Here is a 72,089-nt window from a genome sequence, read left to right on the forward strand (position 1 = left end):
CACTTTGCCGGGAGCCTCCATCTCTATCACTTCATCTATAATGTCTCCTTCCTCATCGACCTCTCTCTCTTCTACGCTCGGGTTCCCTACGGTTCTGCCACTACGAGTGGTAATGGCTTTTACATGAGCGTTCGGGTTAGGTTGGGTGTTAGCTGCAAACTGACCGGGTAATCTTTCATCTAACTTCCTAGACATATCAGTTACAACCCTAGAAAGGTCTTGGACCGCAGCTTGGTGATTCTTAAGCATAAGATCATGTTCACTGAGTTTCTTTTGGGTATTTTGATCCCTAACAATTAGTTGACTCATCATGGACTCCATTCTTTCCATGCTACCCCCTAAATCGAAACTTGAACCTTGACCTGTTTGAACCTGAGTGTTTGACCCCCCATCCTTGACTTGCCCATTTAAGCCCCCACTGAAAAGCGAACCTAGACCTCTATTTGGATTTTGGGCAATTTGAAAACCAGGAGGTCCATTTGAGCGGAAATTGTTATTATTGTTAAAATTATTATTTTTCGCCAACCCGAGCCAAGATTATTGTTACCCAACCCGCTAGACTGACCTCTACCAAACCCTCCTCCTAAATAATCACATTGCTCCTCACCAACTAGTAAAGGACATGCACTCGTGTCGTGACCACCTCGACAGTACTCACACTTATCAACCTTAGCTCTAATCTCCTTAAGCTCTCGAGTGATGTTTTCCAAAACAGAGGCTAAACTAGGGTCCATGGTGACATGGTTCACCCCTTGGGCGGGTGCACTAGTAGTGGTATTTGAATTACCACGTTGTGACCTCTGATCGGATCGTGATTGGGATTGAGACTGAGCAAATGCCTCAAAACGCTCTCGACACTCAGCTACTGTAAGAATACCCATCATGTGCCCCCCCCCCCCCCCCGCATTAGTGTGGAACCTCTCACGAGTCTCTTGGGTGAGACCGTTATAAAATTTCTCACACAAAGCCCAATCAGAAAGACCATGCTGGGAGCAACGAGCACAAAGGTTTTGGAAACGCTCCCAAGCAAGGTAGTAAGGCTCGTCGGGCTCCATGTGAAAAGAGTGGATTTGGTCCCTAAGACGTGCGGCTTTAGCGGGTGGGAAATACTTGTTCAAGAAGGCTTGACGAAGCCCCGCCCAAGTGGTAAAGGTACCGGTTGGTTGAGAGTCCAACCAAGTAGCCGCACGGCCGGCTAATGAGAATGGGAAAAGCTGTAGGTAGGTGGCATCGTTGGGTGCACCGCTAAGGCTAAAGGTAGCTAGCATCCTAGAGAAACGGTTAATGTGGGTCGGGGCGTCCTCATCATATCGGCCATGGAATTGGATACTGTTGGTGATGGCCTGCATGGCATAAGATGGAATTTGCCATGAATTTTCATTAACTATGGGTGGAACGGTGATGGGTGAGGCGAGGCCGGTGAAATTTTGGGTGGCTTGCTGATGGACGGTTTGCCTAGGGTTAGCCATTGGTTCTAAGTTTTCTGGATTACTAGAGGTACTAGAAGTAGGGCTATCGGGTGGTGTAACCTTAGGTGAGGTTTTAGGTGAACGGTTTGGCGAAGGTGGTGGTGTGGGAGGTGGGGTGGGTAATGGGGTGGAATCAAAGTTGGGAAAATGAGAAGAGGATGGCGAAGCAACCTGAGGGCCTTGGCCCAATTGAGATGATGACTGCTTGACTGGTGGTGGTGGTCCGTGCGAGCGCAGATGTGGCATCCACTACAAGCAAAAACGTGAACACAAGAAAAGCAGACAGAAGTTACTACGACTCAAGATGAAAACAAAAGACACAAAACAAAATAAAACACGTAGCACGTATTTGTCACTGAAATCTATCAAAGCTAATGAACGCGATTGCCAAGAGCCCCCGGCAACGGCGCCAAAAACTTGATGTGTGCTAAACAGACTACAAAAATTAACTAAGTTAGACTCTCTAAGCTAGACACTACAAAGCTTTAAATTTATAAAACAGACTCTCTAAACCTAAACCACACAACCGGCAAGTGTACCGGTCAATGTAGTATAACCTAAGCAAGTCCGAGTATCGAACCACAGGACTCTATGTATCACGCAATTAGACTCTGACAGACGCTAACAGACACGACTCAACTTGTTTTAATTGTTTTGGGGGGGGGGGTTACGGAAAATTAAGGAAATCTATATTAAACTATTAAAATAACTAGAACTAGACTAGAGACGAACGAAGACTGTGAACTTTACTTATATGAGAACTGGACCACCTAGACAAGAACATGGATTGTTTTTAAGAAATTACCGATTAAGTTAAATGCACGAGTTATGGAACTGGGATCGTATGATACTAAACCTATTAAGAATCAACGAGGCCCCTCGATCCTTCTCAAGGAGAAACCTGTGACACTACCTAGGCCGTTAATCCTACCGGTTATTAGATTTCTTCCCAGTCGTCTAATTATTGTGTAAGTACCCTAATGTTGACCTATTCTTTCCCAATCCTAGATCTAGGGTAGTTTGAAGTAATAAATTTGACTTGATAGACTAATAAGACCGACAGGTAAACCAAGACATAACCTTTCCCAAGGCCTATCTAAAGCAATTCGCCGGGTAAGACCTACCAATAGCCCCTCACTTCCCAGTTATTAGGACTAGTAGAACACTGAGACCTAGCAGATTATTATTAGTTACTTCTAGAGATGATCGGTCGATTTTCCCTAAAGAATTAAGATCTATTACGTGATATAGACACTCACCAAGATCTAAACCCTAGCATGACTCTATGTTGTGATATAGACCGTCACTAAGAATCATACGAAGCAAATAACAATAATAAACCGAATCAAAGCACGCATACACATCAAATCATTAAATCAAACCTTTTACTAAACACAATCACCCATAAACATCGTGCAAATAACGAAAAAGGTAAAAGCTTTATATCAATCCAATCATCATAGTCTAGGTGGTTTATGAAATTAGCCAAGCATCTTAGTAAATGAATACAAAACAAAGATGTCTAAAACAGAATTCATTGTAACAAAGTTCAACGAAAGTAATCGATAAAACAAGGGATTAGACAACCCGATTGATTCTTCGATTCTTCAATCTCGACTCGTACCAATGATTCCCTTGCCTTCAAATCTCCAATTTTCTCCAAAGAATGCTCTCCGAATGCTTCAAAGTCTCCAAAATTCGTAACTAGGGTTTTTGTTCAGTTTCTTGGTAATTAGAAGTCAAACCCTAATTCAAAAGTCAAATCTGGTCAAAATAGGGACCCTCGCGTGACGCGAGGGTGGTGTGGCGTCACGCGGCGCCTCAAAGCCTGATTTCTTGATTTTTTTATTATTTTCTGATTTCCAGCTTCTCTGACGCGTGTACGAATCCCGTTTTCCTTCCGAACTGCTCGTTTTTCCTCGTTTTTCAACACTTTAAGCTACGGGACCTGAAATCAAAGCTTAACGTCAGCAGTATCATAGTTCTAACCTAAAACAGACTCAAAACGACTGAAAACTGACCAAAATATACACTATAAACATATGTACTTTTCAGTACATCAGGCTGCACGACCAAACTACCTACCAGGTGCTTGTTATAACTGTGGGGATCTGACCCACTACAGAAACCGATGCCCAAGACTAGCCAACCAGAACCAGAATGCAAACCAGAATCAGGCTCAGGCTCGAGGGCGAGTCTTCAACATGAATGCTCAAGAGGCACAAGCAGACAATGAAGTGGTGAACGGTACGTTCTTTATTAATAATCAGCCAGCATCTGTTCTTTTTTATTCGGGTGCCGACAAGAGTTTTGTGTCATTGTCTTTTGAGCCAATGCTTCGCGTGTCTAGAACGAAACTAGGTAAACCTTTTACAGTAGAGGTTGCTAATGGTGAACCCATTGTTCTTGATTTTGTTCTTCGCAACTGCCAGTTGAACCTTAACAACCATATTTTTCCTATTGACCTCACGCCAATGCAACTTGGAAGCTTCGACGTTATTGTGGGTATGGATTGGTTATCTAAGCATCGCGGAGAGATAGTTTGTTCTGAGAAGATTGTTCGTGTGCCGCTGTTGACAGGCGAGATCCTACAGGTTCGTGGTGAGAAGCCTGCCGGTGGTCTCAAACTCATGTCTTGTTTTAAAGCTCAGAAGTATCTGCGAAAGCACTATGTGGCATTTTTGGCACATGTTGTAGCAGATAAGGGCAAAGGTAAGTCTATTCAAGATATTCCTGTTGTACGGGATTATTCTGAAGTATTTCCTGAAGAGTTACCTGGTCTACCCCCAGCACGCCAAGTCGAGTTCCGTATTGATCTCGTACCTGGTGCAAATCGCATTGCCAGAGCTCCATACCGTCTTGCACCGTCTGAGATGCAAGAGTTATCTAAGCAGCTTCAGGAGCTCTCTGACAAAGGTTTTATCCGTCCTAGCTTTTCACCTTGGGGTGCTCCCGTTCTTTTTGTCAAGAAGAAGGATGGATCTTTTAGGATGTGTATCGATTATCGTGAGCTTAACAAGCTTACCATCAAGAATCGATATCCCCTACCTCGCATTGATGATCTCTTTGATCAATTGCAAGGCGCCTCTTATTTTTCAAAGATTGATCTACGATCTGGATATCATCAGCTTCGTGTGCATGAAGAAGACATTCCCAAGACAGCGTTCCGCACTCGCTATGGGCATTATGAGTTCACAGTCATGCCATTCGGTTTGACTAATGCTCCTGCTGTTTTCATGGACTTGATGAATAGGGTCTACAAACCTTACTTGGATAAGTTCATCATCGTTTTCATCGATGACATTTTAATATATTCTAAGACGCGAGCTGATCATGAGCAACACCTTCGTCTTACGTTGGAACTCCTAAAGAAAGAACAACTTTTCGCCAAATTCTCCAAGTGTGAATTCTGGCTTAAAGAAGTTCAATTCTTAGGACACATTGTCAACGAACAAGGTATTCATGTAGATCCCTCCAAGATCAGTGCGATCAAGGATTGGGATACGCCTACTACCCCTACTGAAGTTCGTTTTTTTCTTGGTCTGGCGGGTTATTACCGCCGCTTCATAGAGAATTTCTCAAAGATTGCAGTTCCTCTAACTGCTCTAACTCAGAAGAACAAGCCATTTGATTGGGGAGTCAAACAAGAGGAAGCGTTTCTGACTTTGAAACAAAAACTTTGCGACGCGCCTGTTCTAACTTTACCCGAGGGCAATGATGATTTCGTCGTTTATTGCGACGCATCTAAATTAGGTCTTGGCTGCGTCCTGATGCAAAGAAACAAAGTCATAGCATACGCATCGAGGCAGTTGAAGATACATGAGAAGAACTACACCACTCATGATCTGGAGTTGGGTGCAGTTGTCTTCGCTCTTAAGATCTGGAGACACTATTTGTATGGTACGAAATGTGTGGTTTTCACGGACCACAAAAGTCTTCAGCATATCTTCAATCAGAAAGAACTCAACATGAGGCAGCGACGTTGGGTTGAGCTACTGAACGACTATGACTGCGAAATTCGCTACCATCCTGGTAAGGCGAATGTCGTAGCCGATGCTTTGAGTCGCAAGGAACGTACTAAGCTTCATTGTGTTCGTGTCCAATCTGTTATCCAAGCTCAAACTGATATTCAAGCCCGTATTTCTCAGGCTCAACAAGCTTGTGTTTCACAAGGTTTGATGGATAAGGAATTTCCTTATCACATAACTCCTGCTTTTGAACTGAAAGACAATGGATCGTATTACTTCATGGACCTTTTGTGGGTCCCGAGCCAAGATAATCTTCGTACCCTGCTTATGGATGAAGCCCATAAGTCTTGTTATTCTATTCATCCTGGTTCAGATAAGATGTATAAGGATCTTCGTATTCAGTATTGGTGGCCTGGTATGAAGAAAGACATTGCCTTATATGTATCAAAATGCCTTACTTGTCTTAGGTTAAGGCTGAACATCAGCGTCCTTCCGGTTTATTGGAGCAACCAGAGATCCCAGTTTGGAAATGGGAAAACATTACTATGGATCTCATTACCAAACTCCCGCGCACAAAGAAAGGTCACGATGCCATCAGGGTAGATGTTGATCGTCTTACCAAATCAGCGCATTTCTTGCCAATCCGTGAGGATTTTTCTGCTGACAAACTTGCTCAAATCTACGTGGATGAAATTATAGCTCGACATGGTGTTCCTTTGAACATCATTTCTGACAGAGATGCTCGTTTCACTTCTCATTTTTGGAGAACCATGCAATCTGCTATGGAGTCCTAACTTAATATGAGCACAGCTTATCATCCGCAAACGGATGGCCAATCTGAAAGAACAATCCAGACACTGGAGGATATGCTTAGAGCTTGTGTGATCGATTTTGGTGGTAGTTGGGATTCACATCTTCCGTTGATTGAATTCTCCTACAACAACAGTTATCACTCCAGCATCAACATGGCTCCTTTCGAGGCTCTCTATGGTCGAAAATGTCGTTCACCAGTCTGCTGGAATGAGATTGGCGAGGCTCAACTTATTGGACCTGCCCTCATTTTAGAGACAACAGATAAGGTAAAGAAAGTTCGTGATAACCTTCAGACAGCTAGAAGTCGTCAAAAGAGTTACGCAGACCTAAAACGCAAGCCCTTGGATTTTCAAGTCGGTGATCGTGTATTACTTAAGGTCTCACCTTGGAAAGGTGTGATCAGATTTGGAAAGAAAGGAAAACTTGCACCAAGATACGTTGGACCATTCAAGATCGTCGAAAGAATCGGTAAGGTAGGCTACAGACTTGAGTTACCTCCTGAACTTGGAAATGTTCATCCAACCTTTCACGTGTCCAATCTCAAGAGGTGTTTAGCTGATGAGAACCTCCACATACCGCTTGACGAAATTCGTGTTGATAAAACACTGAAATTTGTTGAGAAACCGGTAGAAATCATGGAACGTGAAGTCAAGTGGCTTAAACGCAAGCGCATTCCTTTGGTCAAGGTTCGCTGGGAATCTAAACGTGGACCCGAGTTTACTTGGGAACGTGAAGATCAAATGAAGGCAAAATATCCGCATCTTTTTCCACGAGTTTCCTCTAAATAAATTTCGGGACGAAATTTCCACCAGTAGGGGAGACTGTAACATTTGTGCTTGTAATCATTGTGAACAGTTCAGTTATCAATAAAACAATGTTATTTGATCCCAATGTTTGTTTGATTGTGTTTTACATTTTTCATGTTTTGACTTTTGTTCAATTTCAAACTCTACATCGCTTTCTGGAGAGTTATACGCAAACTGGTGCGTAAACGTACTCAGTTTAATGCGACAAATACTCCGGAACATCAACATATACTCAACATACCTTAAATAACCTTTACATAACTTAGAAATAAGTTTTGAAGGCTTTGGTATGGCAAAAACATGTTAATTCGCTTACAGGGATTAAACTTGACAAACTGTGAAAGTATGCCAATTTGAACTGTAAGAAACATTCCGGAACATGTCCATAAGTTAAACATACCATAAATATCCTTTACATAGCCTAGAAATAGGCTTTGAGGGTTTTGGTATGCTAAAACAAACTTTTGGATCATTCAGGGGCTAAAAGTGTCAAAAGTGCACAAGTTTGCACTTTCGCGCATAACTTACGTTCTGAATACATCCGGACATCCAAAAATTTATGTAAGCATCCTAATATTATGCCTTAGTGTTTGGCATGAGAAAAATCCATTCGTCGCGCAATTTGGATCGTCTTTCGCGCTTATGCGCATTCCGACGTAATTAACCGAACATCGCGACCGTACGGCCAAACTAACCGACATCCGAGATATTTTTGAGCACATTTTAAGTTCCCTATACTTTAACTTCATTTTAGAGCTTTGAAATGGGGTTAACGGGGTTTAAACGTGTCAAAAATGCATCAAATACCAAGTTTTGGAGCTGTAGGGACCAAAACTGTAAATCTGCCAAACTAAGGGCTTACGAACCGTAAGCCATCACCCATACGGTCCGTAAGGCATCCCCAGTACAGCAGATTCAGCATTTAACGCTGTTGCCTCTTCATGAAGTGAAAGGCCAATCTTGCCCTTGTCTCTTCCAACCAATAAGGGGCAAGATCAGATGTACCACAACAATTCGACAGGTGTACGGGCGAGATCGTGGCACGATATTCAAGAAACGATCCTAACGGCTCTACTTTTCCTATAAATACCCCCCCCCATTTGGTGTAAAACCCACAAGAATCTGATCTAAAACTCTAAGTTGGAGCCATTGCTTCATACCTGAGTTCCTTGGATCGAGATTAGCTTTCGGGACCCTATGTAAGTATTCCTTCGTTGTTTTATCGCTTTTCGAGTCCGAAAGTCGAACTATGTTTGACTTTCTGCATTGACTAGTTTATGGTCGATGCGAAGTTCGTTGGAACTTCATAACGTGAGCGTGATCACGATGGTTATAGTCCATGGCGACTGTACCTACTGATTACCACGTTATCTAGGCTCAGTGATGAGTCGTAGTTTCGGCCAAAATGCGCATTCTTGCGTATTTTGTAACCAAACTACTCGTGAGCATCAAAGCCGTTTGTTTTGATGCCAAACCTGTTTTCTAAACATAGTTAAGCATGTTCTAACATGCTTAGCTCGTCACTTTTAGTTTAGTGCATATATAGGGTCGTAAGGTAAGCGATCTAAACCATCGCTTATACTTTCGAACCCAACCCATTTGGTCGATCATTAAGATCCGACCAAACACATTAGGTGACCATAGCTATAACCTTGTGAGGTTATACCTTATGGCCACGATGTTAGGCGTTCCAAACGCGTTCTACGCGAACGACGCATTAAGGTAGCATAAGCTACCTAAACGGGTCGTAATGGGTCGCAAGCACTTAGGATAGGTTTCATTTTAGTATGTAGGCTTTGTTAAACCATATTTCACGAGTCTCCATACTCGTTTGGTATACGAACCCGCATACTATCCGATCCTTCCGATTTTGGTCCGGTATATTAATGTAGCTACCTATTAGGTGCCGTTTGATATTCCGTGATCTCTAGCATTATCTGGTTATTATACAAGAACTCCAAAGCAATCTCAGGTGAGTACATAGAACCCCATCTTTTACATGTTTTCGAGGAGTTCATGTGAGTACATTGAACCCCTCTTTTACTGTTTTCCAAACTGTTTTGGGGTGAAACACATGTGCCTACTTGTTACTTTCATGCTTTCCATGTTTTCACATCATATACCTGCTATGATTCGTTAGTACATTATAGTACATGATTTCATTACATTTCATGCTATGTATGCCCATTGTGTGCGTACTTAGTACATTGTTTTACATTACATTTCATGCTATGTATGCCCATTGTGTGCGTACTTAGTACATTGTTTCACAGTACATTTCATGCTATGTATGCCCATTGTGTGCGTACTTAGTACATGATTTCATTACATTTCATGCTATGTATGCCCATTGTGTGCGTACTTAGTACATTGTTTTACATTACATTTCATGCTATGTATGCCCATTGTGTGCGTACTTAGTACATTGTTTCATAGTACATTTCATGCTATGTATGCCCATTGTGTGCGTACTTAGTACATTGTTTTACATTACATTTCATGCTATGTATGCCCATTGTGTGCGTACTTAGTACATTGTTTTACAGTACATTTCATGCTATGTATGCCCATTGTGTGCGTATTTAGTACATTGGTTCACATTACATTTCATGCTATTTATGCCCATTGTGTGCATACTTAGTACAATTGCTTACATCACATGCCTTCATTTTGTTATAACATTTGGTTTGTTAACATTAGCTACGTCGTTCGTTAGTAGGTAGTGGTACCATAGGAATTGACAACTCCCGTTCCTGAAATCCTGGGTTTGTTTGGATTGGAAGGAATGACCGAATTCGATATACATAACTTAGATAAACCTTTAATTTGTTTAAGGGTTTATCGCCACTGTCTCAAGGCTTGGATGTATGCATATTTCACAATACCGCATAAATGTTTATTTCAGTAGAGCATGCATTGTTCCACAAAACATAACGTTGATTTAAACCATGTTTTACTTCAACACCTTGTTTTGTGCATTTTACATATGGTTTAGTTGATACATCTCACTTACCATACAAGATATATTTTGGGTACACATTACATGATCTACATTAAACATAAACATTTTGACATTGATATACATACTTGGTGGTTTACATTGAACATAGACATTTCGATATGGTTTACACAATAACACTTGACAATTGATTTATACATGAACAATTTACATGGTGGTTGGTTTGGGTAAATGGTTGGAGTAACGTGGCGTATGTAATATGATACAAACATGGTGGATACGCCGCTGGTACTTCCTATATATAAATGTTTGTATAATATTACATATCGTAGCGTTATCTAAGTCATTCCAGTTTAGACACATTACATTTTACACAAATAACATACTCTTCACAAGACATTATTTTTACAAACAACTTATCTTATTCAACTCATTTTACTTAGTTACACGTTTAACCTTACACTTATCTATACATATCATCTGATGTTATCGTTTTTTTTAAATGGTTTACAAAGCAAGACAAATTACAAGGTTCATGACTGACTGTTATTAAACATTTCTTTAAACTCAAGTCATGAATCCCATTTTCACAAAACCTATGTATCTCACAGGCATTTTTATGCTGACGTACCTACTTTCACATGTGTTTTCAGGAGCTATTCCATAGGATGATGATCATGACACTAGGGCGGACCTGTGCCTTAGAGACTAAATGAAGATAGACTAGTTTAAATATTGTTATGAACTCTTTGTTTCCTGTTTAAGACAATGTATAACTCTTGTTTAAAATAAAATACAACTTTGTATGCCATGGTTATGAAACAATTAATTCTGTCCACAGCACTCCCCCGCGTTTCCGCCGCGGTTGCACGTTACACGCGGTCGGGGTGTGACACTCTTCCCGTTCCATCTCATCATCGTTCGTACCTTTTCACAAAAGAAAATAAAAATATTAGTTAATATCAACACATGTTACATATACTTTTACACTTTTTTCACTTTGTATCAATACAAACATACCTACATCCCTTGATTCAATATCATCATTAACATCAGCATCAACAGCAGCATTAACTTCACTGCCATCAGGCACATTAACATTCTCAAATTCCTCCATTAAATCTTTCCTCGTTCCGTCATCATTCTCTATCGTCTTCTCATATTCAACATCAGTAGTCTCATTGCGTTGGACCTCACTACATCCTGAAAACATCAGTAGTCTCAGATTTACACCTAAATACACTGCGTAACACGTGTAACACATGTTACAAAAATATGTAACATATGTTACAAGGATTTGTAACACATGTTACATTGATTTGTAACACATGTTACAAAGATTTGTAACACATGTACACATGTAACACCTACGTTTAGTCTTAGTTTTTAACTTCCGTTCTTTCTCAGTTGTTTTCCTATATTGGCTTGGAACAATTGGACTGGTAATACTTGGCCTTGCAATCTCCACAATAGTTTCATCTGTGTATCAATAATAATAATAATAATAATAATAATAATAATAATAATAATAATAATAATAATAATAAATAATAATAATAATAATAATAATAATAATACCCATGATTTATAGCACCAACGACTTATTTAATTAACTAACAAAGCAACACGATTTTTTGTTACCTTCACCTGTTGAATCATCAGCTTTTATATTACCCATCTCCAAGTTCAACTCTGTTAAAACTTGATTAATCACTTCAGTTTCCTTTTCACGCCTCTCTTCCGCATCATTCAACCATGAAGGCTTTTCATTTAGCAACGTTTGATACTTAGCTTTTAACGCCTGCACATCTATATCCTCTGGGCTCTCAGTACACAAACGTCCCAACGTGGCTTCTATTTTTCTCTTTGTTCTCTCCGCAACATCTATTAGGGTATGACGCACCGTTTCCCTCTCCTATTTTCCCACACAACGTTAATGATGTTAAAACTCAGCCAATACATTTACATTCATAAGTATTATACAATGGTTTTAGATATTTATCCTTACAAACCTGTATTGTTGGTTCATCGTCCATCTTGTGTTTACAGACTGTTAAAGATTTCAATTTTCCCAACCCAAAACCGCCCCTACTAATCTCCAGCTTCTCCCTTTGTTTAAGCTTCTCTTTGGTCCGGAATGTCATGGGATAAATACTGTAATCCACTTCCATCCCTCGGCACCTGACGCTGTCCATGTAAAGCAGCTGAAAATTTCACACCAAACCCGTTACACGTGTTACACATGTTACACATATTAATCAGTACTTAAAATGCAAAATCATTCCAAAACTTACAATTAGGACTGTCAATGCTCCTGTAAATGGCCTATTTGCGTTGTTGCTTTTCCAACCATTCTTGCACTTTTTAAGCTTATCCAACACCAACTGGCACCAATTAACACTTGCAAAATTAAGATCACCCGTGATATGATCTAATATCCATGGACGAAGGCAGCCCTGTTTGTGGCAGTCAATCATGACTGTCACAAAACACATTAGGAAGTCCATTCTGAAATTAAAACTATCCCCTTCATCCGATGACTCAATCATATTAACCATTCTTGTTGGTGAAACATATCTTCCCGTGAACCAATTTTTCCATCCTCGAACAGCCTCATCCATCTCAGCAAGCTTAGGCAGAGAGGTTAAGTTGACACCGGTACGAGGTATGCCCAACAACTTATGTATTGCTTTAACATTTACCTTGATATCCCCACACGGCAAATTAATCTCCATTGTTGAAGGATTAAATCTTTCAACCACATAATTTGCCAACTTTGCCAGCATGCCATCCACTTTAAACTTTAAAAGTCGACCAAATCCCATTTGTTTTACTGTCATTCTTTGTTCGAAAGACAGCACGTTAATGCATCGGGCCAGTTGATGATCTCGTTCTAAGCCCTGGCCAATGATCACACTTCGACTTTTTCCTCAACCTACCCTCGACCTCCGCTTCAGCTTCTTCTCTTTCTTCATCCCATTCATCGTCAGTTTCTTCGTCTACTTTCTTTCGCTTTTTCAGTATCTTACCAGTTTGCGATCTTGTTACTCTCTTTGTAGCTGCAAATAAAACAGGTTTAACACATGTTACTTAATTTCATAAAAATAAAACAGGTTACCTAATATGTTTTTGATAAAATAAAGTCATGTTTAACATATGTTACCTATTTTTATAAAAACAAAACAAGTTTAACACTTGTTAGATAACTTGGAAAAAATATGAGAGCTTAACACATGTTACATTATTTGATAAAAATAAGACAGGTGTAACATATCTTACACTAACATGTTTACCTAATAGGAGAGGTTTAACACATGGTAATAAGAGAGGTTTCACACATGTTACATCATTTTATAAAATTAAGACAGGTTTAACACATGTTACACTAATATGTTACGCTAAAACGTTTATATGCTTTTGAGTCCGTTGACTTGTACCCTAATATCAGACATGTTTAACACATGTTACGCTAATATATTTATATGCTTTTGAGCCCTTACACTTGTACCCTAATATCATAGGTTTACCTAATTTGTTTTTGACAAAACACAAGGCAGGTGTAACACATGTTACCCTAATATGTTTTTTCATAAAAATATAAGATAGGTTTAACACCTGTTACCTAATTTGATAAAAATAAGACTGGTTTAACACATGTTACGATAATATCTTTACAAATGTTTAACACATCAAACCCTAATAAGATAGGTTTACCTAATTTTGATAAAATTTTTCATACCTCTATGCTTTTGACTTTGCTCACTTCTGCTCCCCACTACAATTGGATGTTTGGCTATGCAAATGAATAACAACAACAACCGTTACACACGTTACAGTCCCCTAGCTTATCATATATACAAAATATAACATACGTACCATTTCGCCCCGTAGCTGGCGGAGTAGCACTGCTGACATCAATAGGAACCGCTCCTATAAAAAATTTATGAAGTGTTTTAATCAACCGAACTTACTACCTACGAAAACAAAAGTCAATATAAAAAGAACAAACCAAATCTCCTTTTTTGTATTTCTGCGATCGGTGTGTCCGAGTCCCAATCGTCAATATCTGTAGCTTCGAAAAAAAAAGAATCGGAACCTAATAAATATTAATTCTTTTAAGCAGTGGCTTTACCTATTGTTTGTTGGTTTGCCGGACCCGCTTCCGGGGTACTCTTGAACTCGCCGCTCTTCCCGCCACGTAACTTTAACCTACACATACACGGCCGAATCACCAAATTATTGTTACAAATGAATCCCAAATCAATCCCATACATGGCCTAACCACCAAAACAAAAATCGGACACACCAATCCCATACACCGCCACGTAACTTTAACCAACACTAACACTTCCTAGTCGCATTCAAAACAAAAAACGGACCCAAACACCTACCTCTTGAACTAGCCGCTTTTTCCCGCCAGGTAACTTAAAACTACCCATACATTGCCGGAAGTTGGCAATTCAAAAAAAAAAATAATAACCCGAGATAATTTCTACTCAAAATAACCCGAGACACTTCCTAGTGGCATTCAAAACAATAACCCGAGACAATTTCTACTCAAAATCATCACTGATCGGACCAACATTAACATTTTCAAAACAAAAACCCCACCCCGATCGGACCAACATTAACACTTTCAAAACAAAAACCCCACCCCGATCGGACCAAAACACCGATCGATCGGAGAAAACAGAAAACCCAACATTTCGGGCGTTCAAAAAACAAAAAAAAAACATGTGTTAAACCTACATTTCGGGCGTTCAAAAAACATATGAAGATAAAACATCGAATCAAAACTTACTTGCTTCTGCATGTTCTTTCTTTCTTCCATTTCCAGCGACGTTTACCGGACGATAACAACTGAAAGGAAGATCTCATATCTATTCTTCTCCGGTGGGTTTCCGCACCTTCTTTTCCGGCGATTTCGATTCACCGCCGTACTTTCTCAGCCACACCTTCTTCTCCGGCACCTTCTTATCCGGCTTGTATGATTCTCAGCCGCACCTTCTTCTCCGGCTTGTATGATTCACCGCCGCACCTTTTTATCTTGTATTTCTTCTCCGGCTTATAGTTCTTCGCCGGCTTCTTTCTTTTCCGGCTTCTTTCTTCTCCGGCTTCTTTCCTCTCCGGTTTCTTTCTTCTCCAGCGGTGGGTTTTGAGGGTAGATGTAAGGTCTGAGAGAAAAAGAGAGAAAGGGTTGTATGTGACTTTTGAAATGAGTTGGGGAGTATTTGTTATAGGTAACCGCGCGCCTCTTTCCTTCCATATCATGCATGTCTAATCAATCTGAAAATGTAATAATATCATAGTTAATTTTACCTATATGCCCTTGAAGTACCTTTGTTGACTTTATCACTCTATTTAATTTAATTCAAAAAGGCTTCAAATTTTATGAGCCATTGGATGATCTTGATCAATGGTTATAGATTGGGTTTCCTAGGTTTTCTTAGTACAAATAAGTTTTCTATACATCCTTCCCCTATATAATGTAAGTATACATCCTTCCTCTCTCTCTCTCTATATATATATATATATATATATATATATATATATATATATATATATATATATATATATATATATATATATATAGTATGGCTCGATCATTGCGGTGTAAAGTTGTAACAATATTTTAGACAATCGTGTAAAGTCGTAAAAGTAATTTAGAAATTAACATTGTTATACATAGATAAAAAAAATAGTATAATAATGTGTGACGTTATGGTCTAAAGTCGTAAAAGCAATTCAAATAAGATGAGACGTCAAGTTATTAAGTAGAAAAAGTTAGCGGATCAAAGTTGTCAATTACCAAAAGTTAGAAGTGAATGTGTAACTTACTTAGTTTGAAAGTGTGAAGTGAAAAAATTAAAAGTATAAGAGGTTAGAAAGTAAAAGTATTAGAATTAAAATTATAACATATGAAAATTGAAAAAATATAAATGTTCATGGGCTAAATATGTATTTTTTGTAATTGTTGATGACTTATAACACAAAAGGACTAAATATGTATTTTTTTAAATGTTGAGGACTTAAAACACACCGACTTTATGTTTTAAGATGTTATAGAATTCACCCATTTGAGGGGTTCTAAATAGGTATGGTATCATATGAAATTCACCCAACTATTCAAATATATTCACCCACATCAAAACCAGACGTATTAATATATTATATTTTAAAATAATGTAATAAATAGTAAGTTAAACTTTCTAAAAACTTGATATGATCAAAGATACATAACTATTAAAAATATAGTTAAATATTTAATTTTATTAATAAGGTTTACTGTATACCTGACGGGTAGAGTATGGAACCAGATACAAAACACGATTTTTAAAAATCGTATGAGAGTCAATATACCTATGAAATACCCATTTCATTGCCATCTATTGTACACCACAAGGGTTTATTTGTCTTTCCATAATAATTGAAGGACATAAACAAATGTTACAAAAATGTCACATGACAACCAAAACCGATAAACCCTCGTTGAGAGCTTCTCTAATGGCTACCCCATGCTCATGCTGCATATCCATCACATCTCCCCAATAATGACGACAATCAGACCAACACAACCAACAAAAACCATTTGATTCACAAGGTAAATCCTCATCTCTGTAACCTCTGCATCTACTTATACACAGACATCTATTTTCCCTTTCTGTTGAACCTCACATTCATCAATATCTTGTCAAAATTACTCAAAACCATTCATGTATCATATCAAGAATCTTAAAACTTCAAATTTTATTAGATGGGTTGTTGTTGATTTGAGTAAAAAACCAATTTTCTCATCTGGGTCACAACCTGGGGTCCAAAACCCTAGGGTTTATAGCACAAAAGCTGCTTGTAAATCCAACAATGGCCCAAAATCGGATGATGAAAATGTCGGTTTATCGTATCGTGTAGACTGTCGAGAAGCCGAAGATGCTTTGTTAGATTACTTGCATTCCACTAGAAGTTTACAGTTCATAGATGCCGAAAACATTAGTCGAAATTCACCTAGGTTTCTTGAAAAGCTGCTAGAAAGGGTCGGAAAAGGGGAAAATATCGGGCAATCTGTTAGTCGGTTCTTGCGTTACCATCCGATTAACGAATTCGAGCCCTTTTTCGAGAGCATGGGTTTGGAACCATGTGAGTTTTCGACGCTTTTGCCGCGTAAGTTGATGTTTTTAAGCGATGACAGTGTGTTGTTGGAGAGGTATCGTATGTTGTGTCAATACGGTTTTGCCCCTAACAAGATAGGAAAGATTTATAAGGAAGTTGGAGAAGCGTTTCGATCGAATGATGGATTTTTGCTGTCACGGCTTCATGATCTTCAAGTTTTAGGTCTAGATCAATCTACGGTTGTTAAACTTGTGGGTTTGTGTCCTTCGGTTCTAATCGAAGGTGAAAATAGTGACGTTGTTAAGGCTGTATTGGAGTTAAAGACTATCAGGATCGCCAACGATTGGTTTGTTGAGCATTTATCAGACGAAGAATCGTACAATTGGAAGCATATGCTTGAAGTTTTGTGGTTCTTAAAAGAATTCGGCTTTAAAAACGAGCGTTTAGGAAGATTAACGCATAAACATCCCACCATTTTATTGCAAGATTCGGGAATTACAACAATTTCGGTCATAATCTTCCTACTTAAATTTGGAGCTTCGAAGAACAATATTTTGTCCTTATTTTCTCAGTTTCCGGATACGAAGATCCGGGATTTTGTTTCGAACTTAAGGCGTTCGTACAAATTTCTAACGGGAATTGAAATGTATGTTGACGACATTGGAAAGCTTTTTTGTTCGTACCCACATATACTTGGCTCGTGCACGTTAAAGGGTGTGAAAACGTCTTTAAATTGCTTAAATGTCGGAAAACAACGACTTTGTGAAATAATCATGAATAACCCAGAAGTGTTACAGAATTTAGCTATCGGATCAAAGATTACACCACTTCCGTCATCAAGACGATGTACAATAGAGAGAACAAAGTTCCTATTAGATATGGGATTCGTTGAAAATTCAACCGAGATGGAACGAGCCCTTAAACGGTGTCGTGGGAAAGCGAAAGAACTTCACGAACGATTCAATTGTTTGGTCAACATTGGGTTTGACCCAAAAGAGGTGATGGAAATGGTTAAATCATCACCTCAAATTGTTAACCAGTCGAAAGTGGTACTTGAAATAAAGGTTGACTTTTTGGTCAACGTGTTAGGGTATCCGTTGTCTGCTATAACCGGATACCCGTCTTCGTTATCTTACGCTATGGAAAAGGTGAAACTTCGGTGTCTGTTTCATAAGTGGCTAAAAGAACAAGGAGCGACTAATGATATAGCTCTTAGCACCATTCTTGCGTGTTCGGAAAAACAATTTATTAAAGAGAAAGTTAAGCGTCATCCTAAAGGCGTTGAGGTTTACGAGATGTTGAAAAGACAAATTTACTGATTGTATAATGTGACAGTGGTTTTATTCTATGATGAAAATTGGGTATGCATTTTTTTACAGCTTCCTTTTATCAGGAAGATGTTCATGGTGTAAACAGTTTATCCTTACTTCACTAATTACGGAAACAAACCGCAAGTAAGTACTTCCGTTCAAGTTATTACTCTGTTTTAGTATTTGATTTGTTATGAATATATGTCAAAAGTTTTAAATGGTCCTATTTAATCAAGAGTGATTATAATTTATATCTTGGTTTTAAAAGTGTGCCTTGGAGCAAGGCACCTTTGACGAAGAGTCTTGCGCTTTAGACTTCTACAGGTGCTGGGTTGGGCGTACATGAGGCGTGCCTCTTGTATATAGGTAGATTTTGTGCATGAGGAGGTTGATCATCTAACTTTTTAGGTTGTAAATATAGATTATTTGTATATCAAATCGTATATAGAGATTATTTATATATCTAAATTTTGGATATGTGACGATGAAAGCCTATTATATATACAATAAATATTATATAGTTATTTTGCGCCTCGTGTACTTGATGTGTGCACCTTTGCCTCGCGACTAGGCTCCCAGGACCCAGTTGCTTTGGTGTGCCTTGTGCTTTTATAAAACCAAGATCGATTGACATGTATGCATAGTAATCAAAAGTGTACGAGCCTGTTTTGGTAACCTGGGTGGAGACTTCTCCACGAGGTCCCGAATCATCTTATTATAATTAATTTAACTGCGAAGTTCTCTTCTCATCTATATTCATTATTGTTTATCACAATCCAAATTTCCCACTTTTTTGTATACGTTCCATTAAAATCAAGTTTATGCACTTTTCTACGGATACTTTATTAGGGTCTTCCTTAAAGTGAGTGCAATTTGCATAAGATATGTTTGGTCTTAAATAGTATAGATGCGGTTTGAAAACAATATTGTAAAGAGTAGATTCTTGTAAGATGTTAAAAATCCAATATTGCAACCCCAGTTGGTTTTTAAAAGCATGAGGCGCCCTGAAGTGATAGGGTTTCTAGAGATTAGACTTGAGGCAAAAACGCGCACATCATATATACGCGAGTTTATACAAATTCAAATCAAATTGAGTCCATTATTGCAATAAAAGTTGTTTTAAATACTTGTATTTTTTTAGGCTTAAAATTTTGAAAATAGATGTACAACTTCCAACATCATTTAGTACAATTTAAACTATAGTATTGTGCTGCCTATACAAATTCAAAGCAAACTAAGCCCGTTATTGCTACACAAGTTTTTAATTGTTGAATTTTTTATGCTTTCTGTTGCTTAAAGTTTTGAAAACTGATGTATAACATCAAACAAAGTTAGTAAGACCATGTGTAGTGGTAATGCCCCTACCCTTGCGTTTTGAGTTATGCGACAGCCCAGTCAGCAATAGGACATTATGGAGCGTTTTCTAAAATGGGTGTAGTGGGGATGTGAGCATTGTAGTGTAATATAATTAAATAAAAAAAAACCATAAAAAATGTTATTGGACAAATGGAGCATGGAAATAGGTGATTGGCCAAAAGAATTGAAGCAGGGGCGTTGAAAATAAAACGTCAAAACCAATCTTTGTCAAAAAAACGCCCAAGGGGGCCATATATGTGGGCATTGTTGGGCATGCATTAGGCAAGAAAACGCCTGAAACGGCCCCACTACAGATGGTCTAAATGTTAAACTATAGTATTATACAGCAAGTTATAAGGTAGGCTCGACCACCTAAGTGCAATGAAGTCCACTAAACTAGTCCGTTGGCGCCCTCTTTCCCCTTTTATTCTACCGCCGTGTTGTTCCTTTTCTTTTAACTCCGATGTGGGATACCTTCAAATTCTACCATTTCTTTCCAAACATCACAGAAAACTATTTATTAATCAAATTATTTGATTTCTGTTTTAACAATTGGACATATTAACTGCTTCTGAAGACGGGTGTAATCCACAACAAAAGGTGACTTAAAACTCGACTTTCTTTAGATTAACTATTCGGTTAACTCTTTATCTGTTAGTAAATAGGCTCTAAAACAAACATGTAGGATACACTTTCTTTATTGGTCCATCAAAACATATAATCAATTTTCTATGAGGGTTGATGAGTTTAGTCAACAAATAAGATTACAGGTAAAGGTCCTGATTTATCTCTGTAACTTTTTACAGTCGGTAACTTTTATGATTTATCTCTGTCACTAGTGTTCAAAACGTGTAGAAAAAAGCTGTGTTTATGCATTTTTTTCGTGTATCTGTGTTTAAACTATGTTTTAGTATCTGAGTTGTTATGAATATCTGAAAGTTTGAGATGGCCTTATTTAATCAAGCATTATTATAATCTATATCTTGGTTTTAAAAGTGTGCCTTGGCGCAAGGCACCTCCAATGCGGGGTCTTGCGCTTTAGACTTCTACGGGCGTACTTGAGGCACGCCTCATGTACATAGGTAGATTTTGTGCATCCGGATGTTGATCATATAACTTTTTAGGTTGAACATATAGACTATTTGTATATCAAATCGTATATGGAGATTAGTTTTATCTAATTTTGAATATGTGATGATGAAAACCTATCATGTATATATAAAATATTATCTAATTATATTACACCTCACGTACTTGATGAGCCTCGTGAACTTGGTGTGTGCGCCGTTGCCTCACAACTCGGCTTCTGGGACCTTTTTGCCTTAGATATGTGCTTCATGTGCCTAGGCGTTATTCCAGGCAAGGCCATTAATTACGCTTCTAGTTCCTAGGCTCTCGTTCAGCTATCCAGACGTACTAAATACCGATTTATGCTGTATTTTTATCTAATGCAAATTTATTGATTTTCTCCACAATACCGATCGAAGCAAATTGAAATGCGATCCAATTTAGAACTTTACAAGTTTTGGAATTACATTTGAATCTTTACTAATTCGAAAACTTTTGGTACTAATCAGATGTTATTAAATGTCATATAATGAGTTAACGCTAACCCGCGCGTTGCGGCGGGATGTTGATTAAATCCAAGTTTGATTTTAAACCCAAATCAACTTGTGCATTGCCGCGATGAAACTCGATTGGTATATCAAGCTATATTACGATACTGAAACATGCTATATTAAGCAAAAGAGAAACTACATACTTTAATCCTTATACATATATAATGCGTCTAAGAATGATATGTAAATAAATCCTCTTGTTAGGCATCCCCATTGGTTAGAAAAATAAATATTTTATAAATGAGGTTTTCTTTTTCGAATGGTATTTATTAAAGGAGGTTAATTTTTTTAACAACGAATTTCTTTAATCCTTAATGTCTGTGATACTTAAACTCAAGACCTCCTACTTCCAAACCTATGTCTTTAAGATCGTGGGGTATGATGGGGCGTGGGTTGGGGGCATGGTGTGACACGTGAACTATGGGACACCCAAGACCAAAAACCAATTTCAAAGGGGTATGGTGGGGCAGGGGTGTGGGTTGGGTGGCGTGGAAAAAAAAGCCAATTTCAAAGAGCTACTGCTCTTGGCCAATGATGTTCCGCCATGTCATGTGGTAGCCCCGCCCCACGCCGGGCCTTAAACTCCCGCCCAAGGGGCCACGCTCAAACCCAAGCCCACCCGGGGGGGGGTGACTTGGGCGTTTCTCTCCAACCCACGCCCCAACCCCCGCCCCATACCCCATAGTCTAAAGGTTATGTTTTTGCCAATAAACCACCACCCTATTGGCTATTGGTATTAAAGGAGGTTAATTGGCATGAAATGCCGAAATATTGTCTTGAAATATTTGTTCAAGCCTATTTGCAGCCTTTTGTTATTGGATCGCAGTAATCCCCTAAAGCAGTTTAAACTTTAAACAGTAACATTTATCATACATAATCTTTGTATTTTAGTTGATTTAAATAGAAACGTCAAGGATAAAAGAAAAATGTAATATTCATTTTACATTCAAAAAACAATGGTGATAAATCTATAATGAACATGGTGTATAGCTATCGACCCATAGTTGCTGCATGGTATCTGTTGAGAGAATCTAAAAGTAACGAAGGGAGATGTTTCTAATTTTCTACTACGTATTTTCTTATTTATCTGAAATTTAACATTGGTGAGAAGTTAAAGGGGTTTTATGTATAAGTGAAATTTTTCTCCTCTTCAATTCTATTTCTTCTATAACTGCATCTGGCCGTAAAACCATCTTAACGATCCCTTTCCTCCGTCCCGTGGATACTGTTGCATCCGCTCAGCCATCCGGTTTCTTCATAACCGCCACCCTTTCACTTTCTCTTTATCTCGTTGCCATCGCCACCACATCACCACCACTGAACCGCCACCACCGCCGCCCATCTTTTTGACAACATATCTCTAGTTTCATATTTATCTCTAAATAAACTCGTCATCCATCATCCTTGACGCAATTTTGAAAGAATTCAGACTGGTGATAACTCTGCCGGAGGAGACATGGTGATATATAGTGTGTGAAACGGTGGCAAACGTTGGTGGAACATACCGGTTTCATCATCGACGGTGTTTTATTGTTCGTTGACCGATCGTGACTTTACTTCCCGGTTTTTTAGCATGTTGGTATATCCGATGGTTTTCATGTTGTTAATTCATTAGTAATTTTGATTTTTTTTTACTTGATCACGGTTTATTAGTTTATCTCCATCTCCATTTTTTAATCAAAAGAATTGTATGTATCAAAGTAAATAGAGAATCGAATAATTGTAAAACAACAAACAACGGGATTTATCACCATCGTAAGAGCAAACGGGGATAACAATTGTTTTTCTACTGACAATTTTTGAATCACAATAACGAAAACATATAACGATCGCAGTGGAACATACCAGAAGTAACACTGTAGATGGAACAATTGAAGCAGATGGGCACAAAGTAGAAATGAACGGGTGCGTCGAAGATCGTAAACACAGAAATATAAGGGGAGAAGGGATCGGAGATGGAGAAAATAACATGACGTCAAGAAATCGGCGTGGACGGTTACGGACAAAAGGTTGTGGTAACGTCGGTGGAAAAAAGTTTATATAAATATTTTGAATATGAAATAATCGGTGCCTTCCGACCCAAAGAACCGATGCAATTGTAACTATAAAAAGTATATATATTTTCAATGAAACGCAGAAATGGTGCCTTCCGACGAAGCGATGTGTTGGTTCCTTAAACGCAACTTAAGTTGCTTTTTGTATTATATGATAATATATTTTGTTTATTTTATTTGAAGAATAGTATTATTCTAATACCTAATATATTTTTTACTTTTTTCATTTAAATGCGTTTTTTATCTGCCCATGCTTTTTTTGCGCCTTGCGCCTAGGCCCGCCTAGACCCCGGGCAAAGCCTATGTATGTTGAGTGTGCCTAGCGCCTTTGATAACTATGACACCTTAGTGGTTTTTAAAACCAAGATGAGCTTTTAAAAGCTTAATCGACCAGGCATGGTTAAATTCAACTTTTTTAAATTTTTTAGATTTTTTTATATTTAGGTAGAGTTAAGATTCTGTAAATCATGCTAATGTAAAAACGATGTAAACAGATCTGGGTCATCTAAATTTTTAATCAATGGAAGTTCGATAAAAAGAATAAAACTGACGTAAAAAAAGAATAAAATTGAATATAAAAACCAATAATTTATATAAAATTGTTAAAAGAAATGAAAGAAAGAAATACACAAATATTAGAATCAAATTCTTTGCAACAAAAGGCTACGAGAGAAAGCTGCAATATCAAAAGAAAGGGGGAATGGATCTGCCTGCTGGCCGCCCAATCCGGCCATCTGAAATCCGGGCCACACAGACCCAGCCCACCAATAGTGATAGGAAAAATTGAAGTGAAAATGATCTTTCACTAACTTTATTAAAAATAGTTGTGATTATAAAAGTGTTATATAGATAACTATGTTTAGGATCTTGTTTTATTATGTGAGTGCTTCACAATGAAACAAACTCGCGTCCAATACGGAGTAAAGAGCTAAAATTAATGAGATATCGATGCTTGGACTTCTGTGGCTGGCACAAGGAGAGGTCCGAAAACTAGGAGATATATGGATGGAACTTGTCCCACGTTGATGTGGTGATAAAATTTGGAGTGGTTTATAAGGTGGACCTCTTTTTATATATTGTTTTCTTCGCATTCGTGGTATTGATGACTTCTTTTTTCTTTTTTCTTTGGCTTGGTGTATTGGTATGCTGTTTGTTTTGGAGCCGACTCTATCCCTAGGGATAGAGGCAAGCTCTGTCTACATCCCACCCTCTCCAGACCCTACAAGTAGCTTTGCTATTTGTGTTGTTGTTTCTTCGCATTCTAACTCGCCCTTGCCCTTGCAGTTGCACGCGCAGAGGTGAGTTTTTGTGGCAAATAGTCTAGTTTTAAAAACCAATATATTTTATACACCTCCTTTTAGACTTAATATATGCATCTTATAAATATCCAACATAATTCTTCATTTTCTTTTTGTTATTTGGACTCTAGCATGTGTATGCATTTCCATGTTCTTTTCAGTTAGGCAAGAAAACGAAACATGAAAACGGTGTTATTTGCGTACCATCATATGCATGTGGATGTTGTCCATGCTTTTTTTGTTTGTAATTAATGAAAACGGTGTTATTGCCTTTGACACATTGGCTCCCTAATGTCAGAATATATCCAATTCCAGACCAGAGTCCAACGGGTCATCCACAACAATTGCTCAGCTTCAGGGGACGGGGTTTTGTCTTTGGTAGATTAGGGTTTGCAATTCAGAAAGGGGTGGCAGCGCAGCTTGTTGCCCGTGTACCTTCTGTTTTGATGTAACTTGGCAAGTATAAATAAAAATGTTATATTTAAGCTATTAATGATTTTGTGTGTCTTAACCCATTTTTTGTATGCATGTGAATGATGCCCATGCTTTTTTTGTTTGTATTAAATATTTTTTGTGTCTTGTCCCAATTTTTTGCACTTTCTACATTAAATCATTGTTTTGGAAAAACAAAACATGATCTTATGACAGATCACATTTTTAGGTAGGAGTGGCCTTTAAAAAGGCCCAAACAAAGGATTCAATCACACACACAAACACCTTAATCCCCATGGAAGCGATGCTAAGCAAACACATAATCATGCTACCATTCATGGCACAAGGTCACCTCATACCCTTCTTAGAATTAGCCCACAAGATCCTTGATCACAACCCAAATTTCACCATCACCATCGCTAACACCCCTCTTAACATCAACTACCTCCGTTCTGCCATCGCCAACCGCCCCTCTCGTATCCATCTTAAATCCCTCTCCTTCAACAGCTCGGACCACGGCCTCCCTCCCAACTCGGAAAACACTGACGGACTATCATTGTCTCAAATTGTAACACTCTTACACGCCTCCACGGCCCTTGAAGCCCCATTTCGTCGGTTCATATCTGACGTGGTATCTAGTGAAGGAAGTCCGCGGGTATGCATAATTTCGGATGTGTTCATGGGATGGGCTAATGGCGTAGCGAAATCTTTTGGCATTTTTCATTACACATTTACCACATGTGGCGCGTATGGTACCGCCGCATATTGTTCCATATGGTTGAATTTTCCTCATCGGAACCTAGTCGATGGTGGAAGCCCCGAAGAGTTTGTAGTTCCGGGCTTCCCGGAATCTTGTCGCTTTACCGTCATGGAGCTTAATCAATATGTTCGGGCTTCTGACGGTAAAGACGAGGGGTCAAGATTCTACCAAACGCAAATCTCATTTTCTCTTGAATCTAACGGGTGGTTATGTAACACGGTTGAAGAGGTAGAAACATTGGGGTTGGAAGTCTTGAGAAATTATGTAAAACTCCCTGTTTGGTGTATTGGCCCACTTATCCCATCTAAAATGTTAAAAAAGAACTTGGATTCGGATACGAGTTCGGGTATTAGTGGTCAAAGATCCGGAAAACAACCCGGTATCCAACTCAAAAAATGCATGGAATGGTTAGACTCACACCCTACAGGATCGGTGCTTTATATTTCATTTGGGTCTCAGAACACGATAACCGAGACCCAAATGATGGAATTAGCAAAAGGGTTAGAAGAGAGTGAGAAACCTTTTATTTGGGTAATTAGGCCACCAATCGGGTTCGACCTAAAAGGTGATTTTCGACCCGAATGGTTGCCTTCGGGTTTCGAGGATAGAATTGTGAAACAAGGATTGGTTGTGTATGAGTGGGCACCTCAACTAGAGATACTATGCCATCGGTCAACCGGTGCTTTTCTAACCCATTGTGGATGGAACTCTGTGACGGAGAGCTTAAGCCAAGGGGTGCCATTAATTGGTTGGCCGTTGGCGGGAGAGCAAGCGTATAATGCGAAGATGTTAGTGGAGGAGATGGGTGTTTGTGTTGTGTTAACGAGATGGGTGGATAGTAGGATCACGAAAGAGGAGGTGAGTAAGGTGATCAATGTAGTGTTGGATAAAAGTGAAGGTGGAAAAGGTGAAGATATGAGAAAAAAAGCAATCCAACTAGGGGGATTGATAAGAGGAAGTTTTGAGATTGATACGGGATCTTCTTACATTGCGATGAATGATTTCTTGACTAATGTGCTTTCTGGATTTAAATCAGTTATCATATAAAATGATTCAAATAAAAAAAGTTTGAAACCAATAAAACTAAATGTGAACATTTTGTAACCATTGCTTTCACTTACAAAAAGGCACCTCTAATAGATTATAGTTAGGTTATGTTGGTTTTCATGTTTATGGGTTTGGCCCGAGTGCAATTTGGCTTTATCTCTTTTTACAATGGCTTGGCTTAATCTTTTAGAACGGAGGGTATGAGTGTCGGTCTTGGCCCGGCGAGGCCCTGCGCCGCACCCCCACACCGCCCCTCTGAGGATCGTCCCGGCTTCTCCGTCGCCTGGAAGACGTGAACGACGGGCCACCATTTTCTCCCTCTCTCTCTTCTTTCTCTCTCCTCTCTCTCTCCTCTCTCTTTAAAAAATCAAATCAGTTATATTTTTTAATTGTTTTTATAAATAGTGTGAGGCCCCATACTTCACCCTCTTAGTCCATCCCCTTTAGACCCATCCTCACTCTCGATGACGTGGCGGGTGACGTGACGGCCCATCCCCTTGAGGATGAGCCTAACCATACCCTCCAGTCTTATCAAGCAAAGTTTGAATTAAAGTATTAATAATTAGGTTTTTCTAAGAATGGCTTGGCTTGATCTTTTATCAAGCAAAGTTTGAATTAAAGTATTAGATAAGAGATCATGTACAAGAAAAAATTCTTATACGAAGTGTAGGAGACAAGCACAACCATTGATCTCATCAATGGCTCAAAACTAAGCGAAAACATTTTCGTAAATATAAGGTTAAAACAATTGAAAAACAAATAGTCTGGTCCTTTCTCACTTGAACTCTCCCCCCCCCCCCTAATTTTTAAACGGCTATAATTTTTTATACCGTAATATTTTTTTTAAAAGTTACATCCCATTAACGAGCATTTAATTCTCTTTAAATCGAGCAGCCTATTGCTATAGTTTTCTTAAAAAAAATTAAATGACTTTGAATACTCATTACGTGATTACGTGACCCAGCACATGACTACGTGATTTCGAATACCGATTATGTGATTTCATTATAGAATGTGAAACCACACTAAGTGATTAGGTAATTATGTAACAGTAGTTGACTATGTATTATTAAGTGACTAAGTGATTTTGAATACCCATTTCGTGATTACGTGATTTCATTACAGTATTTTATGTGAAACACACTGAGTGATTACATTATAAGCAAAATTGTAATAATATTAGTTATAACAAATCATATTGAATGTGTAATCAAGTAATGGATTTATATTGAAAGTGTAATCATGTAATGATTTATGTTGAATGTATAATCACGTAATGGATATTCAAATCACATAGTAATGTGCTGCGTATCAAAATCACGTAATCACGTAATGGACTAATGGGTATTCAAAATCATCTAATTTTTTTAAAGAAAACTATACCAATAAGTTGCTCGAATTAAAGAGAATGAAATGTTCACTAAAACGGTGCAAATTTTTTTTTAAATATTAACGTATGAAAAATTTATAGCCGTTTGAAAATCAAAGGGGGAAGTTGTTTTCTTGATAAATAACTAAATTACCCTTGCTTCTAATTAAACTTGTCATCCTCTGGTTGTCGCCTATATTTCGTATGAATTTCTTGCCTTATATGAGATCCTTTCTCTAAAGTATTAATACGGTTTTTACTCTTTTTACTATATTTTTACTATATTTAAAATTGATTATGTATTCTAAGGAATATCTATAAAAGATAAAGTGGTTAAAGAATAAAAGACAAAAGGATTTGTAATTTACTTAGTTGCAAATTTAGGTAAACAATTTACAATGATAATGTTGTGGCTCTAAATAAGAATCAAGAATACCGAAGCAAACACATTGACATCAAATTTCATTTTTAGACCATCCGTAGTGGGGCATTATGTGGGCATTATGCTCAAAAAAAACGCCTCCCACTCCCATTACATAGGGCATTATGGGGCATTATGCTCAAAAAAAAATTGCTTTGGCGTGATATATAAAACGCCCAAAGGGGATTGTGGGAGGGTTGACTGACCAATGAGATTTTTTAGAGGTTTTTTCTTTATTTTATTTAATGCCCCAATAATGCCCCATCCCCATTACACCCCATTTTAGAAAACGCCCAATAATGCCCCTTTGCTGACTGGACCGCCACATGGCGTAAAATACCCTAGGGTGGGGGCATTATATTCCCCTTCCACTACACATGGTCTAATAGAAGCTTGGTTGAAAGTAGGCAAGTTGAACTGAAATCTGGCTACACACATGACACAAGAGTAGGTTGTGGATATTGTCACAAAAGCTTTAGGCTACGAGTAGTTCATTTATCTTCATTCGATATTAGATCGCATTTGTAATTAGTCATTGTAGAGGGTAGTTTGTGTAAATATGAATTTTGTATACACCCATCTCTTGTAACCTTAATCCCACACAATCAATACAACACGACAAGGTATTTTAGCTTGGTATTAGAGCTAATCGCTCCCACCTACCTCCGCCTTGAGAATAAATGTTTATAGTAACCCATATTTACAACACAAATTTTTCGCCTATTTTCCTTTTACCAACATCCCCGCTCCCACAAATGTTTATGGGCAAAACATTCATTAGTCCATTGATGAATGTCGAAAGGTCGGTCAAAAGATATGTTTTAAAGTGTCCTATTCACCTTTAATAGTAAGGGCAAGTAGGGTGTTACACAAAGATGATTTAGGGTTAGATAGTTAAAAACCCATCCTGACCCATGTTAAAATTTAGATGAGTATTTTAAAACTCATCCTAACCCATCTTGACTAAATCTCCAGCCCATTCTGACTTATTTCCTTTTTTAAAAGAGGCTCAAAATAACCCAAAATATCATGGTTGGGTTTTTGTTACCACCCCTGGTAGGGGATGTGATGGTGATGAGAAGAAGGAGGTGTAGGTTGAGTTTATCTAGCATTGTGATCATAGTTTCCTCTAGCATGGGGAATTCTTTGCGTTGAGGCTTGTTAAGCGAGAATGAAAGCACCAATTGTAACATGCCGATCTCAGATAGTTAGACTCCAAGTAAATAGAGAAGAACCGAGGATATTTTTTGGGGCAATTTGCTGATGATTTTAATTATTGTTATACGTACTTAAATAACATAGGATAATTGGGAAATCGCAAAAAGAAAAAAAAAAGAAATAGAACATGAAACTAGAGGTGCACAAAATAATGGAGACTCGGCGTAGCTAACCAGGAACCGGTTCAGGATCCTACCGCATAGGAGGAAGAACCGGTCCATACCCTTTTATACTCGGTTTCAAATATATTTTTTTTAAATGGGTCCTATCCGATTCCTACCTGGCCTATTTTTACTTGGTAGAAACCAGTTCCAATGGTAAAAACATTTGAAACTAATTTTGACCGATAAAAATAGTATTTTAACTGTTTTTCTTTATCTTTTTTACCGTTGGAACCGGTTCTTGGTCATCCTAAATCATTATAAATAGGGAGGATAATGGTACAATTTTGAAATTTGTCCTGAAATGGCGAAATTGGACAACCCACATGGACGTAAATGGCCCTTAACTCCTTAAAGAAGTAACACATAAAGTGGAAGTTAAACATTAACACTACTTTTGTCTGGCGGATCCAAATGACTCTCCTTTTTTTCGTTTTTTTCACCGGGCAAAGTTCGTTCGTATTTTTTTATAGTTGATTTGGCCACGACTTTCAAGAACTTCTCACAATATTTGCACTGAGCCATCTCGGTATTTGTCCGACATTAGACACAAGTCGTAGTGCTTCCAACATTTTCGTTACTTGCCATCATTGGAGTCTTGGAGATATAAAAAAAGTTGAGCGGTTTTTTGTTTTAGAGATTGTTTGAGAGTTAGAGAAGTTGTGTGGTTAAAACAAAACATTATAGGCCTATTATATATACTTCTAATTTTTAACATTCTTAGGCTTTATTTGTTGTACATTGTGTTTTTATGTTTGTAAGGTGGTTTTTTTGAAACTGTGAGGCGGTTTCCTTTTTACACGTGGTTGGTAAGTGAGATATGTGTATTCCCACTCTGTTTTACCGGATTGCAAACCCCCCTCTCTCTCAATTGTTTGGCCTCTCACCTCTCTTTCTCTCACTAAAATGCTTGGCAACTGTACATCGCTGCCCGATCCGTACGGCACAGATATGTTGTTATCAATGATACAAAGGGGAATGTGTGGTGTTAGAGAGAGAAACGGGGTAGTGGGTATTGCACCACCGTTGCCGGAGGTTCCGGCTTCAAGTCGATGTATGAATAACTTACGAGCTGGGAGATGGTGGTGTTATCATATGGCAGCAACGTTTGCGAGTTCAAGGGCGTTTACGGTGAGGCTTTTTGCGGCTAATCTCAAAGGTTTATCAAGAACCCTAACTTTCTTTAAAGTTTTCTTCGATGCATATATTGTTTGTATGTTTATGCTTCTCTTATAGTGAGTTACTTTTTAAGTGATCTAGGTTTTGTGCGAAATTTTATTTCTTTCGGAAGATGTAATTGTCAAGTGATTAACTGATGTTTTCTTGATTATTCATAAACTCATCCGTTAATTTTCTTTGTAAAAATGCTTCCATAATATTATGAATTTAAAATATTATTGGTTTTGTCTCTGTTCGCTTTTTTTTAATTTCATATATAAGGGATGTTATTGGGGAAAATAGTTAAGGTGTTCTCTGATAGTCTGCTGAATTGTTGATGTTATTCATGTCTACCAATATGAACAATATACGTATGGTTATAAATTAACGAAAACCCCTGGGAAAACTAGCAGTATACTTCACAAAACCCAGCCAAACCCCCCCTCTAGCAGGAAAAGCACACCAATGTTCGATGAAAAGTTTCAATGAATTTGCGCATTATTTTTTTCAGAAACTTGTGATTTTGGTTGTTAATAACTGAATGAAGCATGATTATTACATTAGTTAATATCAAATTTATATTAACATAGTCTTTTAAGTGTTTATGATAGCTTAAATGATGTCAGGTGGGTGAATCGACTTACTTCCGTAGTGCCCACAAGGTGTTTGATAGAATGTTTGAATAAATTAGTTTGTGTTTTCCAATGTGAATAATTGAATGAAGCATGGTTTATTCATTAGTTAACGATTAATTTAAATCGGCATAGTATTCCAAGTGTTGTGAAATGCTTAAAAGATGTTTGGAAAATTGAGCTTGGTGATGTATTTGTGTATTTGAAGGCTAGCAGAGATAGATGTCGAAATGATCGGGGTTGGTGTTACCGCTGAGGCTCAGAGCATCTTTAATGGTTTGTCGAAAATGCGTCTATGTCTTCGTTTGATAAATCTCACAGATGGGAGTGACTCTGGTATTACTCGCACTCTCGCCTTTATCGTTCATCGAGCTGAGCTAATTTCGTTATTTTTTTTTATAGATGGAATGGAGCACAATAGTTACCCTGTTGTAAGTCTTATTTATATTTGCACTATTGTGTGTATTGATTCATGGACCTTTTTCTCTCTTTTAGTCTTACATCGTTAACTTTTTTTGTAGGGTGTTGATGTCGTTTATACAACCTCATTCAAGATGCTTTTTATTTTTTGAGGTAAACCTTAAAACCAAAATTCTTGGCGTTTTCTTGAAATTCACCTTTTGAATTCTTGATATCCATGAAGGTTGACATGTGGATATATGAAGTTCCATTCTTTTTTTTATCTTTCTAGAGATTGTATTCAAAAGGATCTGATTAGTCAACAAGACCAACAAGACCTGCACAACCTATGATAGTAAATTATTATGTTAATGTAAGTAGCTTTTTCTTATGTTATTATTGTTTGGATTTAAGAGTATTTACGTATCCCTCTATTCAGTTTATGACAGGATGTTCAAGTTTGGATGATTCTTTGACGCGATGAATTTTGTTGAATCAATCAAATTTGGTGGTGTGGACTAATCTGGATGTGTTTGAAACTGATTATAGGTTATAATGATTTGTAATTTTGCTTTGATCTCAACAATACGCTCTTAGAGCAACTTTTCTGTATATATAATAAGATTATTTTGACAATGAATGCTCATGAAGATGAATGATTATTATGACTAATGACTACACTTTATATACACATCCACTCTCAGCTTTTTTGTGCAGAAAGTAGCAAAAACTTGGTTCACACTAATATCGTTTAAACTTTAAAGAGACTAAAACTGCAAATTTTGCGCCGAAAAAGGTGGAGGTGCAGGCGCGGGTGAAAACTTATTCTCTACCAACAACAATTATGTGTTCTTGATTTTAGTTTGGTATGATGATGCAAGATGGTCGCAACAACGAAGCCCAGTGAGTGGAACCGGCCGCAACGCGCCGGGTACTATTTCTAGTTTATACTAATTTATAGGGTTAGAATGGTAAATAACCTGTTCTAAACGGCTATATTACCGTTAGGAACGAGTTTCTAATGGTAAGTTTTTAAAATTCAACTCCTACTCGATTTGTACCCGGTTCGGAGTATACTCGTACCCTGTTATACCCAAACCCGTTTCACTGGATTTTATTCTAAATTACTATACCTGGTTCTGATTTCTACCCCGTTCTTTCGAATATCATTATACCCGATTAGGCCTTACCTGGTTCCTACCACATCCGAATGGAATTATGGATATACGGGCTGTAATATGTTTGTGTTGAAATTAATTGGATCGGTTGTGGGTCGTCCGTCAATCAGCACTACAGCTTGGGTTGATGATTGGGCTAAATGTACCTGGGCCGTATCACTTAAGTACATCAAATTTCGAATCAAGACAAACTTTATTTTTTATTTTTTTTTTTACGATAAGATTCTTTGATTATAGAACAGAACCCAAAGATTACACTGCAAAAGAAAGACAAACTTTATCTATCTTTTCATCCAATCCAATGTAACTGAAGATATAATAATATTACACCAACTAGAGGTGTGCAATAACCGAATCGTTAACTAAAATCGAACCGAAAACCAACAAAACCGAATCGAAATTAACCGAAACCGAATTAACCGACAGTCGGTTAATGGATAATTTTTTTTACCATCGGTTAACCGAAATTAACCGAACCGAACCGAATCATTTATTTTTTATATATTTCTAGCTTTTATACCTCTATTTCATGTATTACATGTTTATACTTTCATTTCATATAATAATACCTCTATTTCATTTATTTATGCTTTCATTTAATTTATTTTTACCTTCATTTCATTTATTTATACATGTATTTTATGTATTTAAACATCTATTCAAGCATTTATACCTCCATTTCATTTATTTATACATCCATTTCATGTATTTATACTTCTGTTTCATGTATTTATACCCTCATTACATGTATTTCTAAGAAAAAAATTAGCCCTTGTTTGAATTGGTTATTAACTTAACCGAACTGAAAACCGACAAAGTAACCGAATTAACCAAACTAATTAACCGATGACTTCGGTTACGGTTACAGATAATGCTAATAATCGAACCGACCCGAACCGTGCACACCCCTAACACCAACTTCAGTTGGGCAAAATTTTAATCTTCTACCATTAAATACTTTTTGAAAATAATTTTATAAATATTACTGGTCCGGTACTCCAGTCTGCTTTTAACGTTACCTTTTTTTTTTAAGTTAAATGCCATTTTAGTGCCTGTAGTTTGTGTCATTTTATCAGTTTAGTCCAAAGGTTTCATTTTTCTTCTGTGGATACAAAAAGGTTTCATCGTTGTCATTTTAGTCCACTGGGTTAACTTCATTCATTTTTTATGTTAACGAGAAGGGCAATTCGGTCATTTTATATGGTCGAATTGCCCTTCTAGTTAACAGAAGTACATATAAAATGACCGAATTGCCCTTCTCGTTAACAAAAAAATGGATGAATTCAACAAGTGGACTAAAATGACAACGGTGAAACTTTTTTGGACCCACAGACGAAAAATGAAACCTTTGAACTAAATCGGCAAAATGACCCAAACCACAGAGACTAAAAGGGCATTTAACTCGAAAATAATTCTATAAATATTACTGGTCTAGTACTCCAGTCTGCTTTTAACGTTACCTTTTTTTCAACATTTTAAAAACCGGACCGGGCTGGCCGGTTGGACCGGTCCGGCCGGGAGCTGGAAGCACCACCGGGCCGGTTCACCCCTTTAACCCATTTCTGCAATGAGCCGGAGGTCGGGCCGGGAGCCGGCGGTCGGGCCGGGAGCCGGCGGTCGGGCCGGCGGGTCATCACGTAATGTAGGGCCGGCCAGGGCCAAAATCCTAAGGTACTCGCAAACATCAACAGAATACCTTGACCCTTCCATGTTATTGTCGAAAGAGATGAAGAGTAGTGAAGAAGAGAAGAGTGAATTTCAAATGTCTGAAATATGCTTGGAAGTTGCTGGCTTCGGTGTTTGTAGCAGTTGCAGCGGCAGTCAGGAAGAAGAAACAATATTCTAACCTAATATTGTGTCTTGAAGTGGGCCTTTTAAAAACATGAATAGCCCAATAACTAGTTTTAAGTTTTAACGTGGCTTTTTCATTTGACTATTTATGTTAAAGAAAAAAGTGAAAAATCATCAAACTACATGTATGTATAAGAAAATATTTTATTATTATGGAGGTAAGATCAAATAAAAAGTTTATTTTGCCTAGGTAGGATGAGAAGGAATCTTAACCATTCATTTTTCAAATCAATGGCTAAGATGAAAGTGTAGGAGAAAGGAGGAGTGCAAGGGTATCTTGGGAAAATCCTATTTATTGACTTTCTCTCTCCACATGCAAGGCACATGCATATTTCACCCCCATTTTTTAAACGTTCATAACTTTTTTATACGACCTTATTTTTTCATAAAAATTTCACCATAAAATCGAGCGTCTCTTTATCTTTAATTTGAGTACCATATTGCTATATAAAATATGAAGACTAAAAAAACCCACTAAAATGTGTTGTATTTCTATGTTGTATAACATTTTTTGTGCTGGATTTTTGTACTATATTTTTGTACTAAATTTTTTGTGCTTGATTTTTTTTTCTTAATTTTTTGTACTGGATTTTTTTGTACTACATTTTTTTGCTAAATTTTTTTGTGCTATATTTTTTGTACTAGATTTTTTGTGCTATATTTTTTGTACTACATTTTTTGTACTATATTTTTTGTACTACATTTTTTTACTATATTTTTTGTACTAGATTTTTTGTGCTATATTTTTTTGTACTAGATTTTTTGTGTTAGATTTTTTTGTACTAGATTTTTTTTGTATTTTTAAAAAACAAAAGGGGTGCCACATGTCATTTTCACTCCTATTTATAAGGACCAAAATGCCCTTGATTCCTACTTTTTAGGAGTGCCACATGTCATCATCACAATCCTTCTTAGGCTACTTAGGCAAAATCCACTTTTTAATGGATCCTTCCCCTATTATTATGTTTCCTTTAATTTATCTATTGTTTATTGATTGTTTTACTAACTTAGTATAAAATATTTTAATTTTGTATTTGATATTTTTATTTATTTTACTATATAATAAAATGAATACTGTTTACATTATTTATTTTTTCTATATTTTTTTTTCTATATTTTATATATGTATTTTTATATAATTTATGACGTAATCCGGTCGAACCGGTTGAACCGGTCCGACCTTTGACCCCTTAAGGCGATCGGGTCGACCTCCGGTCCGGTTCTGAAAACATTGTTTTTTTTTTCTAAAACCACTTTTTGCCAAGTTGAACGGCCGAAATTTTACAAAGAGCCAACCACGAATTCACTAATGATAGGTTTAGACAGCTTCTCACTTTCTCCACTTCAAACCAAACCATTGCACCCCTGCAATTAGGAACAACTCAAAACTTTTTTTTTTTGGAGGCTATGGGACATCTAAAATTGAGGCCTTTTCCAAAAAAAGTACTTTACTAAAGAACCAACTAATGTTGAAGAATCGTCTGATGAGTTGTGGTTAGGGGTGAAATGCCACTCGAACCTAGAGCTAGCTGGTTCTCCCTGAAATGCGTTGAGGCGCAACAGTTGACTGGACATTTACGGGTAAAGTACTGTTTCGGTGCGGGCCGTGAGAGCGGTACCAAATCGAGGCAAACTCTTAATACTAGATATGACCTCAAAATAACAGGGGCCAAGGTCGGCTAGTGAGACGATGGGGGATAAGCTTCATCGTCGAGAGGGAACAGCTCGGATCACCAGCTAAGGCCCCTAAGTGACCGCTCAGTGATAAAGGAGGTAGGAGTGTAGAGACAACCACGAGGTTTGCCTAAAAGTAGCCACCCTTGAAAGAGTGCTTAATAACTCATTGATCGAGCGCTCTTGCGCCGAAGATGAACGGGGCTAAGTGATCTGAATAAGCTGTGGGATGTAAAAATACATCGGTAGTGATAAAGGAGGTACCGCTCCCCCTTAGAGTGAAGCACCCGCGCGAGCAGTAGTGGACGAAGCAGAAGCGAGAATGCCGGCTTGAGTAACGCAAAGATTCTAAGGGATTTGACAAATTTATAAAACTAACAACTTAAAGAGTAAATCCCCTTCCCATGCTTGTTGCTTCGAAAAAGGAATTAAACAACTTTCTTAATAATTGAGTAATTGATATTCAAGCTACTACTATCAAGCACATTCAAAAATTTATCATGACAACCTAGGAAACTAAAGAAATCAGAATGTTTAATCACTTCCATGGGCCAACAATGGTCAAAGAATGAGTGAAGATTCATACCATTATTTCTTTTCAAACTGCTTAGTGTGTTCATTAAAACAACCGAATTGAATGCATGAAAGTTATACAAAGCTTAGCAATCCTATTATTTATATGGGTTATTGGATTTTATCACTTCCAACTATTGGGTATTGGTCGTTGTCACTCCGGAGATGAACATTTGTTAGTATTTGATTTGTATTATTGGTGATATTAGACTAACACTTTTTGAACTACTAATGACTCCAAGTAAATCTGCTCCTAAAAGACAAAAGGGGAGCCAAAAACCACTAAACCGGAGTGACACAACACACAAAGTGTTAAATTGGGAGTGGTGGGAGTCAAAGTGATAATTGGGAGTGACAGCGGTGAATACTCAATAGTAGAGAGTGACAAAATCCAATATCCCCTTTATCTATAAAAGGAGTGATATGTTTATGCACATTTAAAGGGTGTCTTGTGATAAAGATATGAATTTAAAAAAAAAAAAATAGATCATAAGATAAGCGGTATACATTTTATACCCCTCTGTCCACATGAATACTTTAACGTTGATTTAGCAACATTTTTCACAAAAACACACACTTAAACACAATTGAAGAACAATAAGTTAACATAAGCCATACAAATCTAACAAACATATTAAAAATTTACCAGAGACCAATCGCAACCAGTGCAAGGTTTATTATGAGAGTAATATGCGCAAGGAATCGACCTCTACAAAAACCAACATCAAAGGGCTGATGGTGTGATGCTTGCAGCTTGCTAACACGAGTGGATTGTTGATGGGGTCCACTGGAAACGAAAGGTTATACACAATTATTTGATGGAACTATGATATTTTTGTATCTGAAAGGCGTCACACTTCGTATTCGATTCTATGTAATCGCCGTTCCTCAAACAAGTTAAAATAAAAATAAAAATTAATAGCATAAATAAGGAAATGAAAATAGGTCAAATGGAAGCCTATTCTTTTGGGGCTAAAGCCCTTATTTTTTTGGGGCCAAATAGACCAATAGACCGGCCCTCTAGAGTCTAGTCCTTCACACTTGTATACTAAGTCCGGTGGGTGTGGCTTAACGTCACCCCACCAACTAAGCATCCATAGCGCCCTTGAGGCGCCATCAGCCACACCGCCGGATTGAAAGGGGGGCGACATTGTTTGTTCGCCAGCACGTTAAGGAGATGAATATGAGTTGATCGATTCAGGATTGGTTAGACGGGGCGCTATAGCTTAGGGGGGGGGGGGTTTAAACCACATTCTGCAAGTTAGAGGAAGAGACTTTAAAACCCCGTGTGACGTGGCGTTGACGTGGTGCTAAGGTGGCGTGATAAAGCCCCTAGGGGCTTTAGGCCGGAGGGCGTGGAGGCGCCACCCTTGCCACCTTAGCCTCCATAGCGCCGCTACGGCGCCATCAACCACACCGAGAGAACTAAATGGGGGGCACCATGGTGGTTTCGCCAACATGGTAATGGAAGAAAGGGAGTGGTATAAAGGGAAGAAAGGAGGCTGAGATTGGTTAAAGGGGGGGGGGGGGGGCGCTATAGTGTAAAAGGGACTTTATCCCACACACTGCAAGTTAAGGGAGGGGCCTTAAAACCCCCTGTGTGGCGTGGCGTTGACGTGATGCTGAGGTGGCGTGCTAAAGCTCCCACCCACACCTTCCAGCCTTATACCACACCCTCCAACCTAAACGAGATAAAGAGAGACAGAAGATCAACCAATCATGTTTTCTGTTGTTTTGGTGAATAATTTATTCCCATTTATCGTTTAAATTTCGCAGGAATAACTAATCCAATCTTTGGAAAAGATGTGATGTAAAGCCACTAACATCACTATGACTTTGCTTTACGAATATTGGTCCTACAACTTTTCATAATAATGATTTTTCTGTTATGAATATATCATTTAGAGTGACTCTTCATATCCTTAACTCTTCTCATTGTATTTACTCTTATGTTAATGTTGAGTCTATAAATAGAGGCTTTGTATTTCATACATGCACATCAATAAGAAATTCATCTCTGATTCTCTCATTCTTTTCTATACATTGCTAATAGGTTCTAGTTATTACATAACACGTTATCAGCACGAATTGCTTTTGAAGTTTGATTGTATCAACACAAGACGCCATGTCGTATCAACGTTGACGAAAGAGATAAAAGACAAAATTGTTGATCTGGTATGAAAGCCCTTGATTGTTTTAATTTTATTTCCTCTTTTCTCATCGATTGTTGGTATGATAAAACTTAAAAATTAACTTACGCTTTTCTTGATATTTTTATTGGTTATGGTTTAAGATTAAAATCATCATGAACAATATTGACATCATCCTTGTTTAACCGGGATCATAATGTTTTTTACTTCTTTGTTTACTTTCCTATGTGTTAACGTATCTGAGTAGTTTTCTTTCACAAACAAACACCTATGAAAAACATTGAGATGTGAAGAAAAAAAAGCAAAAGTAAACCAGAAACATAATGGTTTTTCGATCAAGAAAAAAAATCTTTCTAGTTTCTCTAATTGATTATTTACAATATTGTAACTAATTTATTACCCCTCTTGGTTATCTCTCTTTTATCATTAAATATTTTAATAATATAGCCAAATGACTGTTTTGAATTTAAGATAATAATAATAACAATAATAATAGTAATTAATTTTGATATACATATATATTCTTTAGTGGTTTCTAATAATAGCTTATTAATGTTTTAATGAAATTTTTGTTCCGATGATACTATATTGTAATGAATTAATGGGATTGTAAGAATTTTATATTTGGTTAAGGCTGGACAACACAATTACAAGCCACATCAATGTTTGTTTATTACTACATGTTATTTTGTAAAATTTTAATAGTATTTGATTTGATTATAATTTAGTGATGCAAATAAGTGTTTAATCATAAAAATATATAGATTGAATTATGTATGCATGTGTTTTATTGCTAGTGATTTTATTATGCTATTAATTAGTATGATTAATGGGATCTTTTAAGATATTTTATTAAGTTATTGTTTTGGCATACATAACGTTTATATTTATTGTTTTAGTTTGAAAACAATATGGTTAATGTGATTTTTAAGATATTTTATTAAGTTACTGTTTTGGCATACATAAAGTTTATATTCTTTGTTTTATTTTGAAAACAAGTATTTGTGGAATATATGGTGAATGTTGATGATAAACAACCATCTTAATATTTTATATAATTAATTTGTTATGATGTTATCTATACTATATTATAATACATGAGGGAAGGATTCCCAAAAGTTAAGAACTTCTTCCCCCATTATTTATAAATAAACCCCTAGAATGAGGGTAAAGTGGTCTTTTAAACCATAATTATTTTTTAGTCCCTCAATCTATTACATTTAAATCCTTGACATTTAACATAATTATGGGTAATTAGTTAGACTCCCCCCCCTCTTTAATTCTTTAATGTATTCCTGCAATATCTTACAACCTGTAATGTTTTAAAAAAATCCGAAGGTACCATGACGATCGGCACATTTTTTTTAAACGTTTCGATAGTTGTCTTTTTTAGTTTCGCCGTGTGTTCATAAAGTACAAATAGCCGATGTGTAAATGTACAATTGATTAAAGCCAACATTTGTTTTTTACCCAAGCCAGCTTTGACCATTACCTAGCTACCATGCATTAACATTTGTTTTTTACCCAAGTTTTTTATTTTGAACGGCATTAATAGACTAAAATATTCCCTAATTTTACTTGTACAGAGTCAGTTTGTTGTGACATGTTTAATATAGTAAGTATAGATAAAACTCACAACAAACTTCCTATTAAACATGCCACAACAAACTAAACAGGATATGTGCATCTTATTTTAAAAACTTAAAACTCACAACAAACTTCCTAAATAAATGGATGACCAATCTAAAACTAAACCCTAAACTTCCTAAATAAATGGATGACCAATCTAAAACTAAACCCTAATGGACTACTATAAATACATAGCAAACACTCACAATTCTACATTTCTGTTGCTAAACAGATTTAAAATATGGAGTCAGTTTTGAATTCACTTGATGCGAAAAACAAGCATGCGATATTGAAAAATCTAAGGTCGGTTCTATTATAAGTTTTGTTATATCGCAATAATGAATAATTGTTTTCTTTTATTTACTTTTATGTGAATACTAACTTATTTGATTTTTCAGATTCAACACACCAATTTAAACACCCTAGTTGTCGAACAAGCTTTTGTTAGTTTTTAAGGGGGTGTTTGGGATTGCTTTTTCAAAATAGATTATGCGTTTTGAATAATCAGAATCAGATAATCAGCTGTAACAAAACGTGCTGCAGAAAGATAGTGTTTGGATTTGATTATGCTGTTTGATATCACAATAATCAGATAATCAACTATTGAGTGTTTGGCAAATATATATTTTAAAAAATAAATAAGTGAAATGACAAAAAAAGACATTAACCATCAAATCAAACAAACAATATCAAGAAGTCAATAAAAATAAACTCCAGTTCAATCGCTACGCCATATGATTTCGGTGCAAGGTAAGTAAACAAATTATTCACTATTCTGCATCAGTACCGCAATTGCAATAGACAAACATTCAATTGGATTGCATAATATCTCTTGCAATTCTCTCTCTTACCGAACTCATATACATATCGTCTTGCCTACGACGTGTAGTTATGTCTTCTTGTGTTCCAGTAGTTCTGATGGATGTATCACCTTCAACATCTCGAGTTGGACGATAAGTTTCATGTTGTGCTTTGTTAAATGCTTCATCAAAATGACCTTTCATCCTAATGTAGTTGTGAATTGCCATGGATGCTATCACAATGTCGACCTGTGTTTCATAAGAGTAATTAACATGCATATCTTTTAATATTGCCCACCTTGCCTTCCATACTCCAAATGTTCGTTCGATCACATTTCTTAAAGATGAGTGATAGTAGTTAAATGTCTCTTTTAGTCCTTTCGGAGCGCGTTGGGCAGCTGTTTGACCTCGACGAAAATCCGGTATATGATAACGAACATCATTTCCTTTATATGGAGCAAGATAGCCTCTGGTATTTGGGTACCCGGCATCAACAACATAGTACTTATCTGTATAAATTGAACTTGTACTTCAATGCAATGGGTTAAGTAATCTTTTCCTGTTCGAGTTTTTAGATTATTTGCTAGGTTCGTCCACCCAACCTTATTGAAGTGGCTCGCAGGTCTATTACCATTTTTTACTTCCTCGAGACACAACTCAACAAATATCATATGGGTACTAGAATCCCAAACAGTTTTTCGAGCACTAGCCTTGGTAGATGAAAGCTTACTTGTGGCTTGTTCATGGTTCAAATCCATTCCCTGTTAGATGAGATCTGGCCTGCAAGCATGAAGGCATTCATTATCATCAAGTCTCAAATTTTCATTTTCCACTAAGTCATGAATATGAAGGCATTCATTGTGATCCTTGTAGGTAAATTCCAATACATCAAGATATTTGGCATATATCAGCTGTATGATGTAATTATTGTGCCAATCCAATCCGACATCTTTGGCTATTAAGACCCACAGATTATTTTCTACCACTCATTCATTTCACCTTTCTTCACCTTTCTTTCTAACAGTCAAATATAAGTCCATTAATTCGATCTTTCTGCCATCCTCTAATATTGGAGATATAGACCTAGCCTCTCTAATTCTTAAGTATTCAGAAAAGAACCAGTCTATCATCATATTAAGCTTAGGATCAAGACTAAATAGGTAGGTTTGTGCAAACTATAATAATTCAAATGGCAGACTCTTTAAAGGAATTCTCCCATAATTATATAGATTTAAATTTCAACTACCTATACAGATCAAATAAACAAATCCACTTTCTTAAACTTAAACATACATAACTAATAAATAGTTCATGAACTGTTGATTAGCTATTTAGCTTTAAACTTTCTGTTCCATTCACACCTTGACCTGAACATGGAAAGACTGAAAATGGCTATTGATGACTTGCTAATTAAGCTTGCCAAAATGTTCACAAAACCGAAACTACAGACGTTTTTTCTTATTAATAACTATGACATGACAATTGCGGTTTTGAAGGTACGAAACTTTTTTTGTCAGATCAAACTGTGTATTGTTTTATTACATGTAGTGATTGCATTTTCGACCCATTTACTTGTGAATGGATCAATTCGGGTTACGTTTTACCTGAAATGGGTCAAATTGCTAAATAATAAAAGTTCACTGAATAAGAAACGGGTCAGATGATCTGAAGTTCACTGAAACCGTTTTACGGTGCCGGTCGAAACGGTTCTATTCGAAACGGCACCGGTCGAAACGGTTCGCGTCGAAACGGTACTGGCTCCAATCATATGTATGACAAATTGACAAGAGCAATCAAGTCAAAGCTCAAGCATCTACATTTAAGCAACTAAGACAATCTAAACCAGTCAGAGAACATAAAGCAAAAGATTATGCAACTGAAGCATTATAGATTGTATGGTTACTTGTTTTGATTCGTTTAGCTATATTTTTATTACTTCTTGAATTTTTTTCATGGAGCCGTGACTCGTGAGCCTCAGCGAGAGCAGCCTCTCTATTCCTTGAGACAGGGGTAAACCGGTAAAGTTTGCCCCTAGGGGCTTTATCACGCCACGTCATATTGGGGGCTTAAAGCCCCTCCCTTTAACGTCATATGGTATGGTATAAAACCTCGTATTAAACCAAATTAAAAAAAAAAGATTTTATTGGTTGAAAAGATGTGGCCCCCCTTTGAATGCCTCGGTGTGGCCGATGGCGCCCCCAGGCGCTATGGAGCATGATGTGGCGGGGTGGCGCCCTCCCACACCCTCCGGCCTAAGTGTTAAAAAATAAGATCAAGTGATCAGCAAATGAACCAATTTTTAATCTTTTGTACCATCCAAGATGAATAAACCCCACACAAATAATCCCAACCTGAACGGTGTAAATACATGATGACTCAAAATTTCATAAGATAAAATATTCACAAAAACACATTAGTTTAGCTCAAATACCCTATCAAGTAAACGTTCAAGTATCCGCCTTTCAGTCGTAACAATTCAAACGTAATCGAATTACTTTAAGCAGTAAAAAAAATTAAATAAGAAACGTAATCGAATTACTTTAAGCAGTCAAAAAAATAAAATAAGAACATATAGCGTTAAAACTCAGCAACGAAATCGAAAAGAAGACGATGAGAGGTACCAGATTCAGATGTGGAAAGATCCGAGAGAGATGATTTGAATGCAGGCGATCGTATTTTTTTCTTCTTCTCCGGGAGTCCAAGGGCATCAGAGTTTATATGGCGCTAAATATTAGAGGTAGTTGTGGGGAGATAAAATATGATGGAAAATCCCGTTTTCCTGCAGTAGGGGGTAACCTACTTTTGGATTATCACGTTTTGATGTCTATAAAACGCAAAAAATCACTTTTTAATAATTTTTTACCAAACACTCAAAATAGATTTTTTGCGATTTCAAAACACAATAATCAAAAAATCAGCTTGAAAAAGCAATCCCAAACACCCCCTAAGTAATATTTCGCTTATAATCTTTCATATTAACAAGTTCGTTATGTTATTATTTGGTGTTTTATTGTAGGATGATGGTGATAATACTGTTGAAATTATTTCTTATGGTGCAATGTTCAGTCCATACAAGTCTAAGCTTCAACGTCAATTTAGTGAAGAGGTAAGTTTAAAATTTATTTAATCTTTTTTAATTTTTTTTATTCAATATTTGTTCTTTTTTTAAATTTATTTAATCATTTTTTAACTTTTTTATTAAATTTTTGTTTTTCAAGGATCAGAAGTATGAGAATCAAAAGAAAAGATCAAAGAGACTCTCTGAATGGAAATGGGTCGAGGTTATAAATTTAGATGATTCTGAGGACGATGAGAAAGAAGATGAATTAGATGATACTGCTGATTCGAGCACAAACAAGAAAAACGGATCAAAAAAGAAGAGATTTTAGATGAAATATATCAAGTGTTTTTATGTTTTTTTCATTTTCAGTTGTTTTTGTTTGATATAGACTATCCCATGAATAATAAAGTTTATTTTATATTTGAAGTTTATGTTTTGTGTTATTTTATTGCACTTATAATTTACATCTCGATTGAACTAATATACTTTAGTACTTAATCATGTTCGTATTATATAATTTACATGTTCGTACTTGATCATTTCCAAAGAGATAAATTCGATTACCAAGAATGGCCAAAACATGAAAACTACCTCTTGGTTTGGAGTAAATTCAAGATTGTATTTATAAAGCACACTAAACTTATTCAATTTAACAGTCATGTTCCACGAGGATTTCGTATATATCCATTAGTGCCTTCTATAAAAAAAAAACTGTTGGACGACACGAGATATGAAAAATTAATTATATAATATTATAGATTTTTCGAATAATTTGTATTTCTTAAATAAAAAGATAAAGTTAATAAAGATATAAACTTTTACATCCTGTTTTTTTTTTTATAAAAACTGTTTTATAAAAACATGATTTTTTAAATATTTATAAAAATGAATTTAACCTTAGTTAAAGGTGTTTAAAACGTACCTACAAGTCACCTACTATTTTTTACTTTTTACTTTTTCAAAAACGAAAATTTTAAAATTAAAGTTTATTGGATGAGTATGATGTGGATATTTAAAAAAGTTATAGACTTTAAACAATAAAATTATAAACTTTATCATTTCACTAACAAAATAAACTTACTTTATAACGATAGCAACTATTTTTTATTTTTTGTCATTCGTTTAGTATTTTTTTATTAACAAACGAATCTTTACATGTTTAAAACAGTTTTTCTATACTTTATTTATTATTAATTTTTATAACAAAACAAAACTTTGATATTTAGTAGATAGAAGATAAACTATGTTCCAAAATTTTAGGAATTATTTAATACTAATTTACGGATTAGTAGATAGATAGTAAACTATATCCCAAAATTTTAGGAATTATTTAATACTAATTTACAATATTTAGTAGATAAATAGTAAACTATGTCCCAAAATTTTAGGAATTATAAGTCAACTAATAAAAAAAATAATTATTGCAGTTATTCTTGATATTAATCTAATAATTTGCATTTTTAATTAAAAAGTAATAAAGTAATAAACTTTAAAGTTAAACTAAAAAACTAAACTTACTATGATATAAAGTTAATAAAAAAATAATTATTTAATAAACATTTTTATAACAAGTAATATAAATAAAATACTTCAGAAATTTACAATCTTTACTAGATAAATTCTAAACTGGGTTCCAAATTTTTAGGAATTATAAGTTCAACTATATTGTTATAGATAATATTAGTCAGTTTTAAAATAATTATTTACCAACTTGACTAGACACATAGTAGTAGATTGTTTTGCATATTTTTAGGGATTATTAGTTAAAAGTAGACTCATATAGATAAGATTAGTTAGGAACTAAAAATTTGAACTTAGTATGATATAAAGTTAATAAAGATATAAACTCTTATCATCCTATTTTTTATAAAAACAGTTTATGAAATCTTATAAAAATATAAATTTTTTATATTTGTAAAAACCCGAAATTTAACAATTTAAGTTAAAGCTCTAAAACGTACTTACAGGTCAAATACTATTTTTTGTTTTTATAAAAACAAAAATTTTAAACTTAAAGTTTATTGGATGAGTACTATGTGGATATTTATAAAAAGTTATGAACTTTAAAGAATAAAATTATACTTTATAATTTAACCAATAAAATAAACAAACTTTACAATTATAACAACTTATCTTTTATTTTTTGTCTTTTGATTATTAATTTTTATATAAAAAAACAATATTTTTTGTCTTTTGGTTATTATTTTTTATAAAAGAACAAAACTTTTACATATGTGTAAACTTATGACATATATCCACCACAATAATGTTATCATAAATATTATAGGAATAAGAAAACTAACGGAAACGAGTGTTGCAATGCAAAGTGTCGCCCCCGCCGCATCGCGCGGGCACCCTACTAGTTTACTAAAAGTATATGGTTCAGATTTAATTGATATTTCTATTCATATATATTTTACTTGAACTGAATATATTAAATAAATTAAGTAGTTGTAATTAGAAAATTGGTTTTAAGATTACTTTATGGCTTATGTAATTGGCTGGTACATAGAAAAATGTTTTTAGTCTATTTGTCTTGTTTGTACATCAATAGCACATGCCTTAAATGATAAGAATGATCGAACCATATAAACATATTCTAAGTCGATATGAGCTTTTATTATACGTAAAGTGCATTATTTAAATTGTTGATTCATGAACCAACACTATTTTGTAACACGTGTTAACTGAATTACATAATATTTCAATATCAACTAAATCAACTAAGATGTTGATAATTGTGCATGATATTATCACATATTATTTGGTGTAAGCAATAGGTTTCTTTATTTCGTATTGAATATATTTTAAGTTGTTCCTGTTTTTTTGTGAGAGCAACAAATATTTTATATAAGATATGCATGTGATTGGTTATGCCATGATATGTTAATGCATAATTTATATATTTTGCTTGAATGTGATGACACATTATTATTTCATAAGGTTTTATTATAACCTTATTTTATTTGATAACATGTTATAATGTTATGTATTGCTTGATTTAACTTTGTAGTATATGTCATCTATATGCTATATATTGTTTATGTATATAGACTGTCTTCAAAGAAGCAGCTAAATTAAAGTTGTGTATATGATCACACATTATAAACATGATTGAATAGTGATCAAGATTCATTTATAGTATGGCATTCGGAGTTTCAAACTCACTAAAGCTTATTCTAAATTTATTGATGCTTGTAAGATTTTGGACTGATAAATCTTAATGATTCGGTCGTATAATTGATGTTATGTGGTGAAAAGATTAGTTATACATGTGGAATAAAAAAGTTCCATTGTCAAACCTCAAATATGCTCTTGAAGAAGCAATATTATTAAAGAATAAATAAGTTTTGAAATGACCATCATGAAAGTTGTGTGGTTATAATACTTTCACTAAAGTGAATGTGAAGCCGTGTAGTTGTAATCCATTCACTAAAGTAAAGGCGACAATGATCAGTGTAAAGGTCACGATCATGATTAAGAAAATTGTAGTGATGCCACCATGAATGTTGTATGGGTATAATCTACTTCTTGAATAGAATGTGATGATATAATAATTGGTGTAAAGTTCTTGATGATGGTAATTGAGGAAATTGTTATGATGCTCATGTAATGAGATCAACCATGTTAATAATGTGATGACTATACAATGATCGTTACGAAGGTCGCAAGATACAAGATTGATAAATCTTATACGACTCAACTACTTCTCAATTGATGGTAAGCAAAGAGAACATTATTTACAAGGAAAAATCGATTAAATTCTTTTCATTTGTCACACTTGAGACATATGCTCCTAAAGTAGCAATATCATTATAAGAGTTATGGAAAAATGAAATGATTTTATACTCATGCGACCGAGTAAATAATGAAAAGCTATGAAGCTTGTTTTAGTTCTACTCCATTCCCAAAAGTGAATATGATTATATATTAATGATGGACCTAATTGAGAAACTTGTAATGATGAGAATGCCTATAAGAATTGTAATGATGGTCATTTTAATAATGATAATGGACCATAAAAGTGGCAAAGTAAGGAGTGATTGCGTAACGTGATGGTTTGAACTTTGAAGTTGTAATATATTATCTCGTATCATACGTTTTGTATTACATACGAGCAAGTAATACACATACGATCATAAACCAGAAGTTTATGGATCATAATTATTTAATTAGTTGGCATGACCGGTTAGACCACACCGAGTCAATGATGATGTGAAACATAATGAAGAACTAGAAGATTCTTCAAGCTGATAATTAGCATGTATTGTTTTGCTCTGAAGGGAAATTTTATTTTTGCCAAATAAAGGTGGGTGTGTGTCCCTAAATATTTTGGAAGTGACTAAAGGATATGCATATCCCAACATGATACCATTTAGTGTTTTAAATCGATGTATCGTCTAAATGGTTATCAAATCCACAACCTGAAGTTTGTGTGATTGTGGCTTTAATGTGATAGCAAGCATATTAATCCATATTGGTATATTTATTTGATAATAGTGAATTTGATTCCCAAGTTATTAACGATCATTGGAATAAGTGTTATTGTTGAGATCATCACTAAACGTCTACTATTGGTTACAAAGCTAATAATCATGAGAGGAGCAAAAGTTCATTTAGGTACATGTAATTTTATATATGGTACCATCAATTCACATCAAGCCAATAAGTTATACTTCTCCCCATACAGTTGGTTTTTGGTCAGGAACCAAAGATGTCTCATCAAAGATTTTGGTTGTGCGACATATATTGAAACTCATCCACCACACCACACAAAGATGGGACTTCTAAAAAGTTTTAGAATATGTTGGGTATAAATAATTGTCTATGATTAAATACTTAAAGCCATTAGTGAGAAATTCGTTTATGGCTCATTGGTTTTCACTTTAGTGAATGAATGTTCCCAACATTAGGGGGAGATAACAAGCAGTTGGAAAGTGAAAAGTGAAATGAATTATCACGTCATCTTGATCCTCAGACTATAAACTATGAACTAGAAGTTTAAAGTATAATTCATTTACCAATATTAAAAAACAAATTACCAGACAAGTTCACTGACCTAAATAGAGTGACTAAGTAAGTCACATAATCAACTGCTTATGCTCCAGTTATATTTGTGTCCCAAGAGGACAACCACATATTTTTGTAATGAGTTTATTACATGCCTAAAGCATGGTAGACTAGTTGATTCCTTTAATAAAATTCCTCGAAAATTGGAGCAAGTAATAAGATGGTCAAGTCGAGGTTATAGTAATAAGATCTCCTGAAGAGATAATAGACATGATGGTTCAAGAAGAACCTCAGGTACCTGAAAATAAAGAGATCTCGATAAGTTGTATCATGTCTAAGATATGTATGGAATCAAAATAAAAATCAACGTCGTTATACTTTTGTATATAATGTAGCGCTTAAAATGATTAAATGATGAGGATCAAGATTTAAGATCTGCCTATGAATTAATAATAATAAATGATTGGCCAAAATAGAAATACGCAAATAAGGCAGAGCTTAGTTCTCTAATGAAGTGGAAAGTTTTTGGACCAACAGTCCATACAACTAAAGTTGTAAAATATGCTAGATACAAAATTGTCTTTTACGCGAATCATGTGAAAATCAAATTAAGTGATATAAGTCAAAATTGGTGGCACAAGAATTTTCACAAAGACTTATGATTGATTATGTGAACACGTATTCTCCAGTGGTGGATGCATTGACTTTTCAATATCTTATTAGTCTGGTAATATATAAAAACGAATTGACATTCGTCTTATGAAAGTTATGTATCACTTGATACTAAGTCATATAAAATAAGTTCTCGAGAATATTATGATTATTATATAAATTCAGATCTGAATACATATACATGTTATATATGTTATTGAATTGAATATAATTGGAACTTCCCATGAGTATCCTAAAGCATTTGAGTGCTTAAGAGGTTAATTGAAACACCTTATGGATGTAATTATTGTGCACCAATACTCCAATAAGCATACATAGAAAATGTGTACCTGGTTATTATGGCATCTCAATGTACACCGTGTACAAACATGGTACAATATAAAAGCAAGTGTTCATGATATTTTTGCATATGATATAGATATTTATGTGTTAAAAGGGCAAATTTATGTAGCAAAACTTCTAAAGAGTGAAAGCACATGCATATTTGGATAAGATGGAAAGAATTCTCTCATGGATTGATAATGCCAGAAGCATTAATGATGTCAAAACCTCAAGAACGTATTATATGAAGTTGACAAAATGCGTATGCACTAAATAGTCAAAACGAGTGTTGTACAACTCGAGATATTCGCATAAAGAGGGATATAAGTTTGATTAAACTAGCCATGTTCTATGAACATTCTACTTTTAAAAGTTCACTATAATCGCAATTTACAGTAATGAGGTTTAGGCATCATTGAGAGAAATTGTCGAGCTTTTAGAGGGAGAATTTTTGAATGACCTCGGCACGGTCTAATTATTACTCGAATTGCAGTTCGAGTATATATGTAATTATATTTTACTAACCCCTCAAGTTTATCTAGAAGATGATGTTTGGATATTTTAGTATGGACATAGTTGAACCTTAAAGTATGTTAAAGGTTGTTAAGTCATTTGTTATAAGAAATGCCTATTATCATCTGCTACTAAAGTAGAGATTCTCATTCTAGAAGTACCATCATTAAATGCATAAGTGCATTAATATGTTTTGCTAGCTATGTATGATTATAATATCTTTCACTTGAGCTTATTGTCATGATATAACCTTTGTCAACCGAAGATACATTGGAATGAGTTTAAAGAAATATTTCAGGTATAAACGATATTTGATTATATTTTACTAACCCATCAAAACAAGTTTGGTTAGTCTTGTAGATGCAGGAATGTAACGAAACACAGTCATGGACATATGATAATTTTTGGAAAGAGGCACCTAAAGTCTCATTAGAAGATTATACAACATTGTTCAACATAAAGGATTGCACAGTAAGGGATCAAGCGACAAATCATTCACTACAAAGGCTTTATTCGACTTTTAAAGAAGATGGACGCACGTCACTTAAATGATACATGTTAAAATGAGGGGGGAGACTTATTCAAGTTGCACTCTTTTTCCCTTAACTAAGTTTTGTCCCATTGGGTTTTCTTAGTAAGGTTTTTAATGAGGCAACATACCTGATCCAGAAGTATTAGGGGGAGACAATACGCGCTGCACTCTTTTTCCCTTAGCTATGGTTTTATCCCACTGGGTTTTCCCAGCAAGGTTTTTAATGAGGCAGCATCACCAAGCGTATTATAAGATTGTACTATTTCATCATTGTGGATCGTAAAGGGGGAGTGTTATGAATATATCATTTATAGTGACTCTCCACATCCTTAACTCCTCTCATTGTATTTACTCTTATGTTAACGTTGAGCCTATAAATAGAGGCTTTGTATTTCATACATGCACATCAATTAGAAATTCATCTCTCATTCTTTTCTATACATTGCTAATAGGTTCTAGTTATTACATAACATTTTCTAACTTTAAACATCTTTTCTTCAATTATTATTCTTTTAGTAACATTAAACATAAATTAGTTATTTGTATTTATAATTAGAGATCACATTTAAGATTTTGGATATAATTGTTGAAACATAATAATATCAAATATTTATATCATATATGATGGTTTAAAATGAAAACCATCTCCAGTTACGAGAACCATAAGAACCATTTATCCACCATTGATCTTTTGTGATAGATGGTTGAGATTAAAAGAAAAATAAAACACATTTTTTAATCTTTTTGTCTTATTAGGTTTTTAATTTTTATTGTGATAAGGGTATTACGGTCATTTGGCTATTGTCATAAATCAAATCACAAAAGTCTTTTTCTCTCTCCTCTTTCATACAAATCAGATTTTTTTTATTGCAAATCATGCCTTTGTCTTCAATAATTACATTAAGCATACCTAATATTTACAAATCCTAACATGTTATATTCTTTACCCTAAACCTAGTTAATTTTCTCAGTTAATTTTAGTCACGTGGGGCCTATGTGAGGGCATTAATATCTTTTAACCTACCCATCTGTTTTCCCCCATTTAAAACCCCAAATACTTGTTGTGCTCTGCTTCAAAGGCGCAAATCCCCATTTCGATTCTACCACAACCACAACAAAAGCCAGTGACCAATTCACCTGAAAGTATACAATAATTGCGATCAGAATCGCACCCACAAGTAGGAAGAAGGAGAAATATTAGGGACTTGAGGGTGTCCAAGAAGTTGACTGGTTCACCGAAGAAAGCATGGTGTGTGGTGTAGGTGATCGTGCCTATAGCACATAAGGCGATAACGTGGACGATTAAGGTGATGAAGTAGGTGTACTTGGAGAAGATGATCCTCTTTGACTGTGAGAGGACTCCGATGAAGTTTAGGGTGTGGATTTGTGTTATTTCCATGACGGCTGACAGATCATGGTGGTGGGGACGGCTGCGGATGATCTGTAATCTCTGTATTTGGTCAAACTTTAAGTTTAATAGCAAGTAATGAAATGTTAAAAGACTGAATTTAGCAAAATACATGTTGAGTCATTTGATAAACAGAAGAATCATTTGATTTCAATTTTTGTTATGTTTCACATGAAGTTGCAGGTCTTCAGAGAAAAGGTCGACGGAGTCTGAAGTGGTTGAAGATCTATGGTGTCCGATGAAGAACGTTGGGGTGTGATGGATATGGAGATGATGACAAGCTGACGTCAAAGATTGGGGTGTTTGGGGTTTTCAGTACTTCAGGATAGAGAAGAAGATGGTGGACTTATTTAGAGTAAATTAACTGGGTAAGTTAAAAGACATCTGTCACACCCCGATTTCCACGTGTCTCACCGGTGGGCCCGGTGGGGGATTATCGTGACGTAGTTGGCAACAATATAGTCAAACCACACAATATATGAATGCACAGCGGAAGCATAAAGATAATTATATTTCAACCATTGTTTGTAATATCAAATGTATTACGAATAGTCGAAAAGTATCCACAGGGGATCAAATAAAATATAAGTATTGTTCAACAGACGTAGGCATCTTAAGCTTGCGAGACTCTTTATTGATGCTAAGGAGAAATAGCCAGCCAATTACGCTTAGTACCTGCATTTAATCTTTTTGGGAAAATACGTCAGTTTACACTGGTAAATACATTCAACCGACACTTTTGTAAAATGTTTATTAAGATTGATTTGAATGCACAAGGCACAAACTCTTTATAACTTGGGAGAATTATTTAAATTTATAATCTTGTGAACGGATTACATGTTCCTTATGCGTTCAGTAGCCCGGATCTTGTCCGGGTTAAAGATTAACAGACACACCACATCAACTATTTATGCACTGACGAGTGTACGCCTACACTCCGCGCTTAGGTCGTGGCCATTTCGTAAAATGCTGTCAGGGATATCCGGGACATGGTCATTAACCCCCTAAAGGCTTTTAAGTAACAAGACTGTTTAAACGAGCCGATCAAATTTATTCAATTACCCACTCAACTGTGGAGAATTTGATGCCCGATCAAGCGATATGCTATATACCGTAACCCAAGCCCGTATAACGGAAAATAAGTTAAAAGTATTTACCTTTGCTAGTATAAATCCTTAACCGAATAAATTGCAAATAGCTTTTACTGGTCTCCTATTCTGGAACGAAGGTTTAAAATAACCTATTAGAATCCTAACGGGTCTTTAATTTAGCCGTAGCTTAGACCGGTCAGTTTCAAAGAATAGTTACGGTTTAATCGCGTGAAAGGCGAAAACCGGGAATGGAATGTGATTTGGACCCAACAAGTTTGAAGACTTGTTTTATATGGGTATAATAACCACACTCTGGATTTTGGGGTCAAAACATTATGGTTTGACCCGTTTCGGCTAGTTTATGTAAACTTAGTTACATAAGCCGAACCGTGCGCGCAAAAGGCGCAACGGGTAACCGTAAGAGTCCTACACTGGTTTCCTAAGTCAATATGCTTTAAAGAGGTTGTGGTATCCGTAGGATACCTTCCATAATGCCCGTAACGAGTTTAAATCCATTTTATGCCACGTAGGGGTATTTCGGTCTTTTTAAAGATTATAAAAGAGGTTTCTGAGTTCTACAGGAAATCTGAGTTTCCCGAACAATTTATAAAGTCCAAAATACTTTATTTATTATTTAAAATCAGTAGCAACTGGAATCGGGTCAAAAGACCTTGTAGAACTCAAGTTATGGCCGAAAAGGGTATATTCGGTATTTACCGAACCGTTGCCATAACCGCAGGTTATGAGTAGGTTAAAAATAATTAAAAATCTTTAAAAATCCCAAAATATTATTTTACATCAGTGTGTAAAAGGTTTGGTGTCGAAATCTGGGTTTAGATAGGCGTTATGCTAATTGCGCTATTTAATTACTAAAGTTTCCGTAATTTGCGCTATTTAGCATAACTCCTATTCTGGACCTCGGATTGACGTGAAATTTTAGGGATATGTTTAGAAATCAGTAACTAAGGTTATGGTCCTTTCACATGTTCGAAATTCTCGTTTTAAATTGAAAAGGGCGTTACGGTCAACTTTTAAGCATTTAACGGAAATGTGTAAAAGACTCGGACAACCAATGAACCGGTCACAGAGGGTTATACCATCATGTAACCTGGTCCTAACAGAGTCCTAAGGTATATCTAAATCATACTTTAACGGGTCAGAACTGAAGTCAAAGCAAAAGTCAAAGTTTTGCGACTTTCGGCTCCTAACCGGGTCAAAATAGTAAATGGTCGGATCAAACAAGCTTAGATTAGTTAATATACTTATTATCATGTTTTATGAGTGTTAAACCAGGTTACACACCATCTACATTACTGATTATGCATGAAATCGCAAAATAGCATTTCTGTTGACTTTTTCTAAGCACGTTTGACTCGACATTCGGACTAGTTAGAGTGGGAATCAGAGGGTGCCCTTTTAGGGGTTTAGGGCCTACATGATTACCAACATATAACTACCTTTGATTCGACAAACCACTGGACCATTTGTGATTTATCGTAAAGTCAATCGTTAATTACGACGGATTGACTTTTAAGCTAAAACTATGGAAAAACGAAACCACAAAGGGTTAGGCAACTTACAGAAGCTTGGTGCACGACTAGGGATGTTAGAAGAATGCTTGAGAGCTCCATAGATGAACTAGAAGGCAGGTTTGAGGTGTGTTGAACAATGGAACACTACCTTGCCTTTTATAGTGAAAAATTGAGCTCAAGATCATTACAACTCACCCTACAATGGTTCATGGATGATTAGCAGGTGTCCCTGGGTGCTAGGGGACATGTAGAGGGCGCCCATGCTTCAATTAATGCATCAATGATCGTTTACAATGTGACACCCCAGGAAAACCAGCAAACGATATAACCTATCTAGCTTTAACTTATCTAGCTGCTTTAATCTATCTAGCTTTCTCAGTGTGTGTGTACCAAATTTCGGGACGAAATTTCTTTTTAGTTGGGGATACTGTGACAACTCGCATTTCAAACCCGCCTTTGTATTATATGCAACGTATGTGAACTTGACTGAATTACGGAATGATTGAACTATTGAATGTATGATGTTATGACATGATTATTTGAACATGTGTTATGTGAATACGTATGTGTTTACTCAACTCGAACCGCACAACATGAACCAACCAACACGAGAGGGGGGCCGCATTCTTTGGTGATCCGGACCATAAGGGCGGCCCATGTATGGGTTCGGCCCACATACCTTACACACATAACACTAGGATGTTAGTAACCTTTACACACTTTGGCAAAATCATTCTCACACAAGAAACCCTAGACCTTCTCTCTCTCTCTCTCGTTTTTGCTTGGAACCCGACGGCAGCCCCTCCCCACTCGAAGCTTCACACATCGGTCCATTCAACCCATTCAAACATCACGGTTAGTGTCTATTGTTTGTTGTTCTTTGATTGTATGATAATGATGATCATGATCGATGTGTTTCATATGATGTTTGATAATAATCTAAAAACCGATTAGATAGGAGATCACCATGACTAGTTGTTACTATGATGATTTCGTGAACCGAATGTATGGTTAATCGGTTGTTGCATGATGTTAATTGATTGAATATTGTTCACATGTTTGGTCTAGAATCCGGTTGCATGAAAGTTAAATGATCCGATTAGTATGCTTGATATATTTGCTGATTAAATGTTCTTGGTGATGATGATATGAACATGTATGAATAAGGATAATTTCTGAATTGAATTCTGTGATTGATCTGAATTGTGAAACTGCCATAGATGTTTGCTGGATTTACGGAATGATTGTTGCTGTGTGATTATGGAAAGTTGTTACATGCACCGTTGCGACACCGATTGCGAGTCGGAATCACCCGTTGCGACTCGAAACCACACACGGTTGCGAGTCCCGTTGCGACTCGAGACCACACATTCCCGGCACAAACCGCACGAGCCGAAACCACGGTTGCGAGTCAGGTTGCGACTCGAAACCGGGCCATGACAAGCCGGAACCACAGTTGCGAGTCCCGTTGCGACTCGGAACCTCCTTCGTTGCGACTCGAGACCCTTTTACACGTACACTTGTTATTGGGCCTGCACACTGTTACGAGCCCAACAGATTGGGCCAGATACTTGGACTCTGCTTGTTTACGTGATTGTTTACGCTAATCTGTGATGTCGAATATTTGCACAATCTGTTACAATATGTATGGAACATACGTGCACTACTTGTATACGAATCTGACCCGCATAACAACTATGGTAGGACGAGGTTAAGCGCTCTATAACTTAATTGAACTGTGTGAATCATACCGAGCAACCCCCAGGTGAGTTCATTGCATTTTCTCAAGCATGCGTCCCGGTGGTTTGGGACAACTGGTAAACATTGGATGGGAAATATTGGGTAAACAACTTAATCGGTTTTGGTTATTGCCTGGAGGGCAATGGGGGTAATTAGTTGATAGCGCTATTAGGTACTAATTATCTGGGTTTCACTATGGTTGTTTAGAGGCACACTCCTCGGTTACGTAAGGGCGGTTTCCCCAGGGTAACTAACTGAACAACATAGTGGGTTGCTAAGAGGCACACTCCTCGGTTACGTAAGGGCGTCGTCCCTAGGGTAATCTAACATGAGCAACAACGTAACACAATAGTGAATCGTATTAACATATATCTGGTAATACAACTCATATACAAAACCTTGAACTCACCAGCGTAGTCTGACACACTTGTCTGCATGCTTGTAGGTCATTAACACTTGGAACATGGACTTGCTATCTGGGAGTGCTGGAGTGGTCATGGATCGAGGCTCTTGGATTTATTTACATCGGATACTTTGGTTTTAAGTATTATGAAACAATTGCTAAACGATTTATTAAATGCTTCCGCTACACAATACTTTGGGATTTGATATTATATTTTATTTAAGTATTTACTATTGGTTCAATGTGATTGGTGGCTCGAACTCTGATGCGTAACACGCCTCGCGGGATTTCCGCAAGTGGGATTTTGGGGGTGTTACAGTTGGTATCAGAGCCACTGGTTATAGTGAACTAGGTTTTAAAACGTTTTGTAAAACCAGACTATAACCGAACAACTTCGACAATCGATCATGACACTCAGCACCAGATTGCAAGGTCCGTTTCTCTCTCACTTAATACATTACTTGCTTAGCTGTCACACACCCACCTCGTATATGAACTGAAACGTTTAACACCATAGTGACTTGATAGTGTGACACTACTCCTCGACTTATGTAAACCATAGAACTGTGATATCATCTGTTGTGTTGTTTGAACGGGGGAAACTTCGAGCGCAAGCTAAGAGGCTCTGAGATGAACATGCAAATCGCCTTATTATTATGGGTGCACACTTAATAATAACGCGGGGTGCATGCAAGTCCCAGTGAGGCTTATCGAGCGTGAGAAGGGTTCTGCCTTACTATGTGTGAACTTAGTAGTACGCGAATATCGGTATGATACTTGACTCCTGTTCCAATTCGATTTCTAAATCGGTTTATTCCCAACTATAGAAACATGAGTGGACGAGGACACGGACGTGGCAACATCAACATGACTCAGGCTGAGTTGAATGACCTAATCAATACCCGCGTGGCTGAGGCTTTAGCAGCCTATCAAGCTGGTACGGAATGTACCAAGTACTCTTTACTCTTATACCACGTACACGTCTTTTCATTCCTATAATGTGTTTCCTCCCGTTATTTAGGTCAACAAGCGCAACCTCAACCTAACCAGCCTGCGTGTACATTCAAAATGTTTATGGACTGCAAGCCACAGACCTTCACCGGGACTGAAGGGGCTGTGGGACTCCTAAGATGGTTCGAAAAAGCAGAGTCTGTGTTTGCTATCTGTAACTGCCCCGCTGGGGACAGGGTGAAATATGCTGCGGGTACCTTGGCAGATGGTGCCCTAACGTGGTGGAACGCCCAGGTACAGTTGTTGGGCATCGAGGCAGCGAATGCCACGACCTGGGAAGACTTTAAAGAACTGATCAGGGAGGAGTACTGTCCTCGGGATGAAGTCCAGAAGTTGGAAAACGAATACTACGACTTGAAGATGGTTGGATCTGAAGTCGAAGCGTATGTGAAGCGATCGTATGAACTGGCCGACATGTGCCCGAACTTGTCCCGGCCTATGTCTCGGAGAATTGAGTTATTCATCAAAGGGTTGCCTCCGCGTGTGAAGAGCTTGGTCACTGCAGCCCATCTCAATGATTTGACACAGATCGTTCGTCTGACTCACAAGATTGTGGATCAAGAGGTGGAAAGCGATTCGTTACCTCCGCGCATTTCAGCCACTGCTGCTGCGACACCCACTGCTACTACATCTGCTAATGATAACAAACGAAAGTGGAGCGACTACGACAAAGCATCCAGTGCTGGTCAGACTCAGAAAAGGCCAGACAACAGCAACCGCAACGTCAGCCAGTCGTCTTCTGTCAATCAAGGCCAGGGAAGTGGCCACAGCCAGGGTTCATATGCAGGGAGAAAGCCACGGTGTAACAAATGTGGCTATCATCATTGGGGGCCGTGTGGTCGGACGTGTAACAAGTGTGGTAAGCCAGGCCATGAGGCCAGGGATTGTAGGGCCCCACAGCCTAAACACCAGCAGCAACAGAACCAGCAGAATCAGAGACAACAGGGACAACCACCCCAGCAGAACCAGGGTTTCAGGAAGGGGTGCTTTCAGTGTGGTGACGAGGGTCACTTTAAGCGGGATTGCCCTCAGTTAAACCAGAACGCTAACGACAACAACCGCCCGAATAATAACAATGCTGGGAACAACAACAACAACAACGGCAACAACGGGGGTAATGGTGCTCGGGGCAGGGTGTTTCAGCTTGGAGCAGGGGATGCCAGGAATGACGGCAACGTTGTAACTGGTACGTTTCCTGTTAATGATCGTATTGCTTCTGTATTATTTGATTCGGGTGCCGATTGGAGTTATGTGTCCCTAGAGTTTAGTCAACGATTAGGGATAACCCCAACGCCTTTAGAAGTTAAACAGGTAGTAGAACTAGCAGATGGTAAAACGATAGAAGCCTCGAACGTCCTTTTCGGGTGCAAACTAGATCTCGTGGGTCAGGTGTTTGATATTGACCTCCTTCCCGTTACGCTCGGTAGTTTTGACATAGTGGTAGGCATGGATTGGTTGTCTAAGCACCAAGCAGAAATTCTATGTAAAGAGAAGATTGTGCGTATTCCTCTCCTTGATGGAGAGTCACTGTTAGTTCAGGGGCATCGTAGTGGGATGATGGTTGGGATTATCACGGCCATGCGTGCACAACAGTATCTACAAAAGGGGTACCCAGCAATGTTAGCGTTAGTTACCAACGCTCAGTCTGAGGAAGGTAAGATCGAGGATTTACCAGTGGTGCGAGAATTCGCTGATGTATTTCCAGAGGAGCTACCAGGGTTACCTCCTCACCGTCAAGTAGAATTTCAGATTGATCTTGCACCGGGAGCGGCTCCAATTGCTCGAGCTCCTTACCGGTTAGCACCAGGAGAGTTACAGGAACTGTCTAATCAACTGCAGGAGTTGTTGGACAGGGGCTTTATTCGACCCAGTTCTTCGCCTTGGGGAGCCCCAGTTCTGTTCGTAAAGAAGAAAGACGGGTCATTCCGTATGTGTATCGACTATCGAGAGCTCAACAAGGTGACCATTAAGAACCGCTATCCGTTACCACGCATCGACGACTTGTTCGACCAGTTGCAAGGGTCAAGTTTCTATTCAAAGATCGACTTAAGGTCGGGTTATCACCAGGTAAGGGTTAGGGAAGAGGATGTTCCCAAGACAGCCTTTCGAATGCGCTACGGACACTATGAGTTTTTGGTCATGCCGTTTGGATTGACCAATGCACCAGCAGTTTTCATGGATCTCATGAAACGCGTATGCAAGCCATATCTCGACGAGTTTGTTATAGTGTTTATTGACGACATCTTAGTCTATTCCAAGAACAAGGAAGATCACGAGCGTCACCTACGTCTCATCTTGGAACTCTTGAGAAGGGAACAGCTGTATGCGAAATTTTCTAAGTGCGACTTTTGGATTCGGGAAGTGCATTTCCTTGGGCATGTTGTTAACGAGAAAGGGATACATGTGGATCCTGCAAAGGTGGATGCAGTCAAGAATTGGGCGGCACCAAAGACTCCGTCTGAGGTGCGTCAATTTCTTGGTCTTGCTGGATACTATCGAAGGTTTATTAAAGACTTCTCGAAAATCGCGCAACCTCTCACCTCACTGACACAGAAGAACACGGCGTACTCTTGGGGAACGAAGCAGGAAGAGGCCTTCCAATTGTTAAAGCAGAAACTTTGCAGTGCACCGATCTTGTCATTACCAGAGGGTACCGAAGATTTTGTGGTTTATTGTGATGCTTCGATACAGGGTCTCGGTTGTGTGTTGATGCAACGCGAGAAGGTGATAGCTTATGCTTCTCGTCAGCTAAAGGTGCACGAGAAGAACTACACGACACACGACTTGGAATTAGGAGCGGTGGTGTTTGCGTTGAAGATTTGGAGGCACTATCTGTACGGTACCAAATGCACCATCTACACCGACCATAGGAGCCTCCAGCACATCTTCGACCAGAAAGAGTTGAATATGCGACAACGACGATGGGTGGAATTATTGAACGATTATGAATGTGCCATCAAGTATCATCCGGGCAAGGCAAACGTTGTAGCTGACGCCCTCAGCAGAAAGGATAATGCACTTAGGCGTGTGCGAGCATTGCAACTCACGATCCAGTCCAATCTTCCTTCCCAGATACGAGACGCTCAGCTAGAAGCGTTAAAACCAGAGAATGTTCGAGCTGAAGCTTTACGTGGCTCGAGACAACGACTAGAACAAAAGGGAGACGGTGCTTACTACGTAACCGGACGCATTTGGGTCCCATTCTTTGGCAACTTACGGGAACTGGTAATGGAAGAGGCACATAAGTCACGTTACTCCGTACATCCTGGATCAGATAAGATGTACCATGACTTAAAAACTACGTACTGGTGGCCTAGCATGAAGGCTCACATAGCAACCTACGTCAGCAAATGTTTGACTTGTGCTAAAGTCAAAGCAGAACATCAAAAGCCCTCAGGTCTACTGCAGCAACCAGAGATACCCACATGGAAGTGGGAGCAGATCGCTATGGATTTCGTGACAGGACTACCAAGAACTCAGGCTGGGAACGACACTATTTGGGTGATTGTTGATCGCCTCACGAAATCAGCACACTTCCTAGCGATCAAGGAAACAGACAAGTTCTCCCAGCTGGCGGCAGTGTATCTTAAGGAAGTGGTTTCTAGGCATGGAGTGCCAACTTCTATCATTTCAGACCGTGATCCGCGTTTCACTTCAGAGTTATGGCAGTTAATGCATAAATCATTTGGTTCCCAACTCGACATGAGTACCGCTTATCACCCGCAGACGGATGGTCAAAGCGAGCGCACCATCCAAACACTCGAAGATATGCTTCGGGCATGCGTACTCGACTTTGGAAAGGGGTGGGAGAAGCACCTACCGTTGATAGAATTCTCCTACAACAACAGCTACCATTCAAGTATTAAGGCAGCTCCGTTCGAAGCACTGTACGGACGGAAATGTCGCTCACCTCTCTGTTGGCATGAGGTGGGTGACAGCCAGATCACAGGACCTGAGTTTGTTCTTGAAGCATCGGAAAGCATTGTGTAGATCAGAAACCGTATGGCCGCAGCTCGTGACCGACAGAAAAGCTACGCTGACAAGCGTAGTAAACCGCTGGAATTTGAAGTTAATGATCGCGTTATGTTAAAGGTTTCACCCTGGAAGGGTGTGGTGCGTTTTGGGAAACGCGGCAAACTAAACCCTCGTTATGTAGGGCCCTTCAAAATTGTGGAACGGATTGGAAAGGTGGCCTACAGGTTGGAATTACCGGCTAAGTTGGGTAATGTCCATGACGTATTTCACGTATCACAGCTAAAGAAGTGTTTGGTTGATGAGACACTAGTAGTACCATTCCAAGAGCTGAAGATAGATGACAAATTGCAGTTTGTCGAAGAACCAATTGAAATTATGGATCGGGAAGTTAAGGTTCGCAAACACAGCCGTATACCGATCGTGAGAGTTCGTTGGAACTCAAGACGTGGTCCAGAGTTCACGTGGGAACGCGAGGACCAGATGAAACTTAAGTATCCACATTTGTTCCCCGAAGACCAGTCAAAACCTAACGACCTAGTGTTGACGCAACTAGTGAATTTCGGGACGAAATTCCCATTCAAGTTGGGGAGGATGTGACACCCCAGGAAAACCAGCAAACGATATAACCTATCTAGCTTTAACTTATCTAGCTGCTTTAATCTATCTAGCTTTCTCAGTGTGTGTGTACCAAATTTCGGGACGAAATTTCTTTTTAGTTGGGGATACTGTGACAACTCGCATTTCAAACCCGCCTTTGTATTATATGCAACGTATGTGAACTTGACTGAATTACGGAATGATTGAACTATTGAATGTATGATGTTATGACATGATTATTTGAACATGTGTTATGTGAATACGTATGTGTTTACTCAACTCGAACCGCACAACATGAACCAACCAACACGAGAGGGGGGCCGCATTCTTTGGTGATCCGGACCATAAGGGCGGCCCATGTATGGGTTCGGCCCACATACCTTACACACATAACACTAGGATGTTAGTAACCTTTACACACTTTGGCAAAATCATTCTCACACAAGAAACCCTAGACCTTCTCTCTCTCTCTCTCGTTTTTGCTTGGAACCCGACGGCAGCCCCTCCCCACTCGAAGCTTCACACATCGGTCCATTCAACCCATTCAAACATCACGGTTAGTGTCTATTGTGTGTTGTTCTTTGATTGTATGATAATGATGATCATGATCGATGTGTTTCATATGATGTTTGATAATAATCTAAAAACCGATTAGATAGGAGATCACCATGACTAGTTGTTACTATGATGATTTCGTGAACCGAATGTATGGTTAATCGGCTGTTGCATGATGTTAATTGATTGAATATTGTTCACATGTTTGGTCTAGAATCCGGTTGCATGAAAGTTAAATGATCCGATTAGTATGCTTGATATATTTGCTGATTAAATGTTCTTGGTGATGATGATATGAACATGTATGAATAAGGATAATTTCTGAATTGAATTCTGTGATTGATCTGAATTGTGAAACTGCCATAGATGTTTGCTGGATTTACGGAATGATTGTTGCTGTGTGATTATGGAAAGTTGTTACATGCACCGTTGCGACACCGATTGCGAGTCGGAATCACCCGTTGCGACTCGAAACCACACACGGTTGCGAGTCCCGTTGCGACTCGAGACCACACATTCCCGGCACAAACCGCACGAGCCGAAACCACGGTTGCGAGTCAGGTTGCGACTCGAAACCGGGCCATGACAAGCCGGAACCACAGTTGCGAGTCCCGTTGTGACTCGGAACCTCCTTCGTTGCGACTCGAGGCCCTTTTACACGTACACTTTGTTATTGGGCCTGCACACTGTTACGAGCCCAACAGATTGGGCCAGATACTTGGACTCTGCTTGTTTACGTGATTGTTTACGCTAATCTGTGATGTCGAATATTTGCACAATCTGTTACAATATGTATGGAACATACGTGCACTACTTGTATACGAATCTGACCCGCATAACAACTATGGTAGGACGAGGTTAAGCGCTCTATAACTTAATTGAACTGTGTGAATCATACCGAGCAACCCCCAGGTGAGTTCATTGCATTTTCTCAAGCATGCGTCCCGGTGGTTTGGGACAACTGGTAAACATTGGATGGGAAATATTGGGTAAACAACTTAATCGGTTTTGGTTATTGCCTGGAGGGCAATGGGGGTAATTAGTTGATAGCGCTATTAGGTACTAATTATCTGGGTTTCACTATGGTTGTTTAGAGGCACACTCCTCGGTTACGTAAGGGCGGTTTCCCTAGGGTAACTAACTGAACAACATAGTGGGTTGCTAAGAGGCACACTCCTCGGTTACGTAAGGGCGTCGTCCCTAGGGTAATCTAACATGAGCAACAACGTAACACAATAGTGAATCGTATTAACATATATCTGGTAATACAACTCATATACAAAACCTTGAACTCACCAACGTAGTCTGACATACTTGTCTGCATGCTTGTAGGTCATTAACACTTGGAACATGGACTTGCTATCTGGGAGTGCTGGAGTGGTCATGGATTGAGGCTCTTGGATTTATTTACATCGGATACTTTGGTTTTAAGTATTATGAAACAATTGCTAAACGATTTATTAAATGCTTCCGCTACACAATACTTTGGGATTTGATATTATATTTTATTTAAGTATTTACTATTGGTTCAATGTGATTGGTGGCTCGAACTCTGATGCGTAACACGCCTCGCGGGATTTCCGCAAGTGGGATTTTGGGGGTGTTACATACAAGCTCAAACATTGAATCTGTCCAAACTTCCTGCATCTGCAGGTCGTACGCGGCCCGCATTAGAGATCATGAAACATGGACGCGGGCCGCTTGAATCCCCATGTCAGTAAACGGATCTTCAAAAGGCGCGCGGCCCGCATTAGCTTGCTGGTTTCCTTCACACGGCCCGCCTGAGGTCTGATTTCCAAGATTTTCAAATCTTTTGTAATCATTAACCTGACCTTTCGGTTTCGAAGGGGTAACTTTGCGATTTGGCCCTCGATTATTTACAATTAAGGGCCTCGTGACTTTTACCCGCATTATTTAGTCCCCGGTTAGTTTAATTACTATCCGAAAATCCTTAACTTTTATTGTTGACGCTTTTAACCCCTCGTATACGAATTTGATCATAACTTTCTCGTTTTAAAACGGAACTTCGCGAAATTTATATCGTATATTCTAGTGAGCGTATTTTATTGTTACAAAGTCTCGGGTTCGTCAAAGGGTCACTCAGAGGTATAAATTAAATATGTTGACACAATTAACCCCTGTAGCTTGTAATCTCTCACTTTCTCCCGCATTTCGCTCCGTACGATCCATGATTCATTCGTTTGAAGGTACGAGCATCATTTAGGGTTACTATACAGTATATTTACCCCTCGTTGACATTTTTAACCCTCGAATTTACATACTTTTAAGGTTTGTCAACTTTAGTCCTTTATTTAGTATTTCATACCATGTGTAAACTCATGACACGTGTCAACACATTGTTGGACACAAAATTTCGAGGTGTTACATCCTCACCCCCTTCGCTCCGTACGATCCATGATTCATTTGTTTGAAGGTACGAGCATCATTTAGGGTTACTATACAGTATATTTACCCCTCGTTGACATTTTTAACCCTCGAATTTACATACTTTTAAGGTTTGTCAACTTTAGTCCTTTATTTAGTATTTCATACCACGTGTAAACTCATGACACGTGTCAACACATTATTGGACACAAAATTTCGAGGTGTTACATCCTCACCCCCTTAAAATAAATCTACTGAAATAAATAAGGGTATTTTTCTTTCATCGTGGATTCAACCTCCCACGTGGATTCGGGGACCTCTACGGGCATCCCACTTGACCTTTACAATAGGTACATGCTTCCTTCGAAGCTTCTTTACCTATCGATCTTCAATCGACAAAGGTTTTTCCACAAATTTTAAGCTCTCATCTATATGCATATCTGTATGTGGTATTACCAGTGATTCATCAGCGAAGCACTTCTTTAGATTGCAGATGTGGAACACATTGTGAATTCCATTGAGCTCCTCTAGCAAGTTTAACTTATAGGCAACGGACCCGACACGTTCGATAACCTCGAAAGGTCCTATGTATCTCGGGCTTAGTTTGCCTTTCTTACCGAAACGCATCACCCCCTTCCAGGGTGATACTTTAAGCAACACTTTTTCACCTACCTCGAAGTGAAAATCTTTACGCTTTGGATCTGCGTAACTTTTCTGCCTATCTCGGGCAGCTTTGAGACGGAATCGAATCTGGACAATCTTGTCCGTCGTCTCGAAGACTATCTCTGGTCCTGATAATTGGACATCTCCAACTTCCGCCCAACAAACAGGCGATCTACACTTTCTACCGTACAATGCCTCGAAGGGCGCAACCTTAATGCTGGTATGGTAGCTATTGTTGTAGGAGAATTCGATTAATGGTAGGTTCTTATCCCAACTACCACCCAAATCGATCGCACATGCACGTAGCATGTCTTCCAACGTCTGAATAATACGCTCACTCTGACCGTCTGTCTGAGGATGGTAAGCCGTACTAAAATTCAAACGTGTGCCCAAAGATTGCTGGAAGTTTTCCAAAAATGAGACGTGTATCTAGTATCTAGGTTAGAGATAATAGACACAGGTATGCCATGTAAGGCTACAATCTTATCAACGTATAACTGGGCTAACATGTCGGAGCTATAAGTCTCCTTGATGGGTAAGAAATGTGCTGACTTGGTCAGTCTATCAACTATAACCCATATTGTATCATTTCCTTTCCTCATCTTGGGTAACTTGGTAATAAAATCCATAGTTACACAAGTCAAGCATTTGGCTACATAAGCGGCTACAGACTTTTTCAAGCCTATCCACCAATAATTTGCCTTTAGATCCTGATACATCTTATCAGCTCTAGGATGAACAGCATATTTGGAACTATGGGCTTCCTGGAGGATAACATCTCGTAGTCCTCCATAAATTGGAACCCATATTCGTCCATTTAATCGTAAAATTCCGTCCTTGCTAAGAGTTAACTGCTCCTCAGTTACTCCTAGCTTTTCTTTAGGATAGTTAGCTTCCAACACAGCTTCCCTCTGTGCAGCTAATACCCTTTCAATGAAATTATTCTTCACTTCGATGCTCTTGGCATTGATTCGGATGGGTTTCACCCTTTCTTTTCGACTTAAGGCATCAGCGACAACATTCGCCTTGCCCTGATGATATCTGATTTCACAATCATAATCATTTAAAGTCTCCATCCAACGGCGCTGCCTCATGTTTAATTCCTTCTGATTAAACAGATGTTGAAGGCTCTTATGATCCGAATAGATCACAAACTTGATACCATACAGATAATGCCTCCACAGTTTTAGTGCGAACACAACGGCACCCAACTCCAAGTCATGGGTAGTGTAATTCTTTTCATGCACCTTTAACTGTCTTGAAGCATAGGCAATAACCTTGCCTTTCTGCATAAGCACACACCCCATGCCAGTGTGTGATGCATCGCAGTAAACTACGAACTCTTCGGTACCTTCAGGCAATGTCAGTACAAGAGCGTTGCTCAACTTTTGCTTCAGAATATCAAAGGACTCTTGCTGCTTAGGGCCCCAAACGAACTTTACTTTCTTCTTGGTCAAGGAAGTTAGGGGCGCATCAATCCTTGAAAAATTTTCAATGAAACGCCTGTAATATCCTGCTAACCCCAGGAAACTACGAATCTCTGTAGGCGTCTTTGGCTCTTGCCAATTCATGACAGCTTCTACTTTAGCGGGATCCACTTGGATACCACGCTCGCTGACAACATGTCCAAGGAATTGGACTTCTCGAAGCCAAAATTCGCACTTAGAGAATTTGGCATAGAGTTTCTCATGATGCAGGAGTTTGAGAATACAGCGAAGGTGTTTCTCATGGTCAGCTTGGTTCTTAGAGTAGATAAGAATGTCGTCGATGAAAACGATGACGAATTTGTCGAAGTATGGCTTGCAGACGCGATTCATGAGATCCATGAACGCAGCCGGTGCATTAGTGAGCCCAAAAGGCATCACTAGGAACTCATAATGACCATAACGAGTCCTAAATGCGGTTTTATGCACGTCTTCATCTCTAACCTTCAGTTGATGGTAGCCTGACCTCAAGTCAATCTTCGAGAAATAACTTGCCCCTTGTAACTGATCGAACAAATCGTCAATCCTCGGCAAAGGATACCTATTCTTTATCGTGACTTTATTAAGCTCGCGATAATCGATGCACAGACGCATCGATCCGTCCTTCTTCTTGACAAATAGGACAGGTGCTCCCCAAGGAGACGAACTAGGTTTGATGAAACCTTTAGCTAGCAGTTCATCCAGTTGGGTCCTCAACTCCTTCATTTCGGTTGGTGCTAACCTATAAGGTGCTCTAGCAACAGGTGCTGCTCCAGGGATGATGTCAATTCTGAATTCCACTTGCCTACTCGGTGGCAAACCCGGTAGTTCTTCAGGGAAAACCTATGGGTATTCAGAGATGACGGGGATGTCTTCTATCTTTGGTTTTGGCTCTTCAATAATCACTTGTGCCATGTAGATGACACAACCCTTCTTTAAACATTTTGAAGCCTTGAGCATAGTCACTTGCTCAGGCAATCCATACTGGGTATCTCCCCGAATGGTAAGCGATTCACCAGTCGGAGTCTTTAACACTACTTGCTTTCTGTTGCAGACGATTTGGGCCTGGTTGTGAGATAACCAGTCCATACCCAATACTAGGTCAAAACCGACCAATTTAAAGGGAAGTAGAGATAGAGGAAAAGAGTGGTTCTTAATGGATATCACACATCCATCTAACACAGTGGAGACGGTTTCTATGGTGCCATCTGCTAACTCTACCTCATAGTTTATACTCAAGGTTTTGACAGGCATGTTCAGCAATTTGCAAAATTTATGATCTACGAAAGACTTATCAGCGCCTGAATCAAAAGTACTCTTGCAAAGACATCATTTACGAGGAAAGTACCTATGATCACGTTATCGTCTAGCACTGATTCTTTCGCATCCATCCTGAAGACTCTTGCATTGGTCTTCTTGGCCTCTTCAGGCTTCTTGGCGTTTTTAGGGCAGTTGGTTTTAATGTGCCCCTTCTCGTTGCAACTGTAGCAAGTTGCATCCTTTATCTTCTTGCAATCCAAGGTCTTATGGTCCTTGGACTTGCATATCCCGCAAGCAAATGACTTCGACTGAGTCTGCGAGTTTGATTTGAGCCTACACTTTCCAAAGTGATGTCTCTTGCAATTCTTGCACTTGGGCTTCTCACCAGATTGATGCCCTTCCTTCCTTGACTCAGACCCTCTTTTGTTGTCACCGTTTCCACGGTGCTTCTTGCTCGACCTCCGTGAAGTATCATCTTCACGTTTTCTCTTCTCAGCTTCTTTGTTCCTCAGCGATCTTTGTCTGACCGCATCCAGAGTGAGGGACAAAGAAATGTCAGCTACAGATCTAAAGGTCGCTGGCCGAGAGGCCTTTACGCTTGCCTTTATCTCGAGGGCCAAACCACGATAAAATGAGCTATTCTCTTTGGCTCCGGGGTTACCAGATACGGAACCAACCGGGACATTGTGTTGAAGCTCGTGAGGTAAGCTTGACAGTCAAGGTTCGTCATAACCAACGATAGGAAGTCGGACTCGATCTTTTCAACCTCATGTTGAGGGCAATAATTTTCCTTGATGAGAGAAATGAATTCCTCCCACGTCATGCTGTACAAAACAGCCTTCCCCGAGGCCTGAACCAACGACCTCCACCAAGCCAGGGCTTCGCCCTTGAATGATTGCGAAACAAACTTTACTACGTCTCTCTCCGCACAGCCACTGATGTCCACCACGGTGTCCATCTCGTCTAACCATGTCATACAATCTACCGCGCCCTTCTCCCGAGTGAAGTCTCGGGGTTTGCAAGATACGAAATACATGTAGGTGCAACCCCTGGCGCGAGATGCATCAGTAAACACTTTCTCTTTAGGACGTACACTGTTTTCATTAGATGAGTGTTTATCGTCGTCCTTTTTGGGCTTAGACGGAGGTTTGCTGTGAGATTTTGAGCGGGTTTTCGGCTTTGAGTGTGGTTTAGATATGGTTCTGCTCCGGGACTCAGTGTACTCTTCGTATTGTCGATCCAAGGCTGCCTTAACAGCACCGTCGACAAGAGCTTTCAACTTCGCGCCCGTTAGATGAATTTGGGCGTTGTCATTTTCATCTTCTTTCGAATGACTATTCACTTCATTGGGATCAGCCATTGTAACTTGAATCTGCTACAGAAGATAATGAAAAAGTTTTATTTAGGAGTTTATTATGGAATTGTCTTTTATGGCAATTCATTAACCATGGTAACAAAGACCATATCTGGTTAATTTGTTACTTTTATTTAGGATTTGAACATAACTTATCTTAATTACAAACAATAATGTTAGTGGCACAAAAGCCTAGTCACAAGGATGTTTTATATAATATTAGCTGGGATTTCAGAGAATCAAGGCATGAAGGTTTGAACCGTAGTCCTTTTACCTTTTCTGACAGGGAGTCATAGACTACATCTGCCTTTTGTCTTATATGACAATAAATA

General features: G+C 37.8%; 3 protein-coding genes and 1 long non-coding RNA gene across 9 annotated transcripts; 3 read left to right on the forward strand and 1 right to left on the reverse strand.

Annotated features, from left to right (window-relative positions):
• The first annotated feature begins 16,483 nt into the window (after window positions 1–16,483).
• Window positions 16,484–18,630, forward strand: LOC110885565 (transcription termination factor MTEF18, mitochondrial). The gene has a single exon (XM_022133265.2). It carries the CDS (start codon window positions 16,729–16,731, stop codon window positions 18,439–18,441), a length of 1,713 nt encoding a protein of 570 aa, XP_021988957.1. The 5' UTR covers window positions 16,484–16,728; the 3' UTR covers window positions 18,442–18,630.
• Window positions 18,631–25,471: 6,841 nt separating this feature from the next.
• Window positions 25,472–27,077, forward strand: LOC110885566 (UDP-glycosyltransferase 92A1). The gene has a single exon (XM_022133266.2). The coding sequence runs from the start codon at window positions 25,487–25,489 to the stop codon at window positions 26,996–26,998; it is 1,512 nt and encodes a 503-aa protein (XP_021988958.1). The 5' UTR covers window positions 25,472–25,486; the 3' UTR covers window positions 26,999–27,077.
• A 3,908-nt stretch (window positions 27,078–30,985) lies between these two features.
• LOC110885567 lies at window positions 30,986–33,041 on the forward strand. Of its 6 annotated transcripts, none has more exons than XR_004869547.1 (6): window positions 30,986–31,298; window positions 32,174–32,293; window positions 32,360–32,388; window positions 32,479–32,530; window positions 32,649–32,729; window positions 32,796–33,041. XR_004869547.1 is itself a non-coding variant. In XM_035978639.1 (6 exons), the coding sequence occupies exons 1-4, from the start codon at window positions 31,074–31,076 to the stop codon at window positions 32,527–32,529; spliced, it is 453 nt and encodes a 150-aa protein (XP_035834532.1). In that variant the 5' UTR covers window positions 30,987–31,073; the 3' UTR covers window position 32,530; window positions 32,601–32,729; window positions 32,796–33,041. The 6 variants fall into 6 exon arrangements, 2 of the variants coding, with proteins under 2 accessions (XP_035834532.1, XP_035834531.1); XM_035978639.1 differs by having other exon boundaries at window positions 30,987–31,326; window positions 32,601–32,729; XM_035978638.1 differs by having other exon boundaries at window positions 30,988–31,326.
• Window positions 33,042–42,021: 8,980 nt separating this feature from the next.
• On the reverse strand, window positions 42,022–45,102 carry LOC110885568. Its single transcript, XR_002562309.2, has 2 exons — window positions 44,833–45,102; window positions 42,022–42,991 (listed from the first exon to the last, which is right to left on the reverse strand). It is a non-coding gene; the product is annotated as an uncharacterized LOC110885568 (long non-coding RNA).
• Window positions 45,103–72,089: the final 26,987 nt, after the last annotated feature.

This window comes from Helianthus annuus, chromosome 10, assembly GCF_002127325.2.
Source record: "Helianthus annuus cultivar XRQ/B chromosome 10, HanXRQr2.0-SUNRISE, whole genome shotgun sequence".
NCBI lineage: Eukaryota > Viridiplantae > Streptophyta > Magnoliopsida > Asterales > Asteraceae > Helianthus > Helianthus annuus.

Excerpts from the sequence above, each read along its gene's own strand:
- LOC110885567 (XM_035978639.1), top strand. The coding sequence starts at position 31,074 with ATGCTTGGCAACTGTACATCGCTGCCCGATCCGTACGGCACAGATATG. Across the intron at positions 31,327-32,173 it reads TTTTGCGGCTAATCTCAAAG|AGATAGATGTCGAAATGATC; the intron begins GTTTATCAAGAA and ends GAAGGCTAGCAG. Across the intron at positions 32,294-32,359 it reads CACAGATGGGAGTGACTCTG|ATGGAATGGAGCACAATAGT; the intron begins GTATTACTCGCA and ends TTTTTTTTATAG.
- LOC110885565 (XM_022133265.2), top strand. The coding sequence starts at position 16,729 with ATGTATCATATCAAGAATCTTAAAACTTCAAATTTTATTAGATGGGTT.
- LOC110885566 (XM_022133266.2), top strand. The coding sequence starts at position 25,487 with ATGGAAGCGATGCTAAGCAAACACATAATCATGCTACCATTCATGGCA.